This window comes from Plutella xylostella, chromosome 15 (assembly GCF_932276165.1).
Source record: "Plutella xylostella chromosome 15, ilPluXylo3.1, whole genome shotgun sequence".
NCBI lineage: Eukaryota > Metazoa > Arthropoda > Insecta > Lepidoptera > Plutellidae > Plutella > Plutella xylostella.
In genome coordinates, this window is record NC_063995.1 from 10,901,332 (window position 1) to 10,973,420 (window position 72,089).

Consider the following 72,089-nt stretch of genomic DNA (forward strand, 5'->3'; position numbering starts at 1 on the left):
CCAAAAAAAACTCAAACATTGCAAACTAATTTTAGCTCAAAATTTAGGAAATATTGTCTAATTTAAGGCAGCCATAAATAATGTTCGTGTCAGACATGCCTTCTTAATATGGCGATTTGGTTCATTTAGATAAAACTTAAAAATATGCCGGTATTTCAGCTATTACTTAGTGCGGTCGTGTAAAAGTGCTGCAAAATTTGATTTATATTATGTGAAGGATCCAAAACATATAAAAAAATAAAAAAACATATAAAGTATTACGTTATTATTGCAATTTCAATATACTTTACTTGTCTTAAATTACACAATAATGGCTCTTACTAGGTTATAAAATGGTCAGTGAGGGCGGTTTTAGGGTGAGAAAACCATTTAAAACCTAGTTAGTGTTTTCTTTTGTGCATTACAGCAACAATATTAGTCATATTTAAATGAAATAGTATTGTATGTAAAGCCTAGGTTCTGCCGGTTCTTTTAAGCTTACATTCGTTTAGATATGTATCATAGTTTTACCAGGGCATTGAAATGAAGGGACAAAAACGTTTTTTGGCTCTCCTGAACATTTTGTCTCTTGGCTGTTACTGTGTTTTGAAATTGGACAGCCGGGCTGCTTTTTGGAATAAGTACAATGCACTTAGGATACACATCTAGAATCTAGATGTGCAGGTTTCCTCACGATGTTTTCCATCACCGTATGTGTCACGATGTGTTACATTGTGTCATCTAAAATAAAATTTTCAAATTAAATTCTTGACAGATGTGTGAAAGTGAACCGCTAATCCATTTTTACAATGTAACAGGGGTGTTAATGTTCTAACAGAGTATGGTGGAACTAGGCCTAAAGCGAAAATCCGGTCCATTGGCCACACGTCCTATAAATCCCGGGACGGTCCATGCAGATGACGGGAGAGTCGCATAGTTCGCATCCAATTCTGAATTATGGACACATTACTATTGGTTTTGATTAATTGCTTTTATGTGAAAATCTCTGGTTACTTTAGTTCTCCTATGTTAGATTTTAGTTGGTTGGGAGGTGTTTGTGTTATGTGATAGCGTTGAATACTTTTGAAAAATTGTGTGTATTTTTCTATAATTCTATATTTTTTAAAACTGGTTGTTCCTAATTAAACCTTTCTCATACTCTTACACCTACTTCATAAAGTAGTTTCATGGGTAACTTATATTCGTTCGTCTATACCCTTTCTACGGCAATTTCATACTTACCTAAGATTAATAATATATGCACCAGATGGCATGTCACATACAAAGAAAAAATCTTTCCGCATTTGGTTTCCTGTCAAACCGTTTTATATTCAACCTTGTAACAACCATTGTGTAAATGATTAAGGTCACAAAGAAGAATGGCCAAATCTGACGCGCTTTGCGTAAGTGAGCAGCCACTAACCAAACCTATTTTAATTAATCGATAAAAACAATGATATGAGGGAAAAATACTTAAAAACTCTGGGTCAGGCGCCATAGAGATTTGGCCATTCTCTTTTTCTAACTGAACCACAAAATAAGAGCTCAGTGGTTGAAATAGGGTGTTATTAAATTTGTCGAGACGTTTATTTTGCACTGACACTCCATCTAGTTCGTAAAATATCTTTGTCTACGACCTACCTCCGATACGGGTCGAACTTATAACGAGCATACTTTTAACAAGCCAGTAACGAAACTAGGACCTGGGGGCCTCTGGAAGTCTAGATAGCTAGTCTGTTACTTGTTTAGTCATGTGATGGGTATGTTCTGTGGAATATTGTATGGACGCGGTCCACTCTAAAATACAGGGTGTTTCAAAATAGGAACAAAAAAACGTATCCTTATAACTTTGATAAACACGCATGATTTACAATTTTAGTATCTGAATAGTGGATTTTTTTTTCACGAAATTTCAAAAAACAATTAGAATGACCGTTTAAGTCCCGAGTCACCCGCTTTCGGATTACTATACCACTTTTGAAACATTTTGTATTTAAGTAAGACCTCATATCTCAATCCATTTAACTTTTTGCACTGAAAGTTATGCTTCTTTTGTTGCCGGTACGAGTAAACACATACTAGTGGCACACAACAGGGCCAGTATCCCTGTATGTAAATCCGGTAGTGACGGAACCAGAGGGTTACTCTATACTGACGAAAAACGAACGAACGGGAACTGTCGTGCAATCGGCACGTTTAATGCAACGAGTCGTGGCTCTCGCAGCAGCGCTTCGAATCTTAATTTTTAAAGAAAATATATACATGTAAGTATATTCTAGTGTTTATATGTATTTTAACAAATTATCTTTATACTGTCAGTCTATCGCACTACCTACCACTTTCTCCACAACACCCAAGGTTAGCTGGAAGAGAATGCTGTTAGCATTAAGTTCGCCTATGTACATATTTATTATTGTGCAATAAAGAATTTTATAAAGAAAGAAATAAAGACTTTATTTGACACAGACAGCAATAGGTAGGTACCGATAAAGTTACCTACATTAATTATATTTACAACAATAATTATAAATATTTGCTGTCATCGTCAAAAAGGTGTTCACTCAGCTAATGCAGGGCCTTTGGCTAGATCAAAGGACACTGCACTGGTATTTCAGTGGAGTGGATTTCGTCATATACAGGGTGGCCCAAAGAGTGACGTCCAAAGGAGAATGTTTGATTCCTTAGGTCAAGGGGTAGCCAAATCACCCCCATGTATGTTCAGAAATTTTTAGTAGTTTAGGAGTTATGATTTTTTTAACTAATTTTCTACGAAAATCGACCTCAGTGGATCAATTATGTTTTATTATTTTTTTGGATAACTTTTTTAAATTATTTTTTATTTTTGTGTCATCTTCTTAAGTTGTTCTTTTAACCATAAAAGTTTCAGCTTCCTAGCTGTAATGTAAGTTAGTTATTTTTATGTCGAAAGTTCAAATTATATCATCGAGCTAGACTGCTCTGAATTTTCAACTTGAAATTAAAATTTGAAATAGATATTCTCATGGTCCCTTATTAATTTTAAAAACTCCACAAGGTTCCAATATAAAATAAAAATAAAAATAAACTATTGCTTAATGGGGTATTATTTGCAGAAAACAGCCTTCAAAGGTACTTGGGTGGAAATTAGCTAATTAGTAAATTGTTTCAGAAAGTTGAAAGATTCCTGTTATGTCATTACTAAGGACTAATTCAGTTAGAAAAAGTATCAAATTAAAGGGAAAATAAAATTATTTACTATTTTTTTTATTTAAGTTACATTTTTGAATGTAAATTCTTAGTAAAATAATAATAATAATAATAATATGTGGGGACATCTCACACACGGCCATCCAACCCCAAGCTAGGCAGAACCTGTGTTATGGGTGTCGGACAGCTGATATATCTACACAAATACATAGATAGATAGATACTAAATATAAATATCAACACCCAAGACCCGAGTACAAATATCTGTCTTTAAACAAATATCTGCCCCAGCCGGGAATCGAACCCGGGACCATCGGCTCAGTAGTCAGGTCACTAACCACTACGCCATTCGGTCGTCAAATGTTTAAGTCTGAGTTGTAAGATTTATGAGATAATTGTATTATTAATACTAACCCCCTTATTCATAGAAAAGTTACAATACGTTTTAACTAATAAACTGTTTTGTCCCTCTCTGTCAAAGAACAAATTGTTCTTTGTTGGAGAGGGACAAAACAGTTTATTAGTTAAAACGTTTTGTAACTTCTCTATGAATAAGGGGGTAAGTAAATAAACTCAAATAATTATTTTACACATTTACTCACAATAAATTTTTAAAATGGCGACCTTCCACAGCAATAAACAACCTACATCTACGCAAGAAATTTTCTTTAAGTCGCCTATACGCTTCTCTGTTTCATTCAGATGTCACTTTTTGACAGATGTCACATTTTTGAGAAAAGTTACTTTTTTGATATGTTGAACTTTTTGACAGATATCATATTTTTACATTTGTCACTTTTTTAACTTAAAGATAATTTCTTGCGTAGATGTAGGTAGTGTATTGCTGTGGGAGGTCGCCATTTTAAAAAATTATTGTGAGTAAATTTGTAAAAGAATTATTTGAGTTTATTTATTTATTTATTATTAAAATAATACAATTATCTCATAAATCTTACAACTCAGACATAAACATTTTACTAAGAATTTACATTCAAAAATGTAACTTAAATAAAAAAAATAGTAAATAATTTTATTTTCCCTTTAATTTGATACTTTTTCTAACTGAATTAGTCCTTAGTAATGACATAACAGGAATCTTTCAACTTTCTGAAACAATTTACTAATTAGGTAATATCCACCCAAGTACCTTTGAAGGCTGTTTTCTGCAAATAATACCCCATTAAGCAATAGTTTATTTTTATTTTTATGTTATTTTGGAACCTTGCGGAGTTTTTAAAATTAATGAGGGACCATGAGAATATCTAGTTCAATTTTTAATTTCGAGTTGAAAATTCAGAGCAGTCTAGCTCGATGATATAATTTGAACTTTCGACATAAGAATAACTAACTTACATTACAGCTAGGAAGCTGAAACTTTTATGGTTAAAAGAAAAACTTAAGAGGATGACACAAAAATAAAAAATAATCTTAAAAAGTTATCCAAAAAAATAAAAAAACATAATTGATCCACTGAGGTCGATTTTCGTAGAAAATTAGTTAAAAAAATCATAACTCCTAAACTACTAAAAATTGCTGAACATACATGGGGGTGATTTGGCTACCCCTTGACCTAAGGAATCAAACATTTTCCTTTGGACGTCACTCTTTGGGTCACCCTGTATATAAGGTGTTGCAAAAAGGGTATACTAAGCCGAAACCTACATGTTTAGCATGGTATATCTAAGCCCGAAACTGAAATCAGAATTTCAAAATTCGCGAAAAAAACCACACCCTATAGTAAAAAGTCACGCGAAGTTTCTTTGGAAAATGAATTATTTTTTTGAGGGCTTAGATATACCATGCTGCACATGATGTAGGTTTCGGATTAGTATACCCTTTTTGCAACACCCTGTATGTAGAGTGACCCCCCAGGAGCTTTGTCGACCGACCACTTGCAAATTGCGGGCTCGCGCGAGTGTGGCGAGATCGTCGATTGTTTGAGCGAGTGATTCTCGGCTTTTGTCGTACGCTTTTGAAGAGTGAGCTATGTTTTTTGTTGTATGAAAACGATGTAACTGCAGGGCAGGTATGTGTAAATTCAAAAATGGTGCCTGATTGGTTATGTTTTAGAAGGATGTAATAAAGTGTTACATAATAAGACAAGACTGTAAATAATCCCCGAACTAAAGGACGAAAATTGCTGTAAATTTGTACTCACGTGATAGGTCGCGAGCCGTATCGCCGTTTTTGAATGAGTACAATGCATGAACATAATTAAGTATGTTATAAAGAATTATTGTGATTAGTTTTATAAAATCGTGTTAATAATCACATTCAAATCAATAATCAGCAGTAATAACTAAGAAATAAGGGTTATAACAGTACGATACCGATAAGTGAACGCTTTCCTTAAAACACTGTCAGACTCAATAAAACTTGTATCAAACTCAACTCTCATTCGAACAGTAAACACCACGTATGCTAAGTGCAAGTTTGTTGCAAGATCTCGCCTCAACCGGTGCAGGTTCTCACCGGTCCACGATTTGCAAACCACCATACAAAGTGCCTAGTCCACTAAATGTTAACCTGTGGGGTTACCACCACCGAATATTAGCCATAAACAATTATTCAACAAGCAGCGCCGCTCGCTAGTCAAATTTGATGTACAGAGCCACAAACTTATCTGTTCCGGTGAGAGCTCACATAAATGTCTAATATTTCTTCATTCTATAAGATTTTAAGTTTGCAAGTAGTGGTAATTCGCTTTTGCGGTGTTAATAAACCGATCTAATTTTTAACGATATACAATTTATTAGTAAGACATGAGATATGGATCAATTTAGTTCGCTCTCACCGGAACAGATAAGTTTGTCGCACTATACTTGTAAAGATCTGTCAGAAGTTTGACAAGCGAGCCATTACGCTACGCTCACTCAATTTTATTGCTAACAAATTCATATTGTCCAGTTTTCAACACCCAAATATTGAACAAGGATTAATAAAAGGCGTAGTATTGTATTAAAAACGTTGCCTTTTGAAAATCAACTACTGAATTCACTAATATACATATACTATATACCTAAACTTTTTTCAACAGACCCCCGAAAACGCCGCGTATGTTTGAGGTCTGGAAAATGCCAGTTTGTGTTTTTTTGCGACTGTTTTTTAGCAGGAGAATAGACCATCAGCTAAGTTGGTGTTAGGGTGCTTACATAGAGAGCCAGGTTCCCTGTACCGACCTGTACCGGTAACCTGATTATGCGAAAGCGCTCACTCACGGAGCATTTCCCGGATTTTTTAATGTCATGAGCGCTTTCGCATAATCAGGTTACCGGTACACGTAGATACAGTGAACCCGATTCTCTTTGTAAGCACCCTTAGATGCAGCAGAATAGCCCCCGTGATCCACAATTTGCAAGCCGCAGACGTGGATCGTCATTATTCAGTGGACACATTTACATATGAGACGCCGAACATATACTGAGCGTACGAATCTAGTTATTAACTAGACTGTTTGTCTCTCCTATTGTGCTTGCATTGTAAGTAAGCTGAGGGCTTTGTTTATACGGAATCTATGATGTTTGGTTGATGAATAATGAAATAGATAAGAAGAAATTCTGATCTCAGTTTCGGGCTTAGATATACCATGCTGCACATGTAGGTTTCGGCTTAGTATACCCTTTTTGCAACAACCTGTATACTCACTAGCAATGAAATAGTTCCTCTTACAAAATGTCAACACGAAATGACCCTATCTTTCTAAAACATTTAATTTAGTATTAGTTGATCAAAATGTTTAAGTTTGTAGTTGGTAACATTCTGATGCGCTTCTTAATGTATTTCAATATTGCAGTAGCTTATCTTATTTCGTCTTATCCGTTTAAGAGTAATTTTGTGTTATTGTTATTGGAACTTTTTCATTGCTTGTGAGTGTAATACTAAGCTTATTTCCGATAAGATTGTGGAAAAAAACTGTAATGGAAGTAATCGCCACTTAGTAAAAGTTAAGTGGAGCATTCAATAATTTTCTTTTACGAAAAATATAAAATTTTTGCACTGCAGTTTTCACTTAGTCCGATGTGCTATTTAGCAAAAATATTCTGCTTTTATCTAGTCATACTGCTAAGTGCTTCACACTTTGCTTCTGTTGCTGACGTGACAAATTTTGAGCGTTCTTTGAAAGTCGTCTTTTCTTATTGGGTGTGAAACCTTTTCCGCTACTTGATAGTTCACTTATCGGACCAGTTTATTTCATACTAGCTGTTCCCGCGAGCTTCACTTCGCCTTTAAAAGTTTTCCCGTGGGAATTCCGGGATAAAATGTAGCCTATGTTCTTTCTCAGGGTCTAGACCGTAAGTATACCAAATTTAATTCAAATCCGTTCAGTAGTTTTGGCGTGAAAGAGTAACAGACAGACAGACAGACAGACACAGTTACTTTCGCATTTATAATATTAGTTAGGATTAGGATTAGTTAGGATTAGGATAGGTAAATGCTCTCTTAAGCTCCTACCTATCTCTTAAGTTCTTACATATTGAAATCCTTTAATGCCCTTATTTCCAAACAATACTTACAAACTATGTTTATTAAGATCCTGTGGATTTTTGTTCATAAATAAAAATAATAACACTCTAGCATCTTAAATAAAACATAATTATTAACTAGTTGTGCCTATCGTAGACTATTTTTAAACATACCCAAAAAATTATATCATAGTAAAATAAGAGCCATTACTAGCTAAGTATACTCGGAAAATTGGTGAGTTAACTTAATCATAGTACATTTAAACACGCTAACACGCGAAACATTATTTTCAGCTTAATCTTTACCTAATTGAATGAAAGCTATAAGCAATTTGGAGAACATTACCGAATAGGGGCTGTACTCAATTTCAGTTTCGATAAAGTTTTTTTTTATAAATATCTGAATTCTAGGCCTAGAACCCTCCAGTCATTGGAAGGAGTCCCGTTCCTGTAACAATGGGAACGTTATGGGTTGTAATAATGATGATGATGAATTACGAAAAAGAGTTTCTAAACCATTTCCATCCTGTTTCGACGTAGCTGGTGAATGAGAATATAATATAATAGAATAGAATACTCTTAATTTTGCACCATTAAAGAAAACATTACAAAAACACAACTTATATATAACATAGAACAAAAAGGCGGTCTTATTGATTAAAGCAATCTCTACCAGACAACCTAAGAATGAGTGAAATGAAATAAACAACACCTTCCGCTGGTGTCTTGGAAAAGTGCAATCAATGGCGAAACTCGTCGCTTGCGGCGCACAATCTCATAAAACAAGCAGCTGGGAATTATGTAGATATGGCAACTACTTCGTTTGAGATATATAAAATACATGAATAAATATTTGTCCAGGCTACAGCGGTGACAAAGCGTGGGGCCCCTTTTAAAGACAAACCCGATAAAATCTTCCCGTTCACTCACACTGCTGGTTCTTCAATAAAATAATCATAGTGTTAATAAACGCACAAATTGAATACCTAATATCAGAGAGTGTTGCAAAAGTAATAGGTATAGGTAGTAACAGAGTTACTCTGGTAGTTATTCTAATCAACTTTGGTTCTTCAACTTTTAAAATTCCAATAGTAAAAAGTTGCGTAACCAATACCTTTTCTATGGAGAAACAAAATTATGTTACATTTGTGTATGTGTTACCCAAGTACTAAGAAAAAATGAGTATATAAGCATGTCCATTCAAAACATCTTGTGTATCTTTTCGTACCTCCATGTTCGCTGCTTTGCTTCGAATGGCAAAGCGAATAAAAGGAATTTGTTTTTTCACAACTAGGACCGTTTGTTGGTTCAATTCTGTAATCCAATTTAGTTTTTCTTTTCGCTTTTTAAACTCGTCGGTACTTTTTCTTAATGCACTAAAGACTTAATAATATTAGTGTTGCCGGAAAACAGATATCGGACGTCGATTTTTTTGTACAACTACTCGCAGAAGTCAGTAAAGAATGGCTGAATAACGGAAAATTAAATTGTTTGCTACACTCACTTTTTTGTATAAATAAATAAAAATGTATTATTTCCTGAAAGTGATACTTTTAATTAAACAACTTTTTTATTCATGGTATTCCATACAAATGTTTTGTACTATTTCAAAAATATTACACTCTTACAGAACCAAACACTGAATATGTAGAACCCTAGTCCAACGTTGCAGCTTATTATATTCTAATTTAACGAAAACATTCCCTCAAATTAAACATAAGCTTCATTTTGTACGAGACGACGCATCTAATATGCTAAGTTGAGGAAAATTGCGAAAGTTTTTATGTTTATAACCGAGAACGGGTTAGTGAAAATAAATTTCAACTTGCCACGGGAATTTCATATACAGTTTTACAAACAGCTAGCCATTTTGAAGAACCTGTGATAATTAAATAAAGAAACTAGGCCCAATTATTCTACAGAGAACCATACAAAGAGTTTGTTAGAGCGATGATTTATAAAGAATTTAATGGTTTTTATTAACTAACTATTTCATTTATTATCAAGACATCATTAAGAAATCCTGTCACTTGAGAAGTTAAACTAGCTATTTCTATTTAATAATTTATTTATTTGTATCCATAATTATTATAACGAAGACCGAATGTCGTAGTGAAATGAAACGAAATCTTATATAGATTTAGACCAGATATTTCATGCGGCTCATTTCGCAATTACAGTACGTAACTCATTTCAAGTTTTAAGCTTAGTAATAAAACGTTTATACCATCATTAAGTTGGCATTAAATTGTATGAAACACGAGGTTACCTAGCTAAATACCTTGAGTCTGTAGACTGAAAGGATTGTCATGCTTTGTTTGTTTTACCGCATAGAGACATTAACAAAAGATCCTACCGAAGTTACCTAAAGTGTTAGGTGCTGTGAATATACGAGTATAGTGATTATTTCACTGATTGACTAAAGTAATGAACGCAATGAAATTAATGTAAAATTATAATCATTACATTTATTAAAATTCAGTTAGACCAGAATATCCACGGAAAGCTCCAAACATTTTAATTAACTGTTTACATATAATACTTACCAAGATACCAACTTGAGCTTAATAAAACGCACAATAAGGTCAAGCAACTCATAACTTCCTAACAATAGTTGACTTTTGAAACGGAAAATTATACGTCAGAGGACTTTGTTCAGGAAATTGCGTCCCGGGAAAGTTCAGACTCATTACTTGACTTGTTAGGAAACGCTGGGTGTGTTCAGCTCATGTCAACTTATGCGTTGAGGTACCTATACATTATAATAAAATATTTAGGTACTACTTAATTATCTAATCTGCAATCTACATGCAATTTTAATTTCTTTGAAGTACTGGTTTTAACTAAAATAGTATAATGTAACTTAGTCATAATTATTTATAATGTAGAATAAGTCACATAACATTACATAAGTCTATTTTGGCAATAAAGTATATTTTACTTTACTTTACTTACTTTACTCGTGAGCAATATAAAAGTTCCATTCACAAAATGCCACCAAATGATCCCAATTTCACTCAACATCTAATTTGAACAAAATATAAAATTTACGTTTTTAGTTGGTAGTAATTTGGAGCAGTAGCAGAGATGATGGGACATACTTTCTAAAAATTTGTTACCTGCATGCCTTCTGAATACTACGTGTTTTACTTGTTCTTACCATTTTGAAATACTGAGGAAGGTTTTTGATTTCATTCATGCTTCTTTTAACAAGCCATTCCAGACCGGATTTCTACATGTCATTCTCAATTACTTACTCGGCCCTACGCTCGTAGCGGGGACGCTGCTACGGCGCGGCGTAGCAACTCCGTAGCAGTATTGTGCTACGACATCTTAGATTGAACTGTCTTTTATTGCATCTTCCCTAACTTATTTATTTATTTGAATTTATTTACAAAAGGTGGACTTAATGCTAAAAGCATTTTCTACCAGCTAACCTACAGGAGGTACAGGGTACTTATATCAATAGAATTCACCGAATTTAATTTAATTTAATTAAAAAAGTACAGTGTTTATAAATCGTGACTTGGATTGATATCGCATAGCAATGCCACACAACACAAACCCGCCACCGTACGGTGCACAAAACAAATTATAAATTCGCGTTACCCACCACATTAAATCAGGGCCGTTTGTACAAAACATAACAATACAAATGTTTATTATTAAGTGTCATTAATCAACCCGGTGGGTACGTTGACACGCGAACACCTATAGGCTTGTTTCACAGTTGAGTGCAAAATTTGTCAACGGAGGGTACTCCTGGGTGTTACATAATGTAATAATAATGTTATATAATCTATCTCTATAATATGGATATTGTGACTACGGAAGGGTGCTTAATTTGTCGTCATTTCAACGCGTACTGGTGTGTTATAAGTTTTTACGGAGATAGTTAGGAGGTTTGAATTTTTACCACTTGATACAAGAAAATAGTTATTTCCGCTATACACAGAAGACAGTGTGATTTTTTATTATGCTGTAATAAAATTATCGTACTGTATATACGAGAGAATTTATAGTCCATTTAAGAATGCTTATTGCATTAATGTGGGCAAACGCAGCGTGGGACGCCCTCCTGCCCGCTGGACTGACGACCTTAGGCGGGTAGCCGGTAGTGGTTGTTTGGGGAAGGCCGAGGACCGAGTGTGGCGCTCCTTGGGAGAGGCCTATGTCCAGCAGTGGATGATTATTGGCTGATAATGATGATGAAGTATGCTTATTTAGGTGTCTTGGAAAGCGCGACGGGCTTCAAAACACGTCAGCGCGCGTAACTCGTGTATCAGAAGACGATCTAATATTCGCCTACACGGGTGAGCTTATACGCGCGTATTTATAAATACGCTAGTCTGAACCCGCACAGTCGCAGCGCCGTCACTGCTACCGTATGATAATAGAACGTGTCGTTACGGAGTTGGCCAACAATTTCAATTTCCAAGTTTGTTCAGCCCCGAAGTTGCCGGCTTATACTAAGTATGGGCGAAATTTTACATGCTGATCAATGTTTATGTTAAAAGTTACGCCGGTGACGATGTAATTTGTGGGTTTTTATTTGCTTATCAGTGTATCAATTATTAACATATTTTTTGTCATTTTATATATTGTGTAAATACAATGTAAAACCACTGAAATTTATGGGTCCTACTTTCAGGGTCATCTACCTTTTTGGTTTAGAATAAATATGCTATTTGCCAGCAAATAACGTCACTACTGGATTATTAATGTTCCCAACCGATACTTAATTGTTTATCAAAAAACCAATATGAAAAATAGTATCTTTCGGTCAATGTAACTAGCCTACACCCTGCATTTGGAATCTTTACTGATACGTATAAAAGCACTATGTTATAATATAGGTAGGTACACTAATAACGTTAATTAACTATAAGTAGCTACAACACAAAGCAGAACTCAAGTTTTCGTATGTAGCAGGCAAACAAAAAACACGTCAGTTTGAGTTGGCTCACGCAAACGAGGCGCACATAATGTGTGGAGGTGGAGAGTTTTACTGCAACATACCAGTTACTAACTCGCCAGGCTACATTTTGTAAGCGTGTTTACGGAAGCTTAACTTTAGGAACGATGGTAGCTAAGTTTTATGTTTGCTTAGAAATTTGTATTTAAGTAGGTATACACCTACTCGTTAGTTACGTACTAGTAAAAATTTAATCTCATTCTACTGCTTTTGAAAACGAACACAAAAAGTTGCAGAGATACTTATATTATGTTTATCCCACCGGTGGCAGCGGCGCAGGGGCGGACCAAGAAAAAGATGTAGAGATGGCCTATAGGGTTACCACCACCGAACATTTGAACTAAAAACCTTGAGTAGCGTTGCTGGTATGGATCTGACAGATGTTTGACAGGTGACGGCATGTACCTAGGTGGAAGACCCATTGACAGAACTTTGTCCAGCATTGAGACATAAGGAGGCTACAATATATTATCCTTATAAAATAGTACGTATTTTAAAATAAGAGCTTTCATGTGATCAGTACGTTTAATACAACGAAATAGAGTCGTGGTTAGCGCAGCGGCACTTCTTTTTTTGTAAGCTAGAATGACCTCACTGTACCGAAAAATTTGAAGCGAAAATAAGATTTATACCGAGATTCTTGTTTCGTTTTATTTCATTTACGGTTGTTAGCGGAGTTCAACTCGTTTACGTCTATGTAATTTAATTTTTAAATTTCGCACACAGCTTGCTCAGGAGCCTTATTCTGAGTTACACGCCGATTCCAAAGTGTATTAATTTAATGCATAATGTTACGTAACTTTACTATTTTGCTTCTTTTTTATAAGTCGTTGGTTAGTCATCACAACCCATTACGTAAGGAAGGGTTTTAGGCCTAGTCCACGCGGGCCCAGTACGGTTTGGGGTACTGCGTTGGTTATTGTATGTAAGAGAAAGATTATAGGTATTGTACCTCGATGCTCGAGCACAGCTATTGCAATACCCAGGTTTGCTGCTTCAGTTTACTCGGGAGCTAGGCTGGCTGAGCTGAAATTAAGGGGATATGTACAAAGGTTTCACTCGAGAGAGCCACGTACAGGAGCTTCCCCCCTCTCTGAATAGAATAGAATAGAATACCTCGATGCTCCGGCGTTCATTTATGGAGTTGCGAAAAGAAACCAGGACTGACTATGGAAAATGCACTCTAAAATGTCTCGCTTGGAATACGCTTATATTAGCTTCGAATACCGCCTGTTCGTTTGGGCGGCGTCCGCCTCGGCAAGTAAATCGCATTTTTCGTCCGCGATGAATGCAAAGGAAATTAAGCAACAAGGGACAATTTAAAGCAGTATTGTTTTTTCACTCGTTTTTAGGGTTCCGTAGCCAAAATGGCAAAAACGGAACCCTTATAGTTTCGTCATGTCCGTCTGTCCGTCTGTCCGTCTGTCCGTCTGTCACAGCCGATTTACTCGGAAACTATAAGTACTACAGTGATGAAATTTGATGGGAATATGTGTTGTATGAACCGCTACAAAAATATGACACTAAATAGTAAAAAAAAGAATTGGGGGTGGGGCCCCCCATACATGTAACTGAGGGATGAAATTTTTTTTTTCGATGTACATACCCGTGTGGGGTATCAATGGAAAGGTCTTTTAAAATGATATAAAGTTTTCTAAAAAACATTTTTCTTAAAGTGAACGGTTTTTGAGATATCAGCTCTCAAAGTCGTAAAAAGTATGTCCCCCCCCCCTCTATTTTTATAACTACGGGGTATAAAATTCTAAAAAAAATAGAGGTGATGCATGCTAATTAACTCTTTCAACGATTTTTGGTTTGATCAAAGTATCTCTTATAGTTTTTGAGATAGGTTGATTTAACTGTAATTTTGCTGCTACGGAACCCTTTGTGCGCGAGCCCGACTCGCACTTGGCCGGTTTTTTAAACTGGGATGTGCAAACCTCAATGGACTATATACTTATTGACTGTACTGTTTTTTTATTGACCTCAAACATCGTAATCATAGTTATCAGAAGTAATGGTCGTCACGAGGGAAGTCGACGAAGCCAAGGAAAGAGCCCAGGACAGGAACGTCTGGAGAAGAACTGTGGAGGCCCTATGCTCCTCGTGGAGTTGAGGAATTATTCATCACTATCATAAAAGAAATTTGATGTGACGATTGATGTTCAGTATGAATGGTTCACAATTATAACACTACGGGCCGGAATTAGGCCTCTATCAAAGAGCGCCACAAAACTGTATTCTCGGACTTTTGCAGTCAGAAAATTTCGGCTACCTGTCTAAGGTTGTCCCACGCTATGCTTTCTGTCCTGTCTGTCTCCATTTATCAACCCAATACTCAATAACCTGGCCAAACCAAAGTTACCAACACCCGACATTCAACACTAAAAGTCGCATAACTTTTGAAAAACCTACGTTATTTTGATAAAATATGGTCATAAACGCTTGGGGTAACATAACCTATGACCGAAAACAAAACAAATAGAAAATTGGTTCAGCCGATTGGGAGCTAAGTACGTTACCACAGGCAGATACACATATACGTTAAACTTATAATACCCCTTTTATCGGGGGTTAAAAAAAGTGTCCCGATTCTCTCCCTCATTAGTTATTGCACGCACAACCGGCAGATTGGTATCTTTATAAATTACAAAACATTTATAAGTACGTTTTCAAACTTGTAATTACTGTTCAAGGAATGTCCTGGCTGGCGACAGTTTTATTCACAGCATTAAAGCCTTTATGTCTCAGCGTAGCAAGGATAATTTTCGCTAGAAGTTTAAGTTATAGATGTGAGGATGCCTAAGATGTTTGCTCGGTAACCTTCTAAGTATTTGCGTTCGCAAGCAGAAGCCCAATTTGTAAGACAAACACGCTCTTAACTAAACGCACGACATATAAATTTTGCAGTACAATAATTTGGTTCGGTTACTCTTGTGAGATGAGTTAAGATCACATTACATACTTTAGTTCCGACCGGAATATTTTAGTTGTTAAATCTGATGAAATGTTAAAATGTGTATGCACAAAACAAAAACGTTTTTATTCGCGGTTAGGGTACCGATACCGGTTATTAGTATTTTTGTATATTTAGGAAACAAATATCGTTTAAAGGTCCATGTTATAACAGAAAAACAAATGACGTAAGTGCCTTAACTCATTTGGTTGTCGCTACCAAATTATTGTTTACTAATTCGAGGTCGCTTATTTAAAATCCATCATATTTTTTTCCAACATCTATAGTTTTTGCTATTTGCTTACTTATAATTATTTTATACTAGATTTTCCCTTGAGCTCCAATTTATTTTTTCCTTTGACTACAATTTGCTTAGTTAGTAAATTCTAATCAAAAGTCACGAGACCTGTATCGTATGGCATAATAATGTAATATTTTTTTCTATGATAGTCTCATTACACTGTATAAGAACTTATTAAATGAGTCTCAATGATGGACTTACATAATAGCAGACGCCTTCTTAAATCTTTCTATAAGCAACTATTAATACGTACTTTGGGTCTCTTTATAAGGTGCTTCTAAAGGGTAATTAGGATTACCAAAATTACCAAGACGGGCTTCTATTAATAACGTAATATCCACTAGCGTAGTACCTATCGTAAAATTAATTACTTTTATGTGAGAAACGTTTGATTATACAATATTAAACGTTATAAGTACTTAACTGACAGCGTGAAGTTAAGATAAGATTCTTTATTTGTACTCAAAAGACACGGACACAAATACAAAAAAAAAACCTGTGGTACAAAAAACAAAAATAAGTTAAATAATGCTTTGATTATTATACCTACTACAGGATACAGCAACTGGCATAATATTAATACAAATCATTATCGACTCATTAGGTATGTAAGAGTGTATAAAATAATGTAATCTGTTTTTGAATCATTTATTTAATTAGGTACTTAGAAGTATTTCATTTATAAATTACAATCAGTTCGGTATATACTAAAGAGTAAGAAGATTATACACATACTCTACTTATAAAATGATAAATTTTTGTATTTTTTTTATGAAATGCTCACATATGAATACAATACCTAATCATAATCAGGCAGTTTTGCTTTATTTACAAAGGTAAACATTATAAATATACCTAGCTTTACTTTATATTTGTTTCTTTCCTCTTATAGAATATAATTAATAGAATAGAATTAGTTTATTCACGATAGATAGATAATAGAATTGATTTCTTCAACATTATGATAAATTAATTGTGCATGATATATCGCTGGAGCGATGAAATCGGCAAGGACCTGCGCCAACTACAGGCAGGCGACTGGAGAGCGACTGCGCAGGATAGAGACCAGTGGCGACTTCTTGTGTCTGAGGCCAAGATCCACTTCGGGTCGCTGAGCCAGCGGAGTAAGTAAGTAAGTAATTGTGCATGATAAATAGATACTAAAATTATAACTAAACTAATCAGAAACTTACATGGAGTAAGTCTTTGCGAGTGAGGTATCACTCTACGTATAACGTTTACAAAATTTATAAAAAAAAACATCTGCAGCTGCAGGTTCATAATCGATATCGATAAACGACGAACGCGATATAGTGACGTTTATCTACTTCGATAAAAACCCCTTGCAGATGCAGTTGAAGTTATAATCTACAGTGAAAAAAAATCTAGTACAGCTCTAATCCTCATTATCACCGCCACATATTAGCATAATTCACTCTTTATTCCTTGGTACAAATGTGAAATTTATATCATTGGCAGGTCTTATGATGAGGGACGATTTCAAATAGGTCATCTTCTTTGTAACGTCATCCACCTTGACAGTGAAGTTGCGTAGGATGTGAGCTAGGCCAGTTTTCATCTGCAGATACGCAAAACGTTGACCTGGAAAGAAAAACAATATAATATTTATAAATCGTGATTTTCATTTTCACTTTACTGTGCTGAAGGAAAATTTAGCTTTATTTAAGTTGGTAGTATAAGTACATAAGCACTTTATTTTATTGGTTCACCACCATTATTTTTTAATTTATTTATACGAAACATTGTGTAACATAGTTAGGTTTTTAAATTAACGTGCCATTAAACCTGAAGGGTTTGTCTTGACACTAGATACAATCGTGGTCTACAATTAGTTACATTAATACAAAGTACTGTTTTAAAACTAGTATTATCTAATGCACTGTAAATTTTATTTTTGTAGGTGTATAATGTCATGTGCATGTCATGTCATTTGTGTTTACTAGTAGGTACTTATCGTTAAGAATACGTTAATCATTAAAACAAGGGATGGCTAAATGTTATTATAATGGTATTTAAAGTTATTTTATTTGAGTTATGGAATAAAATGTATAGTTGTGTAAATTACGTACCTATGCAAAGCCGACCTCCTTCACCAAAAGGCATAAAAGTCATGTTTGGTCTAGAGTTCTTGTTTTCAGCTGAAAACCTTTCAGGGTCAAACACATCTGGATCTGGATAATATTTCGGGTCATGATGGATGGCCAGTATTGGTATGTCGATCCTGGTTCCCTTTGAAACTCTTATATTTCCAACGGGCAGGATTGATTCCCCCATGCATTCTCGACTCAGCAGCGAAATCGGTGGATGTAAACGTAAAGATTCTTCAAGCACCTTTGTCAAGTATTCCATTGTGCCAATAACGTCATAACCTATTTCAGTGTTGTTTTCAAAAGCACCATCGATTTCTTCTTGAACTTGTTTTAGTATGTCAGGGCGCTTAGCTAATTCAAATAATGTTCCATAAATACCCATTGTTACTGGATCTACTCCCGCTATAAGGAAGAAGAACGCTTGTGCAGCTAGAACCTCATCCGTTGGCTCTATTTCACAGCCGCTGGATTCGTCTTTCATCGTACCAGCATTCTGCAAACTCACAGCAATGTCAGCAAAATCGTGCTTTTTCACATTTTCTTCCTTACGTTGTCTTATCACTTGACTGATCGCGCCGATGAACTGTTCCTCATATTCGCCAAAGAAACTAAGTCCCAGCATTTGGAAGACTTTCGGCGATAAAGAGTTCAAAATGAATTTTAAATTTGCTTTCAAAGTCGGTTTCGTGGCATTTCTCGCCATATTTAGAAGCGGTGAAGTCACCGTTGACTGTCCGCTGTGGATTCCGAATATCGGGGCTAGTAGCGATGAGCAGCTGTACACAGATAATGTTTCGAATGCATTAGCATTTTTATCGTTGACATGTTCTTTCAGATAACCGATGTAGTCCTGGGCACATCTGTCTATGATGTAGTGCATGTTCTTCAGCTTTGCACTAGTGAACAGCGGCGTCATTTTTTGTCTCATAAGTTTCCACCGACTGCCGTTCAGGAAAAGTACATTTTGTGCTAGTTTATCTTTCTTAGCGATTTCAACACCTCTGTGGTAAAAGTTTTTAAAATTGTCTGTCAGCACATGTTGTATGTTTTCCGGATGTTTGACGAATAAAGCCGGTTGTAGCAGCGACGGCGTGGCCACTGCAGGTTCTTCAGGGTACAGCTTGTAAATGTCACCGAATATATCGAAAATGCCACGGCTAGTGAACAAAAACTCTGAGAATGTTGCTATGGCATTTTTCCCGCCATGGTATTTAACGTTTCGTTTTGCCCAGTAAGACTCATTGTAGGAGCCCAGTAGAAACGAAAATGTTATTATAAAAATCACTAGTAACAATATTATTGCTAAAATCATTTCGATAGTAGAAACTGTAGCAAATATTTATAAATTCAACACTCCGAATTAATATGTATTTTATCCGAAGAGACATACACGTCTGTTCTACACTTTAGCTGGTTTGAATGATGGACCTGAGTGGACCTTGTATTTAACAAGATGTCAGAAAAGTAAATGTGCCAGTCATAATCTAATGACATATTATTAACGATGTTATTTTGATCTTTATGTAAACCGGTATTGGGTAGAGTTCATTATCACTTAAGGTTCAATTTACAATGATTGCTTACAACTTCGTCTTACCTACAACGGCTAATCAACACACTGATAACCTAATCAGTCATGAGTTACTTTGTTTATTAAATATAAATTAAATATTTATATAGGTATATAGATACTTACTTTGCATATTTTTCTCGGCCAATCTTAGTTATAAGCCTAGAGATAAATAGCTACGATTGCCAATCATATACATATATTATGTGCACACAACGAGTCTTATTTTATTTTCTTTTTAAATGTGTTGAAATTTAGCTTCCAAAATAGTCTTGTCGAAAATAACATTTTTTTTTATTTTTTTTTATTGATTATATTAATGACATTAGAGTTTTGTACCATAACAAGTTTTAATAATTGTTTTTTGACCTTCCAAAATCCCATGCTAGATACATGATTGACATTTATTGACTCATCGACAATACAAAACGGTGAACATTGTTAGCAGTGGGTAATTAAACACAAATTATCCTTAACTCACACACTTTGTTCCTTGTTTAAACTGCAGTGATTTTATATATCATGCCGATATAGCTGAATCGAATAATATATTTTATTTGCCTTTCGGGTAGGTGTTAGGAAAATTAGGCATTTTTTTTAAAATAACTGCAGTTAAATCGATCTAGCTTGACAATCAGTTGGAGAATAATCGAACCAATGTTTTGGTCCGATAGGTACGATACCTACCGATAGGTGGATGCTTACCTTTACAGAATCACCTAGTAGTTTGCTGACAGAGTTGTGTACTTACTTATAGATAACTAGCTGTTCCCGCGCGCTTCGCTTTGCCTTAAAAAGTTTTCCCGTGGGAATTCCGGGATAAAAAGTATCCTATGTTCTTTCCCAGGGTCTAGACCGTATGTATACCAAATTTCATTCAAATCCGTTCAGTAGTTTTGGCGTGAAAGAGTAACAGACAGACAGACAGACAGACACAGTTACTTTCGCATTTATAATAGGTATTAGTTAGGATGTTCTGTCTGTCAAAACAATCGAATCATTGATAGTATGACAACATCATTATATAATTATCGATACGTCTATATCTGCTATAGTCTAGCTAACTCAGAATTCCCAAGTATCATGATGACTACTCAAATAATATTGACACTGTTAAGTATGCATAGATAATTATGTAGATACTTGAAGTAAAGTATTGTTTATTCGATTTAATAGTCCCTAGTGGTAATTTATTTATTGAGTTGGAATGAAACGTCTTCTATTTTTTCTATTGGTGTGCTTAAATTTTTAATAAGTAGGTACTATGCATTCTACAATTTTATTGGTTTACCTATACATTTTTATTCATTCCCATCATTATCTGAATTCAGAATAGCCTGTCTTAAAAATTAGACAAACGAATTGCGCGGCAGCATCACTACAAAAAGTTGGCTGTTTGTTTCATTCTAAGGTCCAATTCGTAAAAAACTGGTTCTATTTAAATCATGTAAGTAAACAAAAAATATTCGTTATTATTTTTGAGCTCGCCTAAAGTTGGTACCGGTAAATACCTAGCCGTAAAGCAGAGTGGGTGGTTTAAATCCGCTTGTTCTACAGTTTAAACTTTTCCAATTAAAAAGGTTTTACTGATACCGTTATCCGCAATCGTATTCGGAAATCTCTCGAAGAGACATTGCTTTTTTAGTTCGCGAAAAACCTACTAATCTTTTAGTTCACTTTTGTTCCTTTGGGAAAGCTTAATGGTGAAAATTGGCGGTGAGACATGCACCAAATTACTGCATAATGCTGAGCTGAGAGCCTTTTAAATGACCATAGTACTTGTATTTTTATCTTATTTATTTTTTTTGGTCAAACGCGGTTCGGAATTACCTTTTACCCTTTCTAACATTCTCACGACAGTAATCCCCGAAGAAGTAGTCAGAGGACACCCACTTTTCGCTGTACAATGCACGCACGTGATAGATCGTGAGCCGTATCGCCGTTTATGAATGAGTTCTATTCTATAGAAACTAGATGTGCAGGTTTCCTAACGATGTTTTTCTTCACATTCTAAAAACACCTACCTAAAAGGCAGATTAAATATATTATTCGATTCACCTATATCGGCATGATATGTATAAAATCACTGCAGTTTAAACAAGGAACAAAGTGTGTGAGTTAAGGCGCCGACACACTAGCGGACGCAGCGTATGGACGCAGCTGTCAGCCGCGACTGATAGTGTGCACGGTCTTTCGGGACAGTTCGTGCCAGATCGCTCTCGGACGTCTGAAAGCTGAAGGTCAGTCCAAGGTTACGTCCACAACTTACGTCCGATAGTTTGAACAGCGTAGTGTAAATTCCTTACCTAGATACCTTTTAAGCTACGTACAGACCGGCCCAACGAACGCCCAACGAACGCCCAACGATGGATATTTATCATACATCATACAGGGCAGATTGCAGCAACGAAGGTCAACGAAACCCTGTAAGTAGTTTAGCCGGTCTGTACGCAGCTTAATTCGCGGCTGACAAACGCGTCCGTAAGCCGCGTCCGCTAGTGTGTCGGCGCCTTTAGAGTCGAGCGGCGCTCATTAGCAGCGGCGCACGTCGCACGCAGCTTGCTCTAATGTCTCTATCCGCTCGTAACTATTTCATAGCTGTCTGAACATAGCCGAGGCTTGTTTTAAAAGGATCTATGGTCTTAAGTAATTGAAGGTTCAATTTCTAATCATCGCAGAGCGTCTGTTATTTATTTCAAGATAAAGTACAGATGCAGTTTAAAAATAAAATACTGAATGATAATAATCAGTGTTTATATAAAGGTAGGTAATACATCGATTAAACACATAGGTAATTCATTGGGATCCATTTCCGTTTTCATGACTTTATTGTCTGACGCATAACTTTTTGTCTACGATTTTTTGGAAAATTACAGAAACAAAATTGTCAGAAAATGGCATCTGTAAAAAGTCAGATGACTTGCGAAACTTATATCACCTTATTTTGATTTTACTAAATACCAACGACTAAAGACGAGAAATTGGTTTTATATGTAAAGTAGGATACCAAGAGGCCAACTCCTTGAAAGAGGGATTCACCAATATATTAAATAGAATTTTATACCCGATTATCCGAATACCTATGTTTCGGAGAAGTATTTATACGGACCGAATAGCTGTTTTTTTTAAAATATTCTATCAAATAATATGACAAAAACTCTGTAGCTACCTATGCATCTGCTTTCACAAAAGAAACTAATTAATACCGACTCAGGGCGCCGCGACTCTGCTCCTCACAAATAAACAGGCGCTTGAGAACTACAAAAGAGCAATTTTCTATTAACTTGAAAAGACAAGCGACCTAGCCACTAAAATATTACACGTATTCGCACACTCTATTCAATTGTTTTCGGTTTCACATGTGGTTTACTTACCTAATACATACAATCATTATCTAATTGTCTTCTTAATTGCTTTTTTACCTAGGCAGTTGTTTATATAAAATGTAACTATAAATATAAATAAATATACAAGTACCTAGGTATGTTAACTATAACTTAATGAATAATATCTGTATTTTCTTGTCAATTTACCAGCAAAACGCATATTTTTTTAAAAGTATAATACCTATAATATATTTGACCATTAATCCTTACGTAGGTACATACAGTACGTTATACATACCGCTTTGTTTTATTAATAACTTTTTATCAATTGTTAGATACCAATAACAAAAGTTAAAAAGCAACAATCATTGTTTGTCCAGAAACAGCTTATCTATGAACTCATTACACTAAAGTACTTAACAGTTGGAGGCAGCGACAGAGATAATAAAATTAGGTAAAAAACAATACAGCTCGGGAATAGATACCTAAGATAAAGGGTATTGTTTATAAAAAATACATCTTTCTAATCTGATGACCTATGTAATTAGCTAAGTGATTCTATAAAAATCATCGTAGGCCCATCGAAGGATGTAAATATTTAAAAAAATATCTTAGTGATCATATTTTAGGAAGTTCATCGTGCGTTCACTACAGACTTACGTTTTTAAAGCCCAAAATTTTCGAAAATTTATGATGTAACTGATATAAATAAATAAAAAATATAACTAAAGTATATGGGAAATGGAACACTCAGCGCACAGTTTATTATATGAGGGTAGGTAGATCTTACATATTTGCTATATTATTTTATAAGAGATTTACTTAATTAATTAATAACAGAATACATAAAAAGTGATGTAACAAAATTACTTATATCATATTTTGTTATAAATGAAATTTGTTTGAAATTTGATAAATTTGAAATTTGTATTTAATACACTTTAAAACAACCAAACCAATTTCAAGAATTATCTCGCTATTTTGTTAAAGTACTTTTTATTTTTATTCTACAGGTCGCATAGAAAAAGATAGTGTTACATAACGAGTCGAAACGACTACAGTGAATTATTACTCTCCAAGCTGCGTTTAATTAACCGCTAGTCTGTGTTGACATACCGTACACAGTAAGGTCATGAGCAACACTCATGTCCGAGTACTGTCCAACTACTTAGTATAGATTAGATAATTATATGTACCTACTCGTTGCAGCACTGATGCTATGTTGTGTAGTTCAAACGCAGTTCATTGTGTTCAACCGTTCAATCAAGTCAACCATGTTCTTTACTCTGTCAGTGATATTAATTGCATTGTTTATAATATACTATTGGTTAAAAAATAAAAACTCTGACTACTGGAAGAAACGAAATGTTGTTTACGTCGAAAAAAAGAATCCCTTCGGTATTTTATGGGAATTTCTGACGGGCAATCGATCTCTTGCTGAAGTGTACAAAGATATCTACGATACTTATCCGGGCGAACCATATGTGGGTGTATTCATAGGTTCCAAACCAGCACTTCTGATTCGTGACCCAGAAAACATTCAAGCTATATTCACAAGTGATTTTCAAAGCTTTCACAGCAGAGGCATAATCACTAACCCAAATGATGTGTTGGCCGATAATATTCTGTTTATGGATGACATTAGAAGATGGAAACTTGTGAGACAAAAGCTATCGCCCATTTTTACAAGTTCAAGGTTGAAGAACATGTTCTATATCATGGAGCACTGTGCAAAGGACTTTGCTATATTTATAAAAGAAAATGAAGAATTACAAAAACAGCCATTCAATTTACTTTATACTTATACGACAGCCTCCATTGGCGCATCCGTATTTGGCATTGATACTAAAACAAAAAACTCAATGAATTCACCTTTTCATGACATGGCTTGGAAATCAGTGACTCCATCTTTTAAAGCAAACCTTAGATTTTTCGTAGGAAATACATTTCCATCTTTATTTAAAATGTTAAAACTAAAAATATTCGGTGACCATGAAGACTTTTTTGTACATGTTGTAAAAGATGTTCTCCAGATGAGGCAGACTGAAACAAATAAACGACATGATTTCATCGATATTTGTTTGGATTTACAAAAGAATGGCATAATGAAGGATACTACTACAAACTACGAGTTGGAATTAACAGATGAACTGATTGCTGCTCAAGCATTTTTCTTCTTTATAGCTGGAGCTGACACATCTGCCAACACGATGCATTATACACTACTAGAGCTCTCTAATAATTCAAATGTTTTAAACCAAGTGCTTAAAGAAATTGACGACGTTTTTGATAGCTGTGATAATAAACTTACCTACGATCATATAGAAAAGATGACATACTTGGATAAAGTACTCAATGAAGCCTTAAGAAAATACCCGCCAATAGGGTTAATACAAAGAAAATGTACTAAGGACACAGTTTTGCCGACTGGGCTTACAGTATCGAAAAACATGATAACAATTACACCGGTTTTTGCTATCCATAGAGATGAAAAGTATTATCCAAATCCAGAATTGTATAATCCAGAAAGATTCAGTCATGAAAATGCAGAAAATCTAATCAAGTACACATACTTGCCTTTTGGAGAGGGAAATCGTATTTGTATTGGTAAGTCTGTATCTTTATTATTTAATTGTTAGTCTTTTTACTAGCACCCAACAAAATTTATATTTTTATCATTGCTAATCACTCACACTTTGTACAACATGATGATGATTGGTCCGACCGATTTCGGCCATGGCGACCACTTCGACAACATAATGTATATTTCACCTGGAGTTCACCCATATTATGTACCTACCTAAGTCCCAATAAATTGAGAGCTGGACCATGTTACTGTTCTGTACCAGACCATGAGTATCAGACACAATTTTTATTTGCCCCAGTTGAAAATTCAATCCGAGACTGTCGTGGGGACTTAAGTATACAATTAGTATGAATTGAATACACTAACCATGGCAACGGGTTATAATCTTACGTATACATAATTATTATAAACTCACGTATACATACATACTAATTTGTTTTTTTTACAGGTGCAAGATATGCTCGCCTTCAAGTAAAAGCTGGCTTAGCCTGGTTTTTGAGATGTTTTACCTTAGAAGCTCAGACCCTAACGCCAAAAACTTTTGAACCTAGCTTCTTTAGTTTGAGAGCTACTGATTGTAATTACAAATTAATTCCACGGTCTCACAGTAACTTATTGTTTAAGTGAAAATATAATTCTCTTGTATGTAATCTATTGCAGTTGAGTTAAAAATATTATGTGAAAAAATACTTAAATATTATAGAAATAGTTTGATACTTAGCATAAATATTAAGCCTACTTACCTAAGTATAGGTAATTTAAAAAAAGGTGGAATTAAAAAAAACTGTAATATTTCAATCTCAATTTATTTAGAAACAATAATATTAGGCTACATGTAGCGTCTCAAAAATTGTATTGTCATAAATAAAAAATGCATAGGTACATTATTTTTTAAATTGCCATCGGTGTCCACAGCTCTAATCTTAATTTTATTTTAGTGAATTCAAATTAGATAATAAATCGATGTAGGTACAAATTATTACTTGCTCAATAAATTTAATTTTATGTTATAAAACTTTTTTACTTTTGGTTATTTTGGTAACTTTTACATTTCTTTGTGACTTTTGTTTGGTACCTTGAGCTTTTAAAATGTCTCTATTTATTTTGACATCTGATTCTGTAACTGAATCTATGAACCCAACTTTCTTATGTTCTTGCCGACTATGTATTTTTTCAGTCGTCGTTATATATTTCAGCATAGATAAAAGTTTATTTGAATAATAATCGCTTTTTGGTTTGTGCATATTTTTTGTAGTTTTGTCAAATAAATGAAAAACATTTTTAGAACACATAAACCTTTTTGGTATTTTAACAAGATCAAATGATTGATTTTGTAGTTTGTTAGCATCGAAGCTCAATTTTTGTCTTTTTATGTATTTGTTGTATTTCAATCTTTTCTTTCCGGTCACAAATAATGAATTGAGGAGCTTTCCAACGGCGATTTTTTCATATTTACCTTTTTTACTGTCTTTAGTGTTATAAATAGCAGACCGCTTTAGAATAACGTCATTGTTATAATAATATGTATTAGCTTTACTGTTTGCAAGATTTAAACTAAACAGTGTGTCTAATGGTCCTTGAGTTGGCAAATCGGCAGAAAAATGAGATTGTTGTAAAATATGGCTGTGATTTTTATGTTTATGTATCTTTTTATCAATTTGCTCTTTCATATTATAGCGCAGTTCAATTTTGGGAATTCTTTTCAGGGTTAGCATTTTCCTATATCTTTCTTTCATATCATTCTCTCCACTTAATGGTTTTTTCATTGGATTACCTGAAATATTATTACAAATAGAAATTAAAGTTTTTGAATAGAACGGTCAACAACCATTGATTCATGAACTGTTATACCTATGTATAACATCTGGGAAAGACATCTGACCTTATTACATTCAAATATGGGTAGGTAGATTTGTTTGTAGAAGACGTCTTTCCCCGTGGAATGGGATAAAGGTGCAAATCAGTCAAAGAAAATTTTCTTTCTACTTGACCATTTACTAATATTTTTTTTGGGCAATACCATATTAATCTTTTTTTTACATAAAAAATAGGTCCTTAATAAATTACATTTAAAACATTCATACCCTTTATAGAGTGAGTATCAAACTCAAACTGTAGTTTTTCAGAATCAGGTATTTTGGCTCTTTTCTCGTCAACATTATAAACGAAAGGGTCACTTTGTTCTCGAGAAATTTCATTATCATGTATTGGCAATGGTTTTTCTGTCCTGTTAGTTTCTGTTTTCAGGTCTATGTTTGTAATTATATCCTTTTTATCTTGAATTTTCATACACTCATGAGGAAAACAGTATACTGTTAAATTTTGACACATTTGTACACAAACGCATGCTGGTGGTGACGGATTCAGCTCAGTGAAGACCATACTGAAGAATTGTTCCGCTAAGCCTTCGTTATCGCAGGCTGGAGGCAGAAACATTGGATCTTCAATTACGGAAACACTTTCATACTGGACTGTTGATGCTGAAATACATTTTCTGTTTAAAAAATACTGTTATTCCTGCATGCATGCACAGTCTATGATAATAGCTAGAGATGCAAGACAGAGCAAAAAGTAGATGTTTATTCTATGATATTTACAAAAACTTACAATTCCCACCAACGCCAATCACTACAACACACGACCACAAAAAATAAACAATCATTACAAGAATTTTGCCACCTTAATAATCGTACTTGACCCTTAAATAATTTAATATCCTTCCTTAATAAGAAAATTATTATGAAATCAATTAAATTTTGGCGGGAGAGAGCACAATGTTCGGAATGAGAGTTATTGTAGCAGTGATTATAATGAGAGAGTGGTGCTGACTAGGTTCCCGTGATGTATTGATAGAGTGAAATTCAACATCCGCGTAATGAATCAAAACTATTAAATATAACAATTATTAAAATTCGCACACTCCTCTGTCAGGTGAGCCCAACTTTGTTTTAACTATGAATAACTATTAAGTAATTAATTAAGAACGCATTATAATTTCATATTTATGGTATAAAAATAATATTTTAGCCAAAATGTTAATATTATGTCCACCCTTTTTGACACGCGGAGAACGTACGTTGGGGCATTTAGTGTCATACATGTCTGTGGTTGGCTCATTTCTGTAATATTTCATTTATAATACGGATCCCTAAAAATCCATGAAATGTTTTTATTAGAAGCTTATGTTTATAATATATTGGTATTCTATTTTTACATACTAAGAGAAAGATCCTGTTTTATTTCTAGTATCATGCTATCTTCAGAAAATGTTGTAATATCCTGTGTTTCTATAAACATCAAAATCAAATAGGATTTAGCTGAGTACCATTACTATGATTACTTTTGATTGCAAACCTAGCCTGGAAACGTTTTCCCGTGGGGATTTCTGAATGACAAAACAATATTTTCCTGTAATACAATGTCTTTATTTATACATTTTTGCCATCACCTTCATGACAATGTCAGAATCTTTAGGGAAATTGAGTCCGGCTTCTGATAACTCGGAGAAAGAAACTTCTGTCAGAAGTTTGAAGCCGACTTTCGTTGCTAACTTCTGCGAAGGTGGGACCGTGAACGTCGTCACCGTCGCGTCGATGCCCAAGTGTCGACACAGGGGCTCTCTGAAAAACATACGTGCACTTCAGTTATGTATTTATATATTTAACTGTTTATTGTACATAACCTGGCGAAAAGTGGGTGCAGCAATGCACCTCTGCCTACCCCGCAAGGGAGTACATTAGTACTAGGTGTGAGTGTTTGTTTGTTTTTTTTTTCTTTATTGTACAAATATCAGCAATTATTACGTTTCTTTCCGTAATTTTCACACCTGAATACGTCTATTAGTTATGAAGGATTTTAGTATGGATCACTGCGATGTGATTGTTTTTTTTTATTCTTCTTCTTCTTTCGTGTCAGTGAAATGCGATTTTTTATATTTGTCCAGACCAAAAAGAAGCAACTTTGATAGCATTTTGGTTGGCCTGGAGTAAGTCTTCCCGTGTGCAGGTGGAAGGGCACAGGGGACAGGAGAGTAAATGCTCCATAGTCTGGGGGGCGGGGTTTTTTTTGTTAATTAGGACGTAACTTCATGTTTCAGTAAACTTACTCAAGTAAGAAACTTCTGGCATTTCTCCCCGATGGGGTAGTCAGAGGTGACTCGCCAAGCGAGCAACCCGCTTTTCGTTGTAAGTACATTTTTACCCGACTGCCGAAGGAGGAGGGTAATGTTTTTCGATTGTATGTTTGTATGTATGTATGTATGTATGTTTGTCTGTTTCTTTGTTCCCTCCTGTAGTCTAAACGACTTGATAGATTTTCATGTATGAGGTATCGTTAGAAGCGTATTGATTGCGCGATGGTAATAGGCTATGTCACGTTACATTAAAATGTATATAGCGCCCTCTAGAGGACATAAAGAGATGATAGAAAAAAGAATATTTTTACAACAATGCCGTGTGGGGTATCAAATAAAAGGGCTTGATTAGCACATTGCAAAAATATGCATATTGTAGGTACTTAAATCACAACACCAAAATTATTATATGGCATCCTGAATGCGTTGGTGGACCGGTGGGACTCTCCGATGCTGGCGCGCTGGATAAGGCTACATGCAGTCAAGTTGACAGCCTTCTAGCAGGTATAGGTATCTGAGAGTCCAAACGGGCCGTGTACCCCTTTTTATATTTTTGTTATTTTGTGCGTTTTATTGTGTTTGTGTATTTATTAACCATTTCATTATAATAACATGTTTACTAACCACCATATGGACTATTGATTGTAATTAATTTAATAAGTCTGAAATAAAATTATTTTATTTATTTATTATTTTTTATTGAAATAAAAAATGTTCATAAACCAAAACCCGGCATAAAATTTCATAAAATAAAAACAACTAAAAAGTTACAAATAAAAAAATATAATTATAAACAAACAAAAAACCCGACTGCACGTTAAAAAGATGAAAACAAGCCCCAATGTTAATGGAAAGTATCGCAGGCGGGGAAACGTGAGGTGTCACGAGGTTTCCTATCTAAGTTACATTCAGCTAAATGGTGAACTCTCTGCTGGTCCCCGCCTGCGATACTTTCCATTAACATTGGGGCTGGTTTTCATCTTTTTAACGTGCAGTCGTTTTTTTTATTTGTTTATAATTATATTTTATACTCATGTGATAGGTCGCGAGTCGTATCGCCGTTTTAAAATGAGTACACCTATTGTACCATAATCGACACATTAGCAATTGACAATCCATAAGCAGTTTCGCTCGCCTGTCAACTGTCAGATCCATACAAGTTACAGTGCCACAAACTTATCTGTTCCGGTGACAGCTGACGTAAATGTGTAATATTTCTTCATTCTATAAGATTTTTAGTTTGCCAGTAGTGATAATTCGCTCTTGTAGTTTCAATAAACCTATCTAATCAATATCAATATATACCTAATTAATTAGTAAATAATGAGATATGGATCAATTTAGTTCGCTCTCACCGGAACAGATAAGTTTGTCGCACTGTACATCAGATTTGACAAACGAGCAACGCTGCTGGATTGTTAATTTCTAATGTCCGATGGTGGTAACCAAATAGTACTGAAGAATTGCAATTCCATAGGTTTATTTAAATATCCTCACCTCGCCTGCAGCAGTCTCCCCCCGAGCCTCGCCCCCCGCGCATCCCGCCGCACCACCAGCCCCGCGCCGCCGAGGTACTTATCAACGCCTAGTACTTGCAGCGCTTGAGCCTTCTCCTCGATGTAGTCCAGCCCTTTGACTACTTCTAGGAATGAGGTTGATTTGTATTGCTGTAAAGAAAATGGTTATAATGACAGTTTGTTGTTTATAAGATGATGATTAGATGGCATATGGATAATGAGTCTGATTGCTGTGCTAAGGGTCTTGAATTTCATATAAATATATTGCCATCGGGTCTTTCTTTTCCGATGTGTGTATTTTTGATAAATTCTTTCTTGATATACCTACTTGCATATAAACTCATTTTCTGCCTTTTCTATCTAAATTTTGCCCCATCAAACTACCTATTATTTTATGTCCTGTAAGCTGACCACCTAAATGTCTCTGGACGCCCTAAGATTAGATGACCTATGATAGTAAGTGAATATAATATGACATTAAAATATTATCTTTTAGTTATCTTTTTACTAACCTCAATACCACCGCTATCATCATCATCATTCAGACACTTGACAGGACACACATTAGCGGCGACCAGCTCCTTCACTCCATCGATCACCCTGAAGCACGCTAAACTGGTCCTTTTCCCCAACGCCCCGTTCCAGTATAACCTCGCGTCTGCCACTCCCGCTGGCTCTTTGTGTACTCCTGAAAGAATACATAAGACATAGATGATATATAGGTATAAAAACTTGCCTTATTAATTAAGTCAATGTAATTATGTCTACTATTCTAAGAACTGTGCGAGGGATGACAATATGACGCCATTTACGGCGCCTTAGGAAACCTATACTATGGCTCATGTTCGCTTTCTGACGGGAGCTAAGGTGGCTAAACATACAATATCGACTGTAGCAATTAACAATGTCGTAACTGACTTTTGGCCATTTTTCAGATTATTGCACTAGATGGTCATTATATCAATAAGGAAGGTGTTAGGAAAGTTTCAGCTCTTAATTATGAATATTTCCCGATTTTTCTTGTGGAAAAAAGTCGGATCTGTTCATGGCGACCGCTTAACATTGTCGGTAAGTATGTTGCGACACTGTTCCCGGGGCGGGCGAGCGGGGCGGCCGGTCGTATCTACCACTTCCCGCCATGTTAGCGGGATGAGCCCAAGTTGCGTGATACAATTTAATGATGTGGTCTTTAAGACCAATTAATTTATAAAAATAATAAAACTATACTGTCTTGCTCTAAATAATGGCAGACTTAGTGTATCAAGGAACGGGTAAAGATCTCAAGACAATGTATGACAGAAATTGAAGACTTGTGTACAAACATGTTCCATTAAAACGGATGCAATTAAACAAATATATATTTTTATAGCATCTCACATTAACAATGTATTTTTTTTAACAATTAATATTTTATTAAAATTTTCGTATGGAAGTTGTATAAACAGTACTGAACAGGTAGGTAACATTGTAGCAAACGGCACATCCAACAGTATTAACTGCGCATCATTTTAATTTTGAGTCGGATGTACCACATCCCACATTGTTACTTGCTTGCGTTTCAAGTACTACTGTTGTATATGGTATTACCGACTTTATTATTTGTTCTTCTTTCCCTTGTGATTGTTGGAAATGGAAGAACCAACCTTGTTATTTGTACATAATGTTAAACTATTGAGTTGGATGTGGTACAGTGTACCATTATTTTCTGTAAACGTTGTAAAATCTCGACCGGCTCTCTATAAAAGTTAGAGCCCAGCCTCACTAGAACCTCATTGACCGCGTTACCAGCAACGTGTCCAAGCTGTAAGTGTTGAAATGTATGGTACCTAACTCACTTGGCGACGGTGTGGCATCGTCGCTAATACCATACATTTCCATAGACTGCTTGGATACGTAGTTGCTGATGTGACCATGGCCTAGTAAGAAAGGCCCTTACTGTAAATTTACTAAGGGCAGATTTTTCAAAAACAGTTAAAAGCTCTGGTATCTACAAAAATATTTTACTTTAATTTAACACTCACATCTTTCGAAATCCCATACATAATATTCCAGAGTAGGTAATTCTGTATGGTAAACTGAAAAAAATGATAATTTGCGTAGACCCTTAGACTTTTTTAGTTGGACTGAAGGACCACGTGGTTCATGATTTCAGGAGCATTGCTTTTATATTCTGTATGTTTATAGGTACCGATATTTTATTATTTTATTTGTTGTTTTTCGGATAACAACCGTCAATAAAATTCCTAATGGATTTGAAGATGAACTAGTGCAGTCACGTGCACTGTAAGCTGCAGGTTTCTCAGCCTCTTACTGTACAGCTACAGAACAACACTCTCATGAACATCCAAACGAGCTTTTTGAGACACTTTCTTACTCCTCATAGTCCTCATTACAGAGTTCCAGGCTCCAATAAATTTATCTGATTTCCCACTTTCACTTTCAATATCCCCCTTACATCTATCGTTAACAGGCTACCCAAACAATACAAACTCATTCTCTTGCTGTGCTCTATAATTCTCTATCGTTATTTTACACTCAGTCACTGTTTCATCTCTTTCAAACATCATTACTTTTGCCTTTCATGCCCTTCATTTTAAACAACATACCGGAAAGTTACTTATTTTTGCAGCTGTTCTACCGACGATGATAGTAAGACTTAATTGTCAGCATACAGCGTGCACTTAAGAAATAACTTTTCGATTCGCAATCCTCTTTATCATCTTTTATATGACTAACATAACTTTCTATAAATATATTAAATAGCCAAGGCGAAGCACCCATTAAGTAGGGCTTAACACCCCTGTGGATGCTAAACCAGTCAGTGAAGGCTCTATTTATCCTAACGCAAGCCAAAGTTCCTAAAGGGATCCCAGTGGTCGCGTCAATTGGCTGTCCACTCCATAAACGGACATTGTGTCCCACAAAATCATTCCTCCTTACTATAAAAGCCTTCCCTGCATCTAAGAAGGCACAGAACTCTGTTAAGCCAGTACCTATCTGTGACATTTCGTAGTGATAAGATCGTAATCCACAAATCCCATTCCCTTTCTTCAAATACCATGCCCACGCATCCAAGATTTTTTATTCTCTGTCTCCCTATCTACCCTTTCAATCAATATTTTTGCATACAGAATCAACGATACTTAAGAGGCTGATGCCACGGTGAATGTTGCGGACCTGGAGAGAGCCTTTGTATGCAAAGGAACTATGACCGCTCCGCTCCAGTTACCTGGCACTGTACCGCAACACCAGCACTCATTGAGGAGTTGTTAAATCTCAGTTGCAGCCTCTCCCAATGAGCGCCACAAGACTCGGTCCTCGGACTTCCTCCCTCAACCACTACCGGCTACCCGCCTACGGTCCAGCGGGCAGGAGGGCGTCTCACCCTGCGTCTGCCTGTTCGTGGTCCCCACTCGAGAACTCGTCTACCCCAACTGTTATCGATTCTTCGGCAGATATGACCAGCCCACTGCCACTTAAGCTTGCATATTTTGACAGCTATGTCGGTAACCGTAGTCCTCTGACGGATAACCTGATTTCTGATACGATCTATCAAAGAAACCTCAAGCATTGCTCTCTCCATAGCACGCTGAGCGACTTGAACTCGGTGGACCAGTCCTACCGTCAGTGTCCAGGTCTCTGCACCATACGTCCTCACTGGCAGGACGCACTGGCTGAACACATTTGTCTTCAGGCTCTGAGGAACGGCCGAGGAGAATATGTGACGAAGTTTCCCGAATCTCCCGTTCTTCGCATGCCTTAAGAAACTGCGACATTCAGTTTTGTGTCGAGAACTATAAGCAGATTATCGTTGTATTATTATAATTGATAACTAAAATTTATCTTAGAAAATAGAAACAAAATAATGGAAAACTACAATGTTCATAGAAAAATTGATTCAGGAAAGCATCAATCCGACATCGTAAAGAATATAAAGTCCACTTAAAATAGCAGGATTTCCCACTTCCGACAAATTCTAGAATACTAAGTTCAGTGAACATTGTTGAATCTCCCACTACCAACAAAATTTACAATACTAAGTCCAGTTAACATTGTTGGATGTAACTCTTCCGACAAAGTTAATCTGGGATTTGACGGTTAATAATGTCACATGTGCTTTTTTCACCTTTCCTATGAAAAATACTAACTTTTTATCTTACAACCTTGTGGCACATTTAAAACTAAGTCACCATGCCGAATTTGGTTAAGATAGATAGAGTAATGTAAATTTTAGAACTATTTTAGTCATATTTAAAACTTAAAACGGCTCTACTGAAAAGTAGCGATTTTTCACTTACGACGATGTTAAATGCTGCAGTCGATATATCACGCCTGAGAAGCTTGATTCTACACTTTCATGTTATTTAATTAACCAAACCCATACTAAGACGGCTTCATCGCCTTTACTAGGAACCAGAAGAGAAGAACATCACACCAAAAAGTTTCCATTATACGCGTCTACATTCCCTTCACAAAACGATCTTACGTCCTCCAAAATACGCTCTAAAATAAATTAGCCCCCTTATTATAAAACGTACATCTAGACTAAAAATAGTACTGGATTAGAAGCAGAACTGGATTAAAGTCCAGAGATTTCATTCAAACCAGTAGTCTAAAGCACGTTTAAACCACGACTATCTTTAATCTTCGTTCTATAACAAGAGAGTGTTGTCGGTCAACTTAGTTTATCTCACCAGTAGTGTTGCACATGACCTCATCAGGCAGGAACTGCTCCACCAGCATGTCCACCGCCAGGGCGTCGTGCTGCGGCGGCAGGTCCTGGATGATCCAGCTCACTCCATCCTCTTCCCATTGAGACCAGGTTATAGGACAAGTGGCGTCCCAGTCCCGTTTGAAGGGCATGATTTTCTGTGGGTAATGTTTGGCTGAAATCGTAAAAGAGTATCTGTTATTTAGTTAGTTAGTTATGTTTTTCGTTTTTTGCCAACGGTTTCTTTCGTTTATACTGCATCGTTAACATTATAAGTGTAAAATTACTTATAATGTTACTATTTGTAAGTTTATTACTGTGATTTTATTGGGTCCGTTATTATTATGTGATACTGAAGTCTAATTATTTTTAAGCATATATTCCCATTTGTGATTGCAGAACGATGCAGTATAAACGAAAGAAACCGTTGGCGAAAAACGAAAAACATAAATCACATTATCAAAATTATATAACTAGGTATCTTTCTAAATGCAGTTGTGTTGTGAGTTTGTGACTTACTTGTGTTGTGATTGTGACTATGATGCATTACAGACAATTTATAACGTTTATTTTTATAGGTTACTTACTTATTGTTAGATAAACACTTTCTCAAATTGTTTATTTATGACAGGAGGGAGCCCTTAATTGCACTTTATTCTAAAGTCTCAGTTCTGACACTAAACAAAAACAAATCTCAACACTACACATCATAGAACTAACAAATGTAATATTTCCAATGTCATCCACGATACTAGATACTAGTAGACTAGCGTCCGCTTACTCAATAATAAACAAAATGATTATTTGGTATTAGATGGTTCATTAGTGTTGGGCACTCCAAAGCGACGGGTATAATATAATTTGTTTCTTATATTAGGCAAAAGGGCCAGCTGGAGCGAGAGGCAAATAAAATGGCCGCAATATATGAGGAACAACTTCAATTGATCAGCTATTACACTATTTACTATCTACTTCAGCAAACAAGTGAATGATTGGTTAACATTATCAGTGCCACCGTTTGGTTTGGACTAACACACATTCTATTATGACATAGTGTGATAATATTTTGTCAACTGGAAGAATATTTACTGAAGTGTATTTGTTGCTATACTAGGTATGTTTAATACTTTCGTGAATAATAAGTTGTTATTTTTTACGAAACTTGCATCCATAAAAATGCTAGGTATTTATTGGATGGAGCCACTACGAGTAAAGTCACCTACTTTCTGAGTACAGTGTAGAATTTAATAAATATACTTTCCAAAGGCAGGTTAATTTGCTCGGTTGGTTGCTCTCAAATAAAATATAATATAGGTAGTATGTGCTTAAAATGATATTCATAAAATTTTAATGATTGTTACTACTGTTAGGTATAATCTACTTTCTGCTGAACTCAGTAAAGTAGTGTTTGCAACTGCCTCTGTGGTCTAGTGGTAGAAGCTTCGCTTCATGACCCAGAGGTCCCGGGTTCGATTCCCGGCCGGGACCATCAATTTGTGTTTCTAAATTGTGGTTCTAAGTTTGGTTAGGACACAGAAGGCTGATCACCTGATGTCCGAAACAGTGAAACGATCCATGCTGTCGGATGGGCATGTAAAGCAGTCGGTCCTGCGCCTAGCTCTCTCCAGTCGTGTCGGTCAATCCGTCCCATTGGGCTATGAGAGTGATGGAACAGAGAGTGCTCCTGTGTACTGCGCACACACTTGGGCACTATAATCTACTCCTGCGTAGATGGCTGATCTCAAATGAGATTGGCCGCCGTTGTCGAAATTCGGCTAGGAGGACATTATTAGTGTTTGCTATCAACCTAGATCATACCTAGGATGTCTGGCATACCATAGTTGTCTCATCATACCAGCCACAAGAAGCTATGATCTTTTCAACGCAATAAGAAGTTACCGGGCATAACAAAATCCTTCATATTCATAATTTTAATGCGAAACGAACGTGCAAAAGATAATCCTCAGTAATAAAATTTAGTTCAAATCAACTGTTATAATTATCTGACGACACTGCAAAGATAATTCTCGGGGCAGACCTTGCTTATATCAACCAGTTTTGATTCAACCATCGCACGTGCAGGATACACGAGTATTATAGTACTATTTAATTTACTGCACCACTCATTGATACTAAACAAAGCAGGTGAGTTACTAGGTATAATTCTTTATCTCTTTTTGACATCTAAAGGTTATCTGGATGAGATCGCTGTAAGTGATAAGGTAGCTGAGTGCTTAAATTAAGTTAAAATTCGGTAGTGGTGCATTTTTATTTATAATAAAATAAATTTAATTTATATTATTTTTAAGTCATATTAAAAATAAATAATAAATAAATCATAAAGATGAAAGTTTTATGAGCATGTATAAAATTGTATAATTTGTACATAGTTATTTACTTTTTTACTGTGTATCATAGTAAGAAATACTTAATATACATGATAAAGCCGTTTTTTTATCCGTATTCAACATTTACCAATGGTAGCGAAAACAACCGGACATAAGTGTCAAAAAATATCACCATGCTAAAGTTATTTCTATGATACCTAATAAAACAAATATTGCAATATAAAAAATCAAAGACTTTTTACAAAACTTCTGACCAGTTTTGCCAATTTTATAACATTCGATAACGCTATCAGTGATCATTTTGCGTCTAATGTAGGTCACTTGTATTTGTCATTTTTCAGTTACCATGCCTTTCAAAAGAGTATGGGACGACTCCTGTCCAAAAATTTACGAACAGTGGGAAAAGAACGGAGCTAATTACACCATACAGGATCTACAACCAGAAGATGACGATATAGCAACAGAGATGTTTCTAGAACACTTCCTGCCAGACGAAGTGATGTGCAATACTAATGGTAAGCGTTTTATTTCAATGTCAACTATAGACGTCAAGGCCAGGCTTTGTTGATTATGTGTTATGTATTTATTAAGTACTATGTATTGTATGAGTAGTATGACACAATGTTTGTTGTTATTGAATGAATGGCATAGCAAATGTGTAATTTGTTGACATAAATATTGTGTCTTACCGCATTTAGAGCCAAAAATACAATTCATTGTTTTACTTAATTCTACTTAGCGCGTTACTAGCTAAACTATAGTGCCGCAAATTAAAAAAAAACTTCTGTTTGAAAGCATTTTTACTATAAATGCTGTTTATCATGCTTATTCAAATTTTCAGAACCTGCCTCCTAATACTATAATATCTAGAGTCTAGAAGTTAAAAAGCGGCCGTCTCTAGCAGAACTGAAATAACTTCTGTGGTTGGCTCTTAACGGCAATACATTTTATTTCCCAGGTATCCACAAAGATGCCCTCGGTCTAGAAGATGCTCGACTGTTTTGGAGAACCACGATGGCTGAGAGGATGAGCGTGGCTTGCTATAGAGAACTGAATGGGAAGAAAGAAATAGTCGGTGTCAATGCGTGTCCAGTCAAATGTATTGATGATGAAGAAAAGGATATAGTGAGTAAAGATTCCTTTTTAAATTATTATAGTCCTATCGAACTCAAAACGATTAAACATTCTTGAGCACATTTACGGAGGATACTTATTCATATAAAAGCAGAGATACACAATAAATGAAATCATCATCATGGTCATCATCATTATCATGTCGAATTCAAATGGTCCCGTACCACACTCAATTACTCATCCAGTTTGGTCCAGTTACTTTGTATAGTCTTGGACCAACGGGTCAGTGGTCTACCTAGTGGTTGGAAAAATGAAATAGATATACTTAAGTTAAATTGTACTAGAAATAAGTAAAAACTGTATTAGATATAAGTAAAAAGTTAAAAAGATGCTCGAGGAGTTTCTTTCGCCATTTCTTTCCACCTTAATGACGTGGCCTTTGTGAAATGGTGGTAGATTATGACTTTTGACAAGTAATTCTAATATTCTACGTCGAAAAATAAACGATTTTATTTCATTTTATCTCACCGACTGATCGCTGCGCTTCACTTGGACACCACTCCACTACTTTTGTCCATCTTCTTGCCCTGACCATCTCCACTTCAACTTCGTCTCCAACCTTTATTGAAATAAACCTGTATTTTTCTAAATTCCCAGTTCAAAAGCGACTGCTTCAAGCAAGTCATCAATGGCATGGTATACGGGGACAAGAAGGCGAGTCCGTTCCGCACCCTCGGAGTGGACAAATACCTGAGCGGCGCGGGGCTCATGGTGCGGCGGGACGCGCGGGGGGAGGGGATAGGGGCTAGGCTGCTCGCTGCACGGTGAGGGACACGACTTTTATTATCTACTTACATCTTCTCTAAGCTTCTCTTCGCTAGCTTAAAAAGAGCCATATCACATGGAACATGATCCTTCCTCATATTTATATACTACTGAATAGCTAGGTTTAGGTTTACAACCCATCACGACCCCACTGCTGGATCACGGGTCTCCTTCAAATGAAGAAAGCAGCCTAGGCCTAGTCCACCACGCGGGCCTACTGGGGGTTTGTGGATAGGTATTTTACCTTTTTCAAAGCTATTAGTAGTACTACTCTGTGTAAAAAGTATCGGGACTGGATCAATAAAACAAAAAATGTTTGTTATTCATCCAAATTTATTTTATCACCTTCAAAGTATGCTCCTTCAGAAACGATGCACATACGCCAACGAATTATCCAATCATCACAACATTTTTTTAAACGCTGTTTCCAGAGTTGTGTTTAGTACTCGCGGCGATTTTTCCTTTTTGTCTTCCATCGATTGTTAGTCAAAGTCATGTTAACTGTTTTCTTTGACTATCGTGGTGTTGTGCACTCGGTAAAGAATATTATTTTCGATACTTTTTACACAGAATGTATATATAGAATGGATGATGACGAAGCAGCCCTTGAAATACCTAACAATTTATTTCTTATTATTATTTTCTTATTCCTAATTATTCAACCACACTATTTCAGAGAGCCCCTGTGCCGAAGCGTCGGCATCACGGCCACAGTGACCATATTCACGGGCCCGGCATCGCAGAAGTCGGCGGCTAAGGCCGGCTTCACAGACCTGGCGGCGCTCACCTTCGCAGAGCTAGCTGATGCCGGCATGAAGTACCCGAGAGATGAGACAGTTGTGATCAAAATGATGGCTAAGACTTACGATTAACTAGAAAAAATATATAATATACTACAGTTTTGTAGAATAAAATTAGCAATTTAAATTTAATTGAATCTTTTATTGTTATACAAGACAATTGCAACGATGAAGCTTATTAATATGTTTTTTCGCATAAATGTTTCCGCCTCTAGCGGAAAGTATCATGAAACATTTAACGCATGATGTAGGTATGTAAATGACAAGAGAAAACCTAAACTTTTTTCGTTTTCGTAAATTGCCAAACCCGTAGAGGCTTTGAGTTAGAGAGGCTTACTACAAATATCGTTTTGCAAAATACCTATTCTACAAACTGCAATACACACAAATAGGAATGCACTTACAAAAATATGTTTTCCAGCTTTCATCGGCCATTTCACTGGCCTTTTCAATATTGACGTTATCGCGGTACCGTCCAGTGCAACGGTTATTCGATATTCAAACAGTTCTCCCAGTAATACAATAAGCAGGCGACGACGCGCGCTTTGCTTAGTGTGTTGTATGCGGACCACGTAGTTAGTCTGTGCAGTACAGGCGAGGTCAAAAGTGTTCTGGAACTAAAATACTTTGATTATGAGTAGACTAATTTTATAATTCTTCTTCATCGGAAGGAGGCAGTCAGCGAATGATAGCATATCTGACTGGGCTATCCTTCACCCTTGACCAGCTGTCTAGTTTATCACGGACAATATGAGTAGCATACTCCGCATATTTATTTATTTATTTACTAGTCTCCTAATAAAATTACAGTACCTACTCTTTTTTTTTCATTTTACTTATGTCAGACAGATGTTCTGCAGTCGGGTTTCTAACCATTGAAGGTTTTGAGATAGTCTGAATAGGAAACATACACAGTAGCGGTGGCCAATCTGTGTGAGATCAGCTAACTTGGAGTTGGTTTCAGTGTGCCAGTGTGAGCACAGTACACACGAGCCTTCGCCTGTATTCCATCTCTCTCCGGGATGAAACTATGTACCGATGTATTACGAACTCATCGGCGGGACGCTTTGGTTACGGATATACCCTCTATGTTTACACAATCGAATGGTGTAGTGGTTAGTGACCCTGACTGCTGAACCGAAGGTCCCGGATTCGATTCCTACAGATGTATTTGTTTGTAAGACTGATATTTGTACTGTCGTCTTGGGTGTAAATATTATGTACATAATAAGCTAAGCTTTAGCTATCTATGTATCTGTGCGTAGATATAATTATCAGCATATTATAGGCTCTGCCTGCTCTGCCTAGCTTGGGGCCGGCGGATGACCGTGTGTGAGATGTCCCAATATTATTATATTGGTCAAAGGTATACGTTTCGTAAGTTTAATTTCTATCCTTATCCAATCTCGACCCGCCTGTACCAGTTACAAAGCCGCAAAGTCTTCGCAATACTTGTCCACTGCTTTCCTTTATATTAAACGAAAAACCAGTTTTACTACAACGTACAGTAGGAGAACTTCTTAGCGTAAAACTTAAGCCTAAAGCAGGTCTAATTCATGTGGCATAAGGTCTAATTTTTTATTATTATTATTATTTATTAGTACAACAGAAGAAATCTTAAATATATTACACATTTTGACACGAAACCTAAAAGGTTTATTTGTGTCCGTCTGGCGTTTAACATAATGTAGGTAGGTTATAACAAATTATAATTAGAAAGAGACGGGAACCAACCCATGCGCTTTGAAGCGTCCTTAGTGAGAGCGAGAAAGATGTATGTCGCTTCACTACTGTTGAACGCCCCGCGCGCATGTAGTTGCTACCAGCCTTACAAAAAAATATTGTTGGGTTATTCTACTGCTACGTTTAATGTAAAGAAGTTTTTTAATTTTTTCTTTAAATTTTTTGTTTCATATTGTGTTCGTATGTCGTATGGCAGTTCATTTAATTTCTTTGGAATGAGGTAAGAAGCTGTTCTTTTCCCATTGCTATTATTAAAGTTAGGTATGTGGTATTTATCTTGGGTTGTTTTCCGTGTAGTTATTTTATGAGATATTTTCTTAAGAGATAATTTATCTTGGATGTTATTGTATTCCTTTAAAATGTAATAATCAAACTGGGTAGACAGGGGCATGGTTTTACAATAATTAAAAAGTTTAAGGGGGTTATTTCTACATTCTTGCTTAATGGATAGCGGAACTATTGTTTTAAGTATTCTATGTTGTAGTTTTTGTATTCCATTTATTAGATAGGGAGATGCTCTTCCGTATGTACTCAGTCCGTAGGTTACGATTGATTCAACCATGGTCTTGTATAGTGTGAGTAAAATGTAAGTGGGTAATCTATGTTTAAGAATTTTAAATTTTAGAAGTAGAACTCTTAACTTAGTACATATGGAGTCTATGTGCTGGGACCAAGTAAACCTATTATCAACTATAAGGCCGACATATTTAATATGTGTGACCAGCTCTAGTGACGGGCAGCAACAATCATTACAGGGTGAATGCATGCAGTCGTGAGTGTGTGCAGTTATAAACGGATTGTGTGTACTTTTGATGTGGCTTGATCGAACATGGAGTAGTTTGGTCTTGTCAGTGTTGAGTACAAGCCCGGCATCATGTGACAATTCTTGCCTGGAAAGTGTGATATAGGGTGGGTTCCATTGTACGGGCAACCGATTTCTGAACTGTTAGATATTTTCATAAATGCATGCGATAGTGAGTTGAAAGGGTCTCGCGGACATTTGCTGCTTATTTGATTTTGTGGTAACGTTTTGCTGTAGCATTATTAAGGTACATACACAAAAATATACACCCCCGAATGGACAACATTTCAAAAAACTAAAGCTGCTATAAATCGAAAACCATTTCGAGATTTAGCTCTAAAGGCCACAAAATCTCAAAAATGATACATCCAAAAATACAAAATGTTTTTGTATTTTTTGGATGTATCATTTTTGAGAAAATTCTAAAATAGTAAAAAGTGCTGATGACGTCATGCATCAGGTGCGATGCATTTTGATGATCAAAGCCTATAGATTTAAAAACAAAGTAACTGTCACTTTCATTTTTGATTGACGTTGACGTTTTATCGTGACGTTGTTGTTTATTTGGGTCATTTTCATTAATTCTGTTCTGACACTTTCTGACTATTTTTTTATTTATTATTTAGAGATGACCTCTATATAATATTATGTCCCAGAGCATGCCACCGCCTACACAGCTGAAAAAATGCTTCTGATTATTTTTTTACATGATAAGTACCTACTTTCCATCATTAGAAATATCAAGGTCATTTGAAAATGACCCATTTGTTGGTTGGCATGTAAACAAAGTTTAAATGTCACTTGTCAGTGTCATTTATGTTTTTTTTCGAGACCCAGGCAATAGACAAAAATAAAAATTGAGCCTAATATGTGACGTCACTTCCGGTTTTAAAATAATTAACTTTAAAGTTAAAAATAACATGCAAAAATTTATGTATATACAAAATAAAAAAATACGGGTCCACTAATTTTCTATAAACTTTCCGAATAACTAATAAAAATACAGGGTAAAGAAAATGAAATGTTGTCCATTCGTACAGCTTTTTGTTTACAAATGACCATGTGGTAATTATACTAATTTAAATTTGATTCATATTTTTTGCTAGTACGTACATAATAATCATAATCATAATCTTTATTTCAAAAAACATTCTTACATTCTTGTTTTACAATTATATAGTAGAACAAGGGCCAAGTCTCTACTCCCTAAATAGGTGGAAAACCTGTAGCTTAGGATGAGTAGATGCTCTTCCCTAAAATATTGTACTATTATAAATACGCTTATAATTATGTACATTATTATATAACATTATTTGTGTAAGAATACTAGAGTATATATAATGCAAATTTAGAATTTAAAACTATAATAAATAAATTTAGAATTTAATACTAGAATTCATTATGGACTAAGGTTATTTTTATACATTCTAAAAATAATACCTGTGATATAATAAGAAGAATTTTTTTTAAAATTAACTATCAAAGTTCTCATTTTGTTTATTTAACAATAGTTAAGAGGGTTTCAGTCTCCTCATAATTTAGCGACAGTAGCCAATTTCTCAATAGTTTTTTACATTCTAGATGAGTTTTTGAGTAAATTGATAAAATTTTATTTGATTTATTGTATAGATAAGGTCCTAAAAAGATAAAAAAGTTTTGCATAAATTTAGTACGGGTTAAAACGGTCGTGCATACTTTGTCATTTCTACGTTTATTTTCAATAAAATCTTTATTATAAAATAGTGTTTTATGCTGTGACAGAATTACGGTAAGAATGAATATTTGTCTGACTGTTAACACCTCGCAATAATTATATAATTTCGACGTAGGATAATAAAATGGTTTAAATGTGCATACTTTTAATACGGCCCTTTGTGCTCGTTCTAAGGTTAAAAATGCCGTTTTGTTTGCACCTCCCCAACTAGAAATACAATACCTAAGCAGAGATTCACAAAGAGCTAGATAAATTTGTTTTAAAAGGGTTGAATCAGCAACGTGTCTTAAAATTTTGAAAACAAAAATTAACCTCCGTACTTTACAGCTTAAGTTTTGTATGTGTTTGTGAAAATTGAGGTTCCTGTCAAGGATAACACCTAGATATTTAATTTCAGTAACATTTTCTAAAGGTGTACAAGTACAGTTCGTCGGTGTTGTATTTGGGCATTCATGGTAAATTAATTTATTATTATTCTCATGGGGTAAAGAAGAATTACGTATTGCAAAAGTGATATACTTCGTTTTTGCCGAGTTTAGAGTTAGGATATTGTCTGTTAGCCACTCATTTACCACATCGAAACCAGACTGCGCCAGTGCATACACTCTATCCCAATCCCTACTCCTGAAAATAAGAGCAGTGTCATCGGCGTAGGCAAAAATTTTGGCTTGGGGTAATTTGAGGCCGCACAAGTCATTCATATAGATTATAAAAAGTATAGGACCAAGAATGCTGCCTTGAGGCACCCCATAATCAATATATGCAGTTTTACTCGTGTAGTTACCTATTTTGACACACTGCCTCCTACCCTCAAGATAACTTTTGAAAATCTCAAGTGATTTATCTCTTAAACCAATTCTTTCAAGTTTATCCAGCAAGAGTTTGACAGAGACCGTGTCAAATGCTTTGGCTAAGTCAAGGAAAATTCCTATGCATTTTTCACCACTATCTAATCACATAGATATTTAATTCTTTTCTATGGTAACAATATGCAATAAAAATACACAATAACATTGTTGACCTTTTGTGCCTAGTATGAATGAATGTAGTGCACTGCAAAAGACCAAAAAGAAGGAAATACAATTAATATTTTATTAAATATTAAGAGGATAAACGTTTTAAGCTATTTTATTCAGAAGTTCACATCACTAACCGATATTGAAAATTTAAAACACTGTAATTGAATACTTCGCCGAACGATACATTGCGTCGATCATAATGAGGTTTATTCCCAAATGGATTTTGACCTCAATTTCATGAAATATCGAGTATTTTTCAGAAATAAAGGAGTCAATTGACCGCCTTAGGTTACATAAAACCACCTTGTCACAACATCACTAATTGTTTTCATGAATGACTATGGGATATATTTGGTAGCTAGCGACCCTCGACAACACAATATGTCAGAAATACATATTTTTAAACTAGTAGAGACGTGACGACACGACACGTCACGTCGTTTGTTCATATCTATTGGCACCCTAATTCTATGGTTTTGGTTCGCGAACTTTTTTTATCGTTCAATAAAAATATCTTCCAGATATTATGGAAGCTGGTTTACTTAACGCAAGTTTTATTAACACCCGGCTAAAAATCGAGATAGGTAAAAAGAGAGATAGGTAAGTATTATGAATATGAACAATCACACTTCAAATACTACGCTACTTAACCTACTTTGAAAAAAGGGGGTCCGCAGTTTGTCTACTGTAAGTATGTATGTTTTTTTAATATAATTATGTTACGCATCTCACTTATAAGGTTTTGCACAGAACTGCCTTTTCATTTTATTTTGCACTGTACCCGGTTTATTAAGCCTCGTTTCACATCTTTGAATGAATGAAATTACCAACGCATTTTAATGTAAAATTAAACATTTCACGTAAAAGTACTTGCCGGCAGGTCGACATTTAATTTTGTCGAAAATATCAATTTGTATGGACACGTTGACAGATATTATTGTGTTACTGTTAATAAGGGGTGTGATTAAAGTAAAATTAAAAGCTTTACTTCGGAAAAAGCTCATTATATCGTATGAGTACTTTTTTACGCTTCAAATAACCACATTAATATCAAACTCAAAGAGATTTTATAGATTTCGAGATCGCCAGACAAGCAAGTTTTATCCGAGATAAACGTTATCTTGGCGAAATCTCTAAATAATACAGTGATTATCTGCGTACTTCCAGAGCCGATATATAGGTCGTATATAGTCAACGATATATCAATAAGTACTAAAAACATGGAAAGCCCAATAATCCCACTAACAGATATTTTCGTCAAAACTCACACTTGACCGTTTTTAATAACTTTCCGTTAAAATTCTATAAATAACCGGAATTCAGATATCCAAAATGGTTGAGGTTTGTAATATATTTCTGGCATAAACTGACATAGCTCAGCGTGAAAAAAAATACCTTCAAAAACCTGCTGAATTTTGTCAAATAGATTACACATAGCGGACGTTCATTGAAAATGCACGGCTTTGGACATCAGTCAGTCTATTCAATGTAGGCCGGAAGTACTGTCAGGGAATTACACAGTTACCAGATTAAAAAAAATTATAGTGCCTTGCGTAAGGCATCGTGCAAGAAAGGAGCCTCCGCGAGTGACATAACAACAACTGCAGGCGCTACACGGGCTCGTTATCAACGTCAACAAACCCACCAATCACAGTGTCGTATTTATGGCGAATCGCGATATATCTATATGATATCTACGTCGATAACTAACCCGTGCAACTTTGGGCTATGATGTAGGTATAGGAACAAAATGCTTCTTTAAAAGAAGTATGTTTGCGTGACTTTTTTCTCATGGAGTAGCTTTTTACGGGACACCCTGCATAGTGTCTGTCACTGACTCATCGAGTGCAAGCGCGTGTCTTTACAAGTTTTTTTATTCTAATACCAAAATAAAATGTTTTAATACCTATACCACACACCCACAAATTTGACAAATGACATCACCAATTTCAAAAAAGTAGAATCTGTCCAAAGTGCAATATGATGTCCAAAGTAGAATCTGTCCAAAGTGGAATATGATGTCCAAAGTAGAATCTGTACATAGTAGACCAAGGGGTATAAAGTATCCTACTGGCCTATTCCCCAATTGTACGACTAAACTGAAGAGCAAATACACCATTGCAACTAAAAAATTAAAAGTAATTATTACTTCTACAATAGGAGTTTGACATGCTGACAACACATTATGGCACGGAACAATTTAAGTTGTACAAACCGATATTCTATCAAAATTTTGTTTCAATTTACCGTTTGTAATAAAACATATTTCTTTAAATAAAACCGGAACATTTAGTCTATAATTTAGCTTCATAAATGTATTTTTTAAGAACATAGGTAAATATTGTCATGTTAACATTAAAATAAAGCATAAATTTAACTTTACCCAATCAAAAAATGGTCGTGTTGACGAACACGGGTGCGTATTGCGACGTATAAAAACGAAATGCATAATTTCACATTAATAACGTTCACAACATATAATGAACGTAACATAACATAACAACAAAATCTATATTTTCATAAGGTATAAGATTCAATTGGTATAACGTACATTTTATATAAAATCAAAATATATAATACTTACGTTGACTAATATCAATTCGTAAAACATACATTACGTATATCGTTTAAAATATATACCTATCATTTAGTATAAAGTTCATAAAACATACTTACATATATATATAACATAATCTGTGTTTAATTACCCAACACCGTCAAACCCCCTAGCACCAAAACCTAAAGATAGGTGCGACGACGAGCAAAGCGAGGAGGAGCGTGTTAGGTGCACATGTTCGTCGAAACCAAAGCGGAGCGCAGCGAAGCGGAGCGGAGCGTCTCCCCACATAGCGTCAATAATAATAATAATGTCGAAACCCCTAGTACCAAAACCTAAAGATAGGTGCGACGACGAGCAAAGCGTGGAGAAGCGTGTTAGGTGCACATGTTCGTCGAAACCAAAGCGGAGCGCAGCGAAGCGGAGCGGAGCGTCTCCCCACATAGCGTCCATAATAATAATAATGTCAAAACCCCTAGTACCAAAACCTAAAGATAGGTGCGACGACGAGCAAAGCGAGAAGGAGCGTGTTAGGTGCACATGTTCGTCGAAACTAAAGCGGAGCGCAGCGAAGCGGAGCGGAGCGTCTCCCCACATAGCGTCAATAATAATAATAATGTCAAAACCCATAGTACCAAAACCTAAAGATAGGTGCGACGACGAGCAAAGCGAGGAGGAGCGTGTTAGGTGCACATGTTCGTCGAAACTAAAGCGGAGCGCAACGAAGCGGAGCGGAGCGTTCCCCCCACATAACGACAATAATAATGAAAATACGATACGACAATCATTTATACTTTTTGTGCATTATACATTATGATTATGATAATTATTTCCGTTGTAGAATATATGTTATAAACGTTATATATTATGAACGTTATGCATTTTAGTCGTTATATCAATTGAAATTATACTTTTTTAACGTTATTCTTTACGATATTATGTATTTAGTAATGATGCCTTTCGTTTGTTATGCACAGTGATCGTTACACTTGATATCATATGAGCGTATACCTTGTGAATGTTATACCATTCGTTTTTATACCTCGTATTACTTAGCGACGAACACGACGACACGACATTACATCATCATCATCATCAGCCAATAATCATCCACTGCTGGACATAGGCCTCTCCCAAGGAGCGCCACAATACTCGGTCCTCGGCCTTCCTCATCCAACCACTACCCGCCACCCGCCTAAGGTCCTCCGTCCAGCGGGGAGGAGGCCGTCCCACGACACAACAAAATGTTAGGAATTTAGGATAAAGCAGCCCATGAATATTGTTTGAATTCCAAGCTATGTAAGTAGAAAGTAATTCTGAACCTCCTTTTTAGTCGTATCACTCACAAAATTAGGTTTTCAAGGTAAAAATTTTTCCGTCACATTTTCATAAAGACTTTCTGAGAGATAAAAGAGCACCTTTTTCATGTTTCACGCTTACTATTATTAAAAATCTCTATGCGAGGACACTGTATCCTTTGTACATAAAAGATATATGCATTAGCTAATGGAAAAGTATCGGTTTTCGAGGTACTTCACCCTAATGCATTTTATCCATAAAGGTTAACTATTAAGAGGACGGGAAAACGAAAATAGAAAAGTATAAAAGTACACGTTATAGTTGCAATTGAGTCGTTTAACGAGTTCATTGAATAAAAATATGCCACATCGAATTGGATTTTTGAACTTCATTGTATTATGTTATTAGTGTAATTTTTTTATTATATCGTCATGTGGCATAACCAGATTTCATTAAATTCATTAAACTTAGATTAACTATCTTGAAAAAGCTTAGATTAACAATATACCAACAAGATGGTGTGTCACATACAAAAATAATGCAAAAAACTGCCCGCATTTATTTAAGTACTGTCAAACTGTTTTAAGGCCTCTACACACCAAAGCCGCTGACCCGGCGGCTCAGGCCGCCGGCTCAACCCGCCGGCCTCATTTTGTACAATCATGCCTCATTTTGTACTATGTTAACCCGCCGGCACTAGGCCGCCGGGCTATGCCGCCGGGTCAGCGGCTTTGGTGTGTAGAGGCCTTTAAGTTTGACCTAATGATAACCATTTTACCAATGAATAAAGTCACAAATCATCCAAAAGAAATTAATTAATTTAAAATAAGAGCTCAGTGGTAGAAGTGGAGTGTTATTGGTCGAGACGTTTCTTTTGTACTGAAACTCCATCTTATTCGAATATTGTTAATCTAAGTTAACAAGAAACCGTAGCGTTAAAAGCCCTATAGCCTACCAACTAGGAGAAGGTAGAAGCTGGATTAGAGAGACAGATAACCGAGTGTTGTCATGCTCCTGGGAAGATACCTATTATTTCTAGTAATGTTACATATACACATATTCACTCACGACTGTAATCCCCGAAGCATATCACTCACGTGATAGGTTGCGGACCATATCGCCGTTTTGGAATAAGTACAATGAAATTCTAGTAATGGATGATTAATAATACCTATAGTATATTTGGGGACATCTCACACACAGCCACCCGAACAAGGCAGAGCCTGTAGTATGGGTATCGGACAGCTGATATAGGAATGTACCAAATATGTAGATAGTATTAGGATATTCAGAAGCAAGACAACATTAAGTTTATAAACGAGATATATTCAAATAAAAACGGATGCGCGCACGGTGATAGCTGGTACAAAAGTGAGTGAGTGAACAGAACGAACGAACTATCCCATTGAATGAATGTGTGAACGTGTGACCGAGTAGATCTGTAGTCTTCAGTCTTCCGGTGTTGCCTGGCTAGAAATTCTTCCCCTTACAGTCGGCCACCCTGACCTGCTGCGCGCCTCGCGCAGCTGTGATGTCCACTGGCCAGCTCGGCCAGCTGCGGCGGCTGTCTTCGTCGTCGGCAGACACTGTATGACGCGATGCCTCTTAAGGCCAACGTCATGGAAGAAATCATAATAATAAGTCTTCTTAATGACTTATTATTTCATTGGGGACTTCTTAATGTCCTTAAAATTTGATAGACTTCTTAATGCCCTTAAGACTTCAGACATCTTAATGCCTGCAGCTCTCTAACTTCTTAATGTTAGAAAAATAATTATGATGAAGGCTTCTTAAAGCCACGGCCGTTAAATGCTTCTTATAGCAATCATCAATATAACCTCTTAAAGTTAACATAACATTTTGATACGTCGCGACGCTTTACTCGTATCCTCTTAAGGATAATTATACTTCGTATCTCTCCCGAAGACGATTACCTTGTTTACATGCAGCATTACGTAGTATGGTGCCATCCTTGTCACATTTTCAAAGCTATAAGTCAGCTAAATTCAAAAGTCAACTGGTATCCCCACGCCACTGCCACCTAGCGGCCTCCTTCATTCGGCGCCATTACGTTTTTTCGTGCCGTCCGAGTCACACGCTTTTGCATTTAATTTATAGAATTAAAAAATACTTTTTAATTTTAAATTCTGTGCATCTTATCGTGTTATCATGGGGATACGAAAGCGCAGTAAGGACCGTGAATACGAAAAAATTATGCGCAAATTAAGAAAACTGGAAGAAAAGACAAACAAACGTCGCAGGATCATATCATCTTCTTCGTCGGATAGCGAAGCAAGTTCGAACCCGGATTTATCCCAAATACCCGTGAACCTCGATGATGAATCGTCTGTATCAGGTAAACATTACTTTTCTTTTCTCAATATTCAAAAATATTTTTATTTTTTCAAACTACCCTCAAAAAAATAAAAACAGTTACTATCTTTTTTTCTTAATGGTTTTGTTAAAAAATGAGTTTTTACACAATGTTTATGCATGTCATGTTATTATGTGGCTTCGAATCATTATGCACCGCGTGTACCGTGAAGTGCTCGTACGTCCTGAGTTCATCTGTCCCGCACCACGTATATCGTGTAGTGTCGGCGTCGAGTTTATGCTCCACGTATACCGTGTTGAGCCCTGAATCCCAGCATTACTGCCTAACTCGTCTAAACCTCCGCGTATATCGCGTTGAGTTAAACATAATTATTGTGCCTATACGGACAAACACACACAAGTAATCTTTGATTTTCACCGAGTTTATCTCGAGATCGATAAAAGTATATACCTACCTATATTCTTTAATCTTCTTTTACAGAAGAAATTATCAACGAACCGCGAAGCAGTACTGAAGTTATTGGTGATGAACCTTCATTAAATCCAGATATTCTCGAAATGTTAGGCGATGATCCATTAGTTGAAAGAACCTTTGGCGAAGACTTGCACAAAGATATTGCTAATAGATGGCAGCACATTCTTTTGAATGGACTTCATAAAGAAACCAAGTCGGACTTACTGAAGACTTATTTACCGGCCCAAAACTGTCCGAATATGCAAGCTCCCAAGTTAAACTTAGAAGTAAAGGCAGCTCTTAATGAGATTGACAACAAAAAGGATATGTACAGTCAGGGCAAACAAAGACACTTATCAAGCTGCTTGGCCGCAGTTGGTAAAGCCTTAAATATAGCGTTGGCCCACACGGATCCTGTCATACGCGAGATAATCAAACCGCTAAGCGACGCTGGGCGTATGATTTGCGACTTCCACTACAGAGAGTCTCAGTCAAGAAGATATTCAATCATAAATACCCTTAATAAACAAACAAGGGATACCGTTAAAAACACAAAGATTGACGAATACCTCTTCGGCTCCGAGCTGGCTGACCATCTGAAATCTTCAAAAGCTATTTCTAGATCCGGCTACGAGTTGAAGCAAACTCGCAACCTTCCTCCAAGAGCTAGGCAGCCTGTTGCTAGCACTGTAGTTCCTGTACGGAGAGCTTTAAACGCGAGGGGGCCGCCGCGGATGCCCGCCGCCGCCGCCGAGCCCAGTCCGCGCCAGGCGGCACCGCGGTACCATCAGGCGCCTGCGCCCCCGCCACCGCCGCCGCCAGCGCCGCGCCACCGGCAGCGCGAGACGGCAACAGCGCCGAGAACGACCTATTACCAACATCGGAACCAGAGGACGAGGCGTTAATCGCCCTAAACCCACAGGTACTTCCTACAGTTACAGCTGGCAGGTTACGTTTTTTTATGACCAATGGAGTAAAATGTGATATCATAGACGAGTGTATTTCTGAGCTCCTTGAATTAAAATACATCTCTATGTGTGATGCTTGCGAGGGACAGTTTCTATCACCTATATTTACTGTGCCAAAGCCAAACGGAAAACATAGATTTATTTTAAATCTTAAAATGTTAAATAAATTTATAAAGTTAGAACATTTTAAAATGGAAGATTACCGCACTGCACTCAAACTTTTAGGAGAAAATAATTATATGTCAAATTTAGATTTAAAGGACGCATATTTTTTAGTATCAATAGATAAAGGTGATAGGAAATTATTACGCTTTAAATGGGAATCCCAGAAGTACAACTCTCAATTGTTCGAATTCAATGTTTTACCCTTTGGCCTATGTACCTCGCCCTATGTGTATACCAAACTACTGAAACCTGTGTTACAACACCTTAGAATGGCAGGCTACATGTCTGTTTGTTATTTGGACGATTTTATGTGTATAGGGGATAGTATTAGGCATTGTTTAGATAACGTTTCAGAAACAATAAGACTATTAACATCACTAGGCTTTATAATCAATTATGAAAAAAGTAATTTAACACCTGACTTACGATGTAAATTTCTTGGCTTTATTTTCGATACTACAAGCATGTCTCTCTCTTTGCCAGAAGAAAAAAGAGTCCGTATAAAAACTAAGGTTGAAAAATTCCTTCGAATACGTAAGTGTTCTATAAGGCAGTTTGCCGAATTCATTGGCTTACTCACCTCTGCCTGCCCAGCTGTAAAATACGGTTGGCTTCATACAAAGATTTTTGAAAGAGAAAAGTTCTTGGCATTAAATTATTCAAACAATTATAATAAAACTATGGAACTGGCTGATCATATAAAACCAGACTTAGAATGGTGGTCTCATAACATCTTAGAGTCCAATTCTCAATTCCGTAATAATGATTATCTCTTGGAAATATTTAGTGACGCGAGTCGGTCCGGATGGGGCATCGCCTGTGGGAACGACACAGCAAGCGGACATTGGGATTCTGGAGATTTAGAATTTCATATAAACTATCTCGAACTAAAGGCTGCTTATTACGGGTTAAAAATATTTGGGTCTAACTTAAAAAACTGTAGCTTACTATTAAGAATTGACAACACAACAGCCATCTCATATATAAATAGGATGGGTGGCATTCAATTCACACACTTGAATGATATAACTCGTGAAATTTGGTTGTTCTGCGAACAGCGCAACATTTTTATATTTGCCTCTTATATAAAATCGACGGATAATGTCGTCGCCGACCGCGAATCACGTGACCTAAAGATAGACACCGAATGGGAAATTGCCGACTACGCATTTCAAAAGATCATTGATGTACTGGGTGTTCCGGAGTTCGATCTCTTCGCGAGTGTACAGAATCACAAATGTGAGAGGTATGCTTCGTGGAAGCTTGATCCATGTTCCGAGGTGGTTGACGCTTTTACATTTAATTGGAAAAATTTAAATTTCTACGCCTTTCCCCCTTTTTGCCTAGTTGCAAAAGTCCTTCAAAAAATTATTTATGACAAGGCTGAGGGCATATTAGTAGTTCCGGTGTGGCCATCTCAGCCATGGTATCCATTATATCGAAAACTAATGGTATCTAAAGAAATAATATTTGATCCTAACGAGTCCCTTTTAATTTCTCCTTTCAGACGCGTCCACCCACTCCACAGGGACCTTACCCTGGCGGCGGTGAGATTATCCGGCAGGCGCTAGAGGCGCGCGGTATGCCCATGGTATCCTTAGATATTGCAATGGCATCATTTGCTGATAACACTCTCAATCAATATAATTCAAACCTCAGGTGTTGGTGGGGTTTTTGTCAAGAAAACAATTGCGATCCGCTACGATCAAATTTCAAGGTGTTGTTATCATTCCTGACTAAACGGTATAATGAAGGCGCGAGCTATAGTACATTAAATAGCACGCGATCCGCATTGGCACTGTTACTTGGTTCAGAGATAACATCTAGTGATTGTGTCTCTCGATTCCTTACAGGTGTATTCAGATTAAGACCACCAAGACCAAAATATGAAATAACATGGGATCCAAATTTAGTTACAGTTTATCTTAGTAATTTTTTCCCTAATGAAAGTGTTTCCCTACGTGATCTGTCATTAAAAACAATAGCGTTACTTGCACTAGCATCCGCACAGCGAATGCAAACTCTGAGCTTGATTAAAATAGGTAATATTTGCTTTAGAGAAGATTTAATCATTATTAAAATTGACAATCTAATTAAAACATCCAGGCCTGGGACCCATCAACCACTTATTAGATTACCATACATAAAAGAGAATCCGAAAATATGCCCCGCATTGGCTTTAAAATCATACATAAATAAAACAGAAAATCTTAGATCTGACCGAAATTGTGATTATCTATTCATTAGTTTTAAAAAGCCTCATAAAAAAGTAGGGTCCCAGACTTTGGGCCACTGGGTCAAGGAGGTATTAGAGGCAAGTGGCATAGACATGTCCATGTTCGGCGCACACAGCACGCGGCACGCGGCCACCTCGGCGGCGCGGCGCGCGGGCGTCAGCCTGGAGGTGGTGCGCAGGGCCGCGGGCTGGAGCCAGACCTCTAACGTTTTCCTAAAATATTATAATCGAGAGGTTGCCGAAAATGACAATGATGATTTTGCTAATGCATTGTTTAATCAATAGTGTGCGGATATCACAGTTTGTAACCTATCATTATTAGATACTTTGATTGTTTACTTTTTTGCACTTACTTTTAAGTACTTACTAAGTATACAATGTTGTTTCCCGAGTATGATTCGTATCTTTTTATAATATACCCAATTATAAAGGAGTTGTAAATTTATGAGCAAGCTTGATTTATAGATATTAATGTATACAAGTATCATAACTACTTACCTCAATGTTTATAATTTTTTTTCTAAATATGTAACAAAACCGTTGTAGATACCTTTAAACCTACGGTTTCCTGATCTATTCCATCAATAAATACTTTAAGCTCCAGTATATGTATATGAATTTTTTGCGACTGCATGTAAACAAGGTAATCGTCTTCGGGAGAGATACGAAGTATAATTAAGAATCAAACGAACTTACCTTGTGAAGTTTGATTCCAATTATGCGAGTATCTCGAACGAAGACGATTACCTCCCACCCTACCCTTAAATATCATCCCAAAAATTGCTCAAAAAATTCAATAGGTACTTACTCTAAAAATAATGGCGCCGAATGAAGGAGGCCGCTAGGTGGCAGTGGCGTGGGGATACCAGTTGACTTTTGAATTTAGCTGACTTATAGCTTTGAAAATGTGACAAGGATGGCACCATACTACGTAATGCTGCATGTAAACAAGGTAATCGTCTTCGTTCGAGATACTCGCATAATTGGAATCAAACTTCACAAGGTAAGTTCGTTTGATTCTTAATTATTGACCGAAGGTGTCGCACATTATGCTCCACTTACACATGCCTGACTTCTGAATGTCAGCATGTAACAGTTCTTAATCTGTTACGGTCATGGCTTCTTAAAGCTGTAGCGCTAATCAAACCAAGATCGATCTTAACAAATGCATTTTTATTAAACAAAAACAAATAAATCATCACAAGCGCTTATAATGAAAAATACAAGTATCAGAATCCTTTTAAAAATAATATAATCATCATGAACGAGATCACCTCCAATCTTAATCGGAGTCACAAGAGTTTCGGAAAAGTTTCAACTTATCCCTGGCTAATACGTTCTCATAGGGACGACTTCGGCCATGTATGCTTTTAATTACATAGCGATCATTGGGTAGGACTTTGATTATAGTAAAAGGCCCATCAAACCTTGGCATAAGTTTTCCACTACGTAAACCCTTCCGAATAATTTTTCTTTCAGCTAGGACCTTGTCACCTATTTCAAACGGACAAACGTCACGCCTTTTCTTGTCGAAATTCCGTTTCGACTGTTCCGATAATGCCATCAATCGCTTTGCGGCATCCTGCCTCATGTGATTAGTATCTCGCACGCAAGAGGGGGCGACAATATAACCTACAATTTTTGGTCGAAACCCATAAAGCAGCTCGGGTGCGTATTGCGACGTATAAAAACGAAATGTATAATTTCACATTAATAACGTTCACAACATATAATGAACGTTACGTATAACAACAAAATCTATATTTTCATAAGGTATAAAATTCAATTGGTATAACGTACATTTGATATAATATCAAAATATATAATACTTACGAGGATTAATATCAATTCGTATAACATACATACCGTATATCGTTTAAAATATATACTATCATTTAGTATAAAGTTCATAAAACATACTAACATATAACATAATCTGTGTTTAACCTGTATTAACCCATAATCTGTGTTAACCCAACACCGTCAAACCCCCTAGCACCAAAACCTAAAGATAGGTGCGACGACGAGCAAAGCGAGGAGGAGCGTGTTAGGTGCACATGGTCGTCGAAACCAAAGCGGAGCGCAGCGAAGCGGAGCGGAGCGTCTCTCCTCTTAGCCCCAATAATAATAATGCTGTGAAAGCCCCTAGTACCAAAACCTAAAGATAGGTGCGACGACGAGCAAAGCGAGGAGGAGCGTGTTAGGTGCACATGTTCGTCGAAACCAAAGCGGAGCGTTCCCCCCACATAACGTCAATAATAATTAAAAAAACTATACGACAATCTATTATACTTTTTGAGCATTATACATTATGATAATTATATCCGTTGTAGAATATATGTTATAAACGTTATATATTATGAATATTATGCATTTTAATCGTTATATCAATTGAAATTATACTTTTTGAACGTTATTCTTTACGAAATTATGTATTTAGTAATTATGCCTTTCGTTTGTTATGCACAGTGATCGTTATACTTAATAAATTTAATATCATATGGGCGTATATCTTGAGAATGTTATACCATTCGTTTTTATACCTCGTATTACTTACCCAAGCAGCTCCAATGGACATTTACCGGTGCTATTATTGACATTAGAGTTTAACCCTAATTGAACTTTTGGTAAATGTTGTTTTTTTTTTTTTTTTTTTTTTTTTTTTTTTAATAAATGATTATCACTCCACAGACTTTATGTCCGTGCCTTTTGAAGAGTGGTAATTTTTATGAGATAGTTTTTAATTCTTTTTATCTACTTTCTACTCGGTAAGGAAGTTTAGTTTATATATATTATCTTTTATATATATTTATTTTGTCTTTAGTTTATATATTCTTTCTTTTATATATATATTGTTCTTTTTCTCTTTTTTTTTTCACTGCTGGGGGAAAATCCACATGGACACCTGGGAAGAGGACCCAGGTAGTGTCGGGCGTTAACCGACTAAAAACCCCCAGCCGTGTATCTCATTATACAAGAAATGTCTTTTTTTTTTTTTTTTCCTTTTTTTTTTTTATTAATGGTTTTCAGAGTCACACTTACATTAGTAATGGCAACAAACTTAAGAAGGACAGGGCCAATGCCAGCTTTCTTCGGAGAACTTAGTAGACACCTGGCAATGGCTCGGCCCCTCAGTCGTTATAGGTCATGTTTTGCCTGATGTTAGTGTGTGACTCTGTTCTTAAAGATAACTTATTTTAATTGTTAGTTTTTATAATAATTATATAATAATCAATTTGGCCTATATTTTGCGCTCTTAACCAAAATTATATTTTATGTTTTATTCCGCCCCGTTATGCCTTCTTAACATTTCCCCAGAAAGTGCAATGACCTCTTCGTCTCGATTCTTAACTGCCATTTTTAGATTGTACTCGAGGATGCGTTTCTTTGGCGCTGTTATTGCCGTTTTAGCGAGGTTGCCGATAGCGTCCTCGGTGTCATCCGCATAGTAGGTGCAGGTGGTGGTGTGCCTCGACAGCGCCACTACTGCGTGAGGTACGCTATCATGCAGCTTTATTTTATCTTTTGTTCTGATGATAATAACGGATTCGTACGTCAATCCCTGTGCTTCGTGTATGGTTAGGACGCGTGAGCCCATTCCTTCACCATACCCTTGGCTGGTCAAGGTCTCTTTTTCTTCCTGTGTATGCACCAGGAACAGAGTGTTGGTTTGGGATTTGGGAATTACTGCGTCTGTTAACCTTTTCAGCTGCAGGGATTGGATGCGCGCTGTGGCTGCGTATATGCCTGAGTATACTTCCTTTAGGGCGTATGCAACATCCATGGGGTTTCTGTATGAGCACAACAGCTCCTGGGTGATGTTTGCTACCAGTGTTGGGCGATTGTACCTAAGCTCGAATAGGTTCTCTCTGTCGATATATGGTAGCTGATTGATGTCTCCGATCAGAGCAATATCACAGGCACGAGACAGGTGGGCGGCCATTACGATTGCCCCGAAATGGTTCATCAGGGCTTCGTCAATTATCAGGCGTTGGCATCCGACATGTTCTCTAAAGCCGTTTACCAGGACTGATGCCATCGTACGCACCCTAGTTCTGACCATGTCACCAATACGATGCGCTAGCCTGTTTCTTATGTCGATGGCCGCCTCAGTTGTTGTTGTGATAATGGTGTCTTTGCTCACATCGAAGTTATTTATCACCCAGGTTGTCTTCCCACATCCAGGTACCCCGTTCACCCAAGTGATAGTGGGCATCGTCCAGTGATTCCAGTTGGTGTTGATGGTTTCCACTTTTGCTAGGATTTTATCCTCTAGCATAATCCTGGTGCACTGGGCGACGACCACTATTTGGTTGTTGTGTGGGACAGTAAATTTTGAGGAGTTGCATTCCCAGGGTACAAATCCGCTTTCCTCGCTGTAAGCCGCCATATACGCTCCAGTCATTTTGCCTCTGAGGACTTGGCAACTACTGTTATCGTATATGCAGGCTTCGGCCTCCTCGAGTAGAATTTTTAGCCGGCCTTCGTTTTCTTGCCTGTAGGTCTGCATGATGGTTTTGCAAGACAAGAGGTTTACCTGCTTTGTGGCGGTTGTTATTGCCACAAATTCTATGACGGCATTCTCCAAATGCTCTTTAGGGGAGGTTGCTGTTTTTAGCTTCGGTGGGACCACCTGACCCATGTCGGCTCTTGTTATGGTTCTTTGGGCCGTTCTTTTTCGGATGGGGCCTTTGGGGATTTGGCGCCACTCAGGTGTCCTCTGTGGTTTCCCCATAAGGCTTTGGGCAGCTGATTTGAATGCCTGAAGGAACCCTTGTGCGCGCCCCTGCGAGATTCTGCTCTGCATCCTCATATTTATTTCCTGCTGTTCAGCAGCAGCGACGGACTCGGAAGCCATCCTCTCCTGTAGGCGTTCTGATCCGGTGACCGCTTCAGTTTGTTGGTGGTTGTTGTTCCTCACGGGTATGTGTCCACTGAGAAAGCTTAGGTCTTCACCTCTGTCCTCATACACAACTATTTCGTGTTGTTTTGAGGCTTTTAGGCAGCCCAGCTGGTCAACAATTTCACCTTTCTTATGCTCGATCACCATTGCGTCTACGCTTATTATCTTGGGGACGTTACTATCTTGTGCTCTCTCTCCAAGCATAGTGAGCCATGAGCATGCCTGGACAAACGGGGTGTCATCGGCCCATTCCAATAGTGCGATGGTCTTGTTACGGCATCGTACTAGTCTGCAGGACTGATCTCCCACTAGTGTTACCGGCAGTGCGTCATAGGCTTTACGTTTCATGGTAGCTTTGGATGTGCTTCCATTTAGGAGAGAGGCTAGGCCGGGTGATATGGCTACACGCTTTCGCGCCCCCGAGACGCAGAAGCTGATGCCGAGTCTTTCGCTGCTACTGTCCATGAACAGAGCCACACTTCGGCGTCTTAGTCCGGCTTCTCCTTTTTCGCCACAAGACAACAGCTGGTTTGTCGCTGTTGCTTTTGGAGTCACTTGTTGTGGTGCTGAGATGGTCGGGTTTGATGATTGGACTACTGATGTTGATGTTGTTGATGTTGATTGGGCTTCAGGGCGAGAAATTGTGCTGTTTCTCCTTGCTGCTACTCGGAAGATTCGATCTGCGTATGATAGGAAATGAGGTCTGTGATTGGTGTCTGCCAGAATATCTTTTAATTCCGACTCCACCAAGTTCCTGTCTATCAGTGTCTCCAGATCATGTCTTGCAGCAAGAAAACGGGGGCAGTCCAGAATGATGTGCCAAACAGATTCACTGATGTTGGGGTCGCAATCACATCCAGGGCTTCCTTTAAGTTTGAATCTGTACAAATATTCTCCTATCCCCCCGTGTCCGGTCAGCATTTGTACGTGAGCGGGGGTCAATTTAGAAGTTCGCGTAATTCGGTATGCTTGGTTGACATCCGGTAGAAATTTACGCGTTACGGTAAATGTTGTTCCCAATCGTTCTGGTCGTCATCCACATAAGCCACAAGAGCGTCAAGGATCGTTCTATTAAAGCGCTCGACCTGCCCGTTCGCCCTCGGACTTGCCACCGCGGTCATAACATGTTTTATCTGCCTCTGATTGCAATAGTTTTTGAAATCGTTACAGTTAAAGGCTTTACCACGGTCACTTATGATACGGGATGGGACACCAAATGTCTTAATCAACTGATCGAAAGTCTGTAAAACGAATTTGCAACTGACGTCTCTGACCGCTTCTAACCATATATAAACTTTGTAAAAGCATCGACTATTGCCAAAATATGCATCTTACCACTTGGACTTTTGCAGAATGGACCAAGGTGGTCCACGTGGACCGTATGGAACGGCACAGCCACCTTCTCAATGGGGTGCAACAGTCCCACACGGCAACCTGTCGGTTTTTTGGCGTATTGGCATGAGATGCAGCCAAGTACGTATTTTTTAATGAAATTGCGCATGTTACCGAACCAATACTTGGCTTTTACACCGTCGTACGTCTTATTATAATTGACATGACCGTTATTATCATGGAACGATTGCACTAATGACCAACGACATTGACGTGGTACCACAACCTTATTTTCACCGTTGACCTTTCTAAAAAGCAAACCCGACTCAACGACATAATCATTAGCTAGACCCTTCAAGTTGCCTTTTGAAATCTCATCGTTCAGTTGATTTATTGTGGCGCGAATTGAGTCGTCCTCCTGTTGCATGGACTCTACTAGATCTTTTTGAGCTACAAGCATTACGACGCCAACAGGATTACGGCTCAATGCGTCCACATGAGCCATGGACTTTCCCGCGCGATACTCAACCTCAAAATCAAACCCTTGTACCTCAAGCCACCAGCGAGCGATACGGGGTGACAAGTCACGCCTAGACCATGTCCATCGTAAGGCGTTGCAGTCGGTTACTACTACAAACTTTATCCCAGACACATACACCTTAAACTTAATTAAAATCATGACTACAGCGAGAGCTTCTAGCTCAAAACTGTGATATTTTTGTTCTGCAGGTGTCGTTTGACGACTCGCGTACGCGACAGGCTTCCATGCCCCGTCTGGTTGCTCCTGCATCAATATTCCGCCTAACCCTATCATCGACGCGTCAGTATGGATTTGTGTGTTATATTGCGGGTTGAACAACGCTAGCACGGGTTGGGCGACTAGTATAGATTTAATGCGATCAAAAGCTCGCGATTGCTCTTCCCCCCAAATCCACAGTTGGTCTTTTTTAGTCAACATCGTGATAGGACGAGCTAATGTTGCAAAACCTGGTACGTACAGTCTAAAATAACTAGCCAATCCCAAAAATTGACGAACCTGGTGAACATTTTGCGGGGTGGCAAACTCGACAGTTTGCCACCCCGCAAAATGTTCACCAGGTTCACCGCGGCTAGTTTATGTTGTGCGGGTCGCACCTCACCGTCGGAAACCTCGTGCCCCAAGTATTCTACTTTCGGTACGAGGAAGGAACACTTGTCTAATCGTAGAGTCATGTTTGCGCCTCGAATTTTCTCTAGAACTTGCCTCAGCCGATCTAACGCATCACTGGTGTTACCAGCATACACGAGGATATCATCCAAGTACGCCGTAGCGAATTTAAATCGCATTGGTCCTAATATATCATCAATCGCACGTTGGAAAACGGATGGCGCATTCGCTAGGCCAAAGCTCATACGCGTATATTGGAAGTGGCCATCGGGCGTTACGAAGCCTGTATACATACTGTTTGCTATCGTCACTGAGCTGAATACAGTGGTACGCAGATTTGACATCGTGGCATGAAAACACGCGCTGCTGTGACAATCGGTCTAGTTGGTCTTGAATCAACGGCAGTGGATACCGGTCCTTCTTTGTTATTTTATTGAGAGCGCGGTAGTCGACGCACATACGCGGCTCACCTGTCTTGGTTGGAACTAAAATCACCGGGCTAGCATACTGAGAGTTCGACTCTTCAATTATACCCTTATCCAACAAATCACTAACAATGCTGCGCACTTTTTCGCGGTCGCTTGCAGACATACGATACGGCCTATAGTAAATCGGTTCTTTACTGGTAAGTTCGATATTCATTTTGACAGGACATTTTCCAATTCTACTTCCATCTTCTGTGAAGCCGCTCAACGTTCGAAACTACTTCCGGCTCTAAACCCTCACCTATCTTGTACTTGGAACTACCCTGTGTAACGGAGGCCCGAGCTACGCACTGACCTACGGGTAGTGTGAAGTCACAGCTATTCACGTTGACTACATTAACGTAAGCCCTTCCATCTATAACTTCTGTTTCGCGTGCCGGTATTACACACTCTGCCCTGGGCGTAAATCGCTCCGAAGCGTGTACCTCTACTGATCCTGAGAACGCATCATCACAAGCCAATACTATTTTATTGACGCCGGGTCGAATCACGATTGGTTCTTCTGTAATAAAGCTAACGTGTTCTAATTCATCGCAAGCATAGGGCAGTTCAGTCAACGAATTAGCGTTGTACATTTTCAACGACGTTGGTGTCTTAATGACGTAAACGTTGGGGTATTCTGTAAACGGCTGTCCAACTATAACACCGATATCTTGAGCGCAGTTGGGAACTACATAAGCTTGAGCCTCACAAGTGGCTTCATCAGCAAAAACCTTCACCCATGTTTCACCAATCGGACTTATCTTTGAACCGCCAAAACCGCATATCACTTTCGTTGAATCACAGGGACGAACCGTCAAATTAAGAAGTTTCGCGACGGATTCTGTTATGGTTATGCAAGAACTACCAAAATCTATAAACGCAAACGTTGATAGGTCGTTAATTTTAATATTCATGTAGTATTTCGAACTACCGGTTGCATCTTTTATCACTCGGACTGTGGGGTTGTTGTCTTTATTCGCATTACGATTCTTAAACTTGAAGCAATCATTTTTAACGTGACCCGACTTACTACAGTAACTACACTTTTTATTTTTAGTGTAGCAGTCATGTTCTTCGTGGCCCTTCTTGTGACAAAAGGTGCAAACCAGAGTTGACTTATCAGGTTTTGGTATTTTAGAATGACACTTGGCAGCACTATGACCCCGTCGTTTGCAAATATGGCACCTACTTTTGACGTCGACTGTACTACCAAACTTTTTATTACGATCCGGAAACGATGAAAGGTACCGCAATAGGGTTGGCGGATCACGGCACCCCGCGGAGATAGCACCAACCTCAATGTGATCGTGGCCAATCGTACCTATGATTGCCTCTGTAACCAGGGATTCAGGCAAACAACACGCGTTACCTAGCGCGACTTTGTCGTAGTAAAATTGAAGGTAATCTTGTTCAGGTCGTCGAACAACATTGACTAAGTCTCGCATCATATGCAATTTACTACGGTAGGAAGGAAAAGCCGTGAGCAACCGTATTTTCCATTCGGACCAAGTAAGGTAACTAAGGCAACTTAAGATTTTTGAGAGTAAAGATCAATAATCAAGTTAGTGATGACATATCATGCTGTGAATATGGCGTGCCGCAAGGTAGCGTCCTCGGACCTACACTGTTTTTAATTTATATTAATAATCTATGTGAGTTAGAAATAAGCAATGGTAGGTTATTTACTTTTGCTGACGACACTGCCCTAATTTTTTACGGAAAAAATTGGGAGGATGCTAAAACAAATGCAGAAACAGGCCTTCAAAAAACAGCAAATTGGTTACAAAATAATCTTCTAACATTAAATAAATCAAAAACCAAGTTTATGCTATTCTACAATACTAAACGATCACTACCCGCAGGCAATAACATTAGTATTCAACTTCATACTTGTGATATTAGAAATCGTATCAATTGTAGTAGTTGCTCTCTAGAACGATCCACTACGATAAAATATCTGGGTGTACTGCTGGACGAAAGACTAACATGGGCTCCGCACATTAATCTTTTAACAGAACGGACAAGGCGGCTAATATACATATTTAAGAAATTAAGGCACGTCGCCGACTACGCGTTGTTAAAAAATGTATATTTGGCTCTTGCACAATCAATTTTGACGTACTGTATAAGATCATGGGGCGGGGCGTGTAAAACCCATCTTCTAACACTAGAAAGAGCCCAAAGAGCACTACTAAAGGTAATCAAATTTAAACCATTTAGATATACAACATTCCAGTTATACACGGAATGCGACATTCTAACCGTACGGCAATTATTTATACAGAGTACCATACTGTCTCAACATCAAAAATTGGCCTACAACTCAGAACTATCTAGTGTGCGCCATAGGAATAGGGTCTGTCCAACAAAAATCTTCAAAACCGCTTTCATTAAAAAATTTCAATGTTGCGTTGGCCCTAAGCTTTATAACAAAGTAAATGAAACTATAAATATTTATCACCTAAACTATCACGAATGTAAAAATGTATTAACGACATGGTTAAAATCATTAAATTATAACGAAACGGAAAACTTGTTTATATCTAAGCAATAACATAATACCTACTTTTTAACTAAACATACAATATAAATAAAACAAGTGAATAACCTACTCACACATTATCTTTCTTAAATTATTATTTTAATATTTACCTATCTTCCAAATTTTTCGAGGTTTACAGTTTACGTGGTCTAACCACACACCACTTTAGTAACAGATCAAACTCGCAAGCTACCCTCATTATAAATGGTATTAATTTATAAAATTTATGTTATCAACTTTGCAAATTTATTTAAGTCAATGGAAGGAACTAGTGCCTAAGACACAGGCTCTGCCTAGTTTAGGTGCTAGTAGTATTTAGTATCTTACTGTGTAGTTGTGTACCTGTAGAATATTCTAGTGATATTATAATTTCTTGAAATGTAAAACTATTGAGTTTTATAATTAAGTCATCGTACCTTTACTAACTCAGTTATGGAATAGATTAAGATACAAAAATGTAAACCTTTTAGTGCCAATAAAAACATTTATTTATTTATTATTTATAAGGTTAAAATCTGTCAGTTGCTCATACCATTGACGCGCGTAACCCTTCAATTTTGAAGTGCAATTGTATATAAGCGTCTTTTCGTCCCAACCGTACATACTACAAATGCCTTCGATTTTCCTAACCCATTGTTCCATTGTTATAATATTATTCTGAGGATCAAAATCTGGTACGGGGTCGCTTCGTCCTACATATCTGATGTTTGATGACGTCATAGAACCACCACACGGAAACACAATACCATGGCCCTGTCCAATATTAACTCCTGACGTGGATGGCGTCACATTAGAGAAAGGGTTGACTAAAGGTGTACTAGAAATTGTCACAGGGGTGCCTTCGAAGGCGCTTCCTCGGCTCGCGGTGTCCCCTTCTACACGAGCGGCGCCGGCTTCGCTGGCGGTGATGGCGGCGCCCAGCGCCAACCTCTGAACGCCCGGAGATGCGGTGTTGAACGAGAACGACCCCGCGCCCGCTGCCGTGCCCGCTGCCCCGCCCGCAGCCGTACCCGCGGCGCACACCCGTTGCGGCGGCGGCGGCGGCGGCGGCGGCGGTGGCGGCGGCGACGGCGGCGGCGACGCGCTCTCGAACATGCCTCCAGCCGATGACGAGTAGTTGTTTTGCAATGCGGGTAGTCCGATATTTCTTCGCGGAACTGGCGTCGGCGGCGGCGTCGTTCCGCTTGACCTACTTTGCGGCGCAGGCAATGGTGGAGTCAAACTACCCGAGACATGTTCACTAACTCCAGCTTGGGAAAAGACTCTGTTCTCTAACGACTCCAAACGATCAACAAGTTGGCGTTTTTCTACAGATTTCAGCAACTTGCGCCGTAAACGCGATTCACTATCGTCTTTTTCCCTTCTTTTACGTTTACGATGACCCATTTTGAACTTGCAATAAGAACCACACTTGGGTCGAACACAAAAATGTCAGAGTAATGGCACAAAATGTCAATAATATTGTTCAAAAACTTACGTGAGCACGGCACAGATCCCGCTTCTGAACTATTAGGATATTCAGAAGCAAGACAACATTAAGTTTATAAACGAGATATATTCAAATAAAAACGGATGCGCGCACGGTGATAGCTGGTACAAAAGTGAGTGAGTGAACAGAACGAACGAACTATCCCATTGAATGAATGTGTGAACGTGTGACCGAGTAGATCTGTAGTCTTCAGTCTTCCGGTGTTGCCTGGCTAGAAATTCTTTCCCTTACAATAGATAGTTACATATTGATAATTACGCTAATGATGAAACTAAAGTAAAAAATAAAAAAGCAAATAAATTGTTTTAATAATATTTCAAGTATAAGCGACCTACAGTTGTTTTCCCACTACTTTGTTTACAGGAATCTGAAAATAATTTCCACTGAAACTTAACAAACAAAATCCAATTAGCTGAAAGTTAGAAGTTGCGATTTTAATCAAATAAAGAACAAATTGAAATATTATTTAGTTGGCAATTCTGAAAAGCAATTTCACCTGAATTGTTTATTTACATTAATTTATTTACCACACTGAAATAAACATTAAAATATTTATATTTATGGTATTGAGTACACACGGCACTTTTCCACTGCTAGTATGATATTTTAATCCTCAGAAAGAGGCTTCATTTGTCGTCAAAATGCCTTTGAAGTGAAAATATCTACTAGGTATATAAAAATAACCCCCAACCCGTTGGTCTGATGATCTGCGGAAGGTAGCGGGAAGCCGCTGGATGCAGATGGCGGGTGACCGTTTGGGGTGGCCATCGTTAGGAGAAGCCTATGTCCAACAGTGGACTACAGAAGGCTGAGAGAGAGAGATATAAAAATAATAATAATACACTCGCGAGGAATGAAAAAGTTCCACCTGCCATTGCCGTTCCATAAAGTTATTGGTACTTAAGTACTTTTGTGATGTGATACCGAAAGGTATCGTCCGCTTACCTTAAAACTACCTTGTGGTCAGGAATATGAAATTTAATGTTGACTAACTGTAATTAAATTTATGTTGTTTACACAGTCTATTTATATGGTTCACCAGCCTTAATTTGCATAATATAACAAAGCTAGTAATCTAGCCACTTCCGTGTGAGCAAATATGTTGTTTGAAATTTATTGAGTTCTTTATTAAATAATCTACATAAAATATTAATAAATTGAACTTAAAACGGTTTGACAAAAAAATAACTTTTTTTTAGCTTTTTTGTAGTATCTAGTTCGTATATTGTTAATCTAAGATCGGGGTTAAAACACTCATGTGCGTATTTGTCAACGAAGTTAACAGACACAATCAGGAGAAGGGAGAGATGGACAAATAAGGCACGGCAAATATGTCGAATGTTTGTTCTAGTCTTGTAGCAATAGGCGGATATTTGGGATAAAAAATATAGTACAGGTTTGGTTCGATACACCAAATACCTACACTCAAAGCATGGAAAATCTTCCACTTACAAAAAGAATCGACACCAAAATTACCAAAAAAATTATCACTACAATCATTTATTTACATTCTGATGCGCTGACAGCGTCATTAACTGCCAGTTTCTAGGTATAGTGCCACAAACTTATCTGTTCCGGTGAGAGCGAACTAAATTGGTCCATATAATCTATGTCATGTCAATATGAAATTCATTAGTAAGTAATGAGGTATGGACCAATTTAGTTCGCTCTCACCGGAACAGATAAGTTTGTGGCACTATACAGTGCCACAAACTTATCTGTTCCGGTGACAGCTCACATAAATGTCTAATATTTCTAAACTTGGCCAGAGGTACGTGTTCTAACAGAGAAGGGCTTGTGTAGGGTAACGACATGGCTGGAGGATAATCTTCTTACTATTAATGCACTCAAAACTAAATATCTTTGTTTCAGCAAAACTAAAGCCAACGAACCTGATGTATCTTTCGAAATCAAAATTCATACATTTCCGTGCAACAGGAACTGTGTCAGGGACTGTAGCTGTACCGTTCTTGCGCGAGTTCCCACCGTAAAATATCTAGGTGTAATTTTAGATGACAAGCTGAACTGGTCATCGCATATATCAAGCCTATCAGGCAGGGCTCGGAAGCTCATACATGTTTTTAGAAATCTAAGGCTAGCTGCTGACCAAAAGCTGTTAATCTCTACCTACAAAGCGCTATGCCAAAGTATTCTAACATACTGTATTTGTACTTGGGGCTGTGCAGCTAAAACTTATTTGTTGGAAGTCGAAAGAGCTCAAAGAGCTATTCTTAAAGTTGCTCTTGGTCTACCTTACCGATACTCTACAGACTGTTTGTACAAAGACGCGAATGTCCTTCCTATACGTAAATTGTTTATTTATCAGGTCCTGCGAAGATTCCACTCCAAAGTTGTCCCTAGCGAACCACTTATGCTTAGAAGAGTGCCTAGATTTTATATTTCTTCTGTAAAATCAGCCATAGGCCAACGACATTTTAATTACATTGCCCCTAAACTATATAACATGGTCTTGCTTGAGGACAATCAACTTGTCAATTTCAAGAACTTCAATTTCAAAAAGTTCATTATAAACTGGCTGAGTCAATTTGATTACGAATCAACTGAGGACTTATTTTATATCCAAGTTTAAGTTACATATTGTATACTAAGTATTTCATTTTTTTTATTTACTTTTTTTTTTATTTTTTTCTTATTTATAGACGCCACATTCAACCTTCGCCCATATACACACACACACACACACACACACATATACACACACATACATTCTCTCTCACACACACACACACACACAAACACACACACACACACACACACACACACACACATACACACTTCTCACTCACTACACATGCATGAATATTTGTAAACTAACTTAAGTTCATATTAAGTTTTTTTTCTTCTCTTTGTTATACTTAATAGTCGTCACATTAATGAGGAGCCTGTCTTCTACGACACAGGGCAACCTAATGTAGAAGCAGTGCATCATAAAATTTGTAACAATTGTATAATAAAGAAATTTTTCATTTTCATTTTTTTTTCATTTTTTCATTTTCATAATTCTACAAGATTTTATGTTTGCTCGTATTGTTAATTCACTCTTGCGGTGTTAAAAAACCCATCTAATCTTTTATAATATACAATTCATTAGTAAGTAATGAGATATGGATCAATTTAGTTCGCTCTCACCGGAACAGATAAGTTTGTGGCACTGTAGTTACTTTCAAACGATTTTGACATAAACAAAAGTAACAATCTGCCAAAATCGTATCAAAGTAACTACCAGTTATGGATAGATAGAGTTATAGTAACTGGCAGTAAGCTAGTCTTCTCCGTTTAGGAGTAATTTGGTGCAACTGTCACTGGAACTTCAGTCTACTCTGCGTTCGGGGGTCATAAATTAGTTTATCAGTATAGATGACCAAATATGAGTATAAATGACTGATGATAGTCAATGACCAAATAAATGGATAGTGAATAGGCCTACAACTTACTAATTAGCTAAGGTTGCCTGTAAGAGATCGCTCTTAGCAATAAGGCCGCCTATTGTTCATTGTTCCAAGTTTATAAGTTCTCATTGTATGTTTTAATGTGTGGTGACCAATAAAGATATTATTATATTCTATTAACTAACAATTATATCTATTTATAAATCAATAAAGTCCCAAATTGCCCACAACACAATGTCCCGGGATAGACAAAAAAATCTGTCGTTGAAAAGATTTGGGTCCAAATCCGTATTGAGAACGACGATTTGTCTCTGTTCCCGACACTGTTCAAGTTGACATCTGATGCAAAAAGTAACTTATTCTAGCGTTTTGGGTGAAAAAGCCTCGACGACTTCAGCTTAGGGTAGGAATAACGGCTGCGAGATTTTGTTCACTTTTAAAGTCAGTTTCAGTTTAAGGTGTTTGTAGCCGTGATTTTTAATCGATCGAACTTAACTAAGTTATTATGATTAATATACAGACGGAATGAACATTGCAGAAGGCGTCTTAAGTTAGCTTTTTCCGTTTAGAAGTAATTTGGTGATTTTCTGAATGGAACTTTTTTAGTTAAAAGTTCCTGCTTTACTTTTTAACCTAATGTGATTTTA

General features: G+C 37.0%; 6 protein-coding genes across 8 annotated transcripts; 3 read left to right on the plus strand and 3 right to left on the minus strand.

The window, feature by feature from the left end:
* Positions 1-16,492: 16,492 nt before the first annotated feature.
* Positions 16,493-19,437, minus strand: LOC105392167 (cytochrome P450 6k1-like). The gene is made up of 2 exons (XM_011563766.3): positions 17,951-19,437; positions 16,493-17,462 (listed from the first exon to the last, which is right to left on the minus strand). The coding sequence occupies exons 1-2, from the start codon at positions 19,281-19,283 to the stop codon at positions 17,293-17,295; spliced, it is 1,503 nt and encodes a 500-aa protein (XP_011562068.3). The 5' UTR covers positions 19,284-19,437; the 3' UTR covers positions 16,493-17,292.
* A 4,654-nt stretch (positions 19,438-24,091) lies between these two features.
* On the plus strand, positions 24,092-27,095 carry LOC105392178 (cytochrome P450 6B5). Its single transcript, XM_011563777.3, has 2 exons — positions 24,092-25,474; positions 25,903-27,095. The coding sequence occupies exons 1-2, from the start codon at positions 24,142-24,144 to the stop codon at positions 26,079-26,081; spliced, it is 1,512 nt and encodes a 503-aa protein (XP_011562079.3). The 5' UTR covers positions 24,092-24,141; the 3' UTR covers positions 26,082-27,095.
* On the minus strand, positions 26,462-28,096 carry LOC119691209. The gene is made up of 2 exons (XM_038108045.2): positions 27,539-28,096; positions 26,462-27,228 (listed from the first exon to the last, which is right to left on the minus strand). The coding sequence occupies exons 1-2, from the start codon at positions 27,888-27,890 to the stop codon at positions 26,462-26,464; spliced, it is 1,119 nt and encodes a 372-aa protein (XP_037963973.2). The 5' UTR covers positions 27,891-28,096.
* A 761-nt stretch (positions 28,097-28,857) lies between these two features.
* LOC105392187 lies at positions 28,858-37,871 on the minus strand. 3 transcript variants are annotated; one of them, XM_048626100.1, is made up of 5 exons: positions 37,853-37,871; positions 35,798-35,989; positions 31,616-31,791; positions 31,084-31,253; positions 28,858-29,074 (listed from the first exon to the last, which is right to left on the minus strand). In XM_048626100.1, the coding sequence occupies exons 2-5, from the start codon at positions 35,964-35,966 to the stop codon at positions 28,879-28,881; spliced, it is 711 nt and encodes a 236-aa protein (XP_048482057.1). In that variant the 5' UTR covers positions 35,967-35,989; positions 37,853-37,871; the 3' UTR covers positions 28,858-28,878. The 3 variants fall into 3 exon arrangements, with proteins under 3 accessions (XP_048482057.1, XP_011562090.2, XP_048482056.1); XM_011563788.3 differs by lacking the exon at positions 37,853-37,871 and adding an exon at positions 36,402-36,617; XM_048626099.1 differs by lacking the exon at positions 37,853-37,871 and adding an exon at positions 36,194-36,331.
* LOC105392206 lies at positions 37,818-40,993 on the plus strand. The gene is made up of 5 exons (XM_011563803.3): positions 37,818-37,959; positions 38,504-38,677; positions 39,121-39,287; positions 39,894-40,060; positions 40,738-40,993. The coding sequence occupies exons 2-5, from the start codon at positions 38,509-38,511 to the stop codon at positions 40,931-40,933; spliced, it is 699 nt and encodes a 232-aa protein (XP_011562105.3). The 5' UTR covers positions 37,818-37,959; positions 38,504-38,508; the 3' UTR covers positions 40,934-40,993.
* A 10,905-nt stretch (positions 40,994-51,898) lies between these two features.
* Positions 51,899-55,555, plus strand: LOC125489646. The gene is made up of 3 exons (XM_048626098.1): positions 51,899-52,351; positions 52,811-53,705; positions 55,424-55,555. Exons 1-2 carry the CDS (start codon positions 52,165-52,167, stop codon positions 53,686-53,688), a joined length of 1,065 nt encoding a protein of 354 aa, XP_048482055.1. The 5' UTR covers positions 51,899-52,164; the 3' UTR covers positions 53,689-53,705; positions 55,424-55,555.
* Positions 55,556-72,089: the final 16,534 nt, after the last annotated feature.

Excerpts from the sequence above, each read along its gene's own strand:
- LOC105392167 (XM_011563766.3), bottom strand. The coding sequence starts at position 19,283 with ATGATTTTAGCAATAATATTGTTACTAGTGATTTTTATAATAACATTT. Across the intron at positions 17,463-17,950 it reads AGGAGGTCGGCTTTGCATAG|GTCAACGTTTTGCGTATCTG; the intron begins GTACGTAATTTA and ends TTTTCTTTCCAG.
- LOC105392178 (XM_011563777.3), top strand. The coding sequence starts at position 24,142 with ATGTTCTTTACTCTGTCAGTGATATTAATTGCATTGTTTATAATATAC. Across the intron at positions 25,475-25,902 it reads GGGAAATCGTATTTGTATTG|GTGCAAGATATGCTCGCCTT; the intron begins GTAAGTCTGTAT and ends TTTTTTTTACAG.
- LOC119691209 (XM_038108045.2), bottom strand. The coding sequence starts at position 27,890 with ATGTTTCTGCCTCCAGCCTGCGATAACGAAGGCTTAGCGGAACAATTC. Across the intron at positions 27,229-27,538 it reads TGATACTCACTCTATAAAGG|GTAATCCAATGAAAAAACCA; the intron begins GTATGAATGTTT and ends ATAATATTTCAG.
- LOC105392187 (XM_048626100.1), bottom strand. The coding sequence starts at position 35,966 with ATGCCCTTCAAACGGGACTGGGACGCCACTTGTCCTATAACCTGGTCT. Across the intron at positions 31,792-35,797 it reads GGTCATGTGCAACACTACTG|GAGTACACAAAGAGCCAGCG; the intron begins GTGAGATAAACT and ends GTATTCTTTCAG. Across the intron at positions 31,254-31,615 it reads ATGATAGCGGTGGTATTGAG|CAATACAAATCAACCTCATT; the intron begins GTTAGTAAAAAG and ends TTTTCTTTACAG.
- LOC105392206 (XM_011563803.3), top strand. The coding sequence starts at position 38,509 with ATGCCTTTCAAAAGAGTATGGGACGACTCCTGTCCAAAAATTTACGAA. Across the intron at positions 38,678-39,120 it reads AGTGATGTGCAATACTAATG|GTATCCACAAAGATGCCCTC; the intron begins GTAAGCGTTTTA and ends TTTATTTCCCAG. Across the intron at positions 39,288-39,893 it reads ATGATGAAGAAAAGGATATA|TTCAAAAGCGACTGCTTCAA; the intron begins GTGAGTAAAGAT and ends CTAAATTCCCAG.
- LOC125489646 (XM_048626098.1), top strand. The coding sequence starts at position 52,165 with ATGGGGATACGAAAGCGCAGTAAGGACCGTGAATACGAAAAAATTATG. Across the intron at positions 52,352-52,810 it reads TGATGAATCGTCTGTATCAG|AAGAAATTATCAACGAACCG; the intron begins GTAAACATTACT and ends CTTCTTTTACAG.